A 72,089-nucleotide genomic window follows, 5' to 3' on the forward strand; every position below is an offset into this window, starting at 1 on the left:
CCGTGGTACTGCAGATTTGGGATTATTTTATTCGAAAAATTCAACTAACCAAGGGTTAGTTGGTTATGCCGATGCGGGATATAGATCTGATCCCCACAAAGCTCGCTCTCAAACTGGATATTTGTTTTGTTATAATGGTGCATGTATATCTTGGCGATCTACCAAACAGACATTGGTGGCCACCTCCTCAAATCATTCAGAAATAATAGCTCTTTATGAGGCAGGCAGAGAATGTGTTTGGCTACGATCGGTTATTTCGCATATACGAAACTCCTGCCAATTACATCCAGTTACAGCCTCGCCCACTGTCATTTATCAAGATAATGTTGCTTGCATAGCACAAACAAAGGGCGGATACATAAAAGGTGATAGGACCAAACATATATCACCAAAGTTCTTCTATACACATGAGCTTCAGAAGAATGGCGAGATTGATGTTCGACAAATTCGCTCATGTGAAAATCTTGCTGATTTGTTTACAAAAGCCTTGCCGACTTCTACATTTTAGAAATTGGTATACGACATTGGAATGAGAAGAACCAATATGAAGCAAGATTGATGACCTATCTCAGAAGCTATATTGCTCATTCCAGGGAAAGCAATGGTGCTCTGCACTCTTTTTCCCTTTTGAATGGTTTTGTCCCGTTGGGTTTTCGAGCAAAGGTTTTTTAACGAGGCAGCTTATGCACACGACTTGGACTCAAGTTATGCACTATTTTTCCCTTCTGGTCGATTTTTTCCCATTGGGTTTTCCGACTTGAGGTTTTTAACGAGGCGTACATACACTTTACTCATCCAATTTGCAGTCGACACGATAACAATGTACTTAGTCCAAGGGGGAGTATTATAATATTACTTATGTACTAAGCTTAGGAACTTGGAGACCAATTTTATACTAGCTACGTGTCATTTCCTTGTGAATTGATTATTTTATTGATAATGACAAAGCTTGTAATACTTTACCTATAAAAGGACCCATCTGTTGATGAATAAAATTACTCTCTTTTACCAAACATTTTCCTACACTTCTTACAGCAGTTTACGTTTGCAAAAATATAACTAGATTATTTATTCTATAACACGTTATCAGCACGAGGTTTTGCTCGATAAGTATTTTTTATTTTCGTATTCTTCTTTCTATTTTATTTTACAACAATCCAGATCCTCGATCTATTGTCGAAAACACAAACGAGAATGATTAGCGAATACTTCGGTATTTTATACGCTATCATTTCTCAAAGGATATGATGGATTCGTGTATATATATATATATATATATATATATATATATATATATATATATATATATATATATATATATATATATATATATATATAGCTTATATACTATTTGAATTGCTGCTGAAATATAACTCCGGGTCTAAACTCGTTGAGACAAAAAAGCCGATTTAGAGGCTAAATCGTTAATATAACTCCGAGTCTAAACTCATTAAGACAAGAAAGCCGATTTAGAGGCTAAATCATAAATATAACTCCGAGTCTGAAGCTCGTTGAGTCGAGACGTGATGATATCCGTCAAAAGCCGATTTAAAGGCCAAATATCTGAAAATATCTATGAGTCTGAAGCTCGTAGAGTCACTAGACGAGGTAAAACCCGTCAAGAGCCAACTTAGAGGCTATTAATCGTAAGTCCAAATGTAAGGGTTTTGGTTTATTTTGTACCCACTGTATATAAACCTCTCTTGGAAGGTGTGATTCCCAAGATTGAGTTGTTTTGAATAAATCCACATGTCATATCTCCCTTGGATGATAAATACCCGACGTCGAGCTGATTTTGATACACGTACATGAAAAATATGGGCAAATATGAATATTGCCTACTCAATAGTGCAACTACACTTTACTCATCCAATTTGCAGTTGACACGATAACAATGTACTTAGTCCAAGGGGGAGTATTATAATATTACTTATGTACTAAATTTAGGAACTTGGAGACCAAGTTTATACTAGCTACGTGTCATTTCCTTGTGAATTGATTATTTTATTGATAATGACAAGGCTTGTAATACTTTGCCTATAAAAGGACCCATCTGTTGATGAATAAAATTACACTCTTTTAGCAAACATTTTCCTACACTTCTTACTGCAGTTTACTTTTGTAAAAAAATGTGTTTTGCTTAATTTCTTTATGCGTATATATATATATATATATATATATATATATATATATATATATATATATATATATATATATATATATATATATATATATATATATATATATATATATATAAAAGTATAACTAGATTATTTATTCTATAATACATACGTATTTTTTACATTCTGTCAAAATAGTATCATACCTTTCTCAGCTCCGATTTTTGTGGCTGGAGCCGAAGGTAGCTGCGGCTTGGCTTTGGAGCCGAGGAAGGAGATTAATTTGTTGAAAAGGAGGGCAATGGCTCAAGCTAAGAGCATCTCCGACCGGTCACTATATCGCCATTTTTTTTTATCTAATTTAGGTGTTTTTAGTCTCCCAACTAAAATTCTTATATCACTATTACACCTAAAATTATGGAGATTTGGTTATAAACCTCCCACCGTGGTCAACCCCCATATCACCATATACCTAAATCCTATTTTTCCACCAAATTGTTTGGTCATTGAATATTCACCTCCCAACCATCTACCTTTTTCCTATTTTTTCCACCAAATTCTATTTTTCCTACCAAATATAGAGGTGAAAATAAGATTTGGTGTAATTAACACCATTTTATTAATTAGCATATAAATGATAATTTTAACTAATTGCACCTGATTACCGACTTATTAGCATATTTATTGTAAATACATTAGTGTCAATTATTAAATTAATTTCTAAAATATAAATACATATTTTATTATTAATAAAAATATTAATTATAATCTATATATAATATAAAAAGATGAACTATGTCCTCAATGATTGACATGTGGCAAATGTTGATGTCATACCTTGAAATTGCTTAGTTGGAGTTTAGTTGATTATGTTACATCTCAAATTGATTAGTTGGCATTTCATTTTTGTTATGTGTTAAGATTATTTCCTATTGAATATTTGCACAATCAACTAAACATTACCACACATACATATATTCATTAATGCATTAATATTTAATCGATACATAAATTCGAAAACTATTTCTCTTATTTATACTTTTAATTTTTGAAATTTATTTGATTGAATGTCCATTTTTTATGAATATTCAAATAAATTTTAGGATTTGTTTCATTGAAATAATCGACTAATTTTAATATTAAAATACCTTTTTTTTCGTAGTTATAGAATTTCGGAATATGCATTCAATAAATTATATTTGTTTAAAATACAACATATAAATACACAATTGAAGTTTTGACATCTTCAATTTTGATGCTACATTTTTCATTTATTTAATTTTTTGACTTGTTTCTTTAATTATCTTTTTCATTTATTTAAGAAAAATAAATAGAAACCATTTTTTTCCTTATACGGATGGTGATAAAATATTAATGGTAATCAATTTATGACATTATTTTAATTACAGCCATTCTTGAATTTTATAATGGATTTCTTTAATAGAAATTTTAGATCCATATAATCCGTTCATATTTTTTTTTTGTCTGTAATTAATATTGATTATAAATATAGTATGGTAACATTCTTATTTTACGGATTAATATATAATAAATGCATCAAATCATTAATAAATAATTTTATTTATTACTGTAGCAAAAACCTAAAAATCTTCTTTACACTAGAAAAACTAACCCCCTATATATACCGCATTTTTTTCTTCCATTTATCATAATCCAGACATGTAACTCAGGGAAACGTTTTGTTGTGTTTCTTTTCTTCTTTCCTCCTTTTTTTTTCATTTTAAATTTTTGTTATTCAACATAATATTTCACAAATTGTATTTCAATGTATTATGTTCTTCATTGATATTTTTTGTTTTGTTAATAATCATTGTTACGCTTTATACAATAAATAAGTGTATAAAATAAAATAACGATTATTTTTTATTATTTTTTTTGTTAATATTTTTTTTCTTTACTACGTCTTTATTTTTTTCGTTAATATTATTTTGTTTTTCATTTTCATAGATTTATTTTTATTCCTTACCATTCGTTGTTTCATTACAATTATTTTATTTTTTTCATTCATGTTTTTTTTTTAATGTATTCAAACTCCCATTAATTTTTTTCACTCCCATTTTTTTATATTTTTTTGTTACTCACTATATTTTTTCTCATGTTATTCTTCATATTATTGTCGTTATTATTTTTGCTTTTGTTATTTTTTATGTTGCCGTTCATTTGATTTCACTATTTATTTTTCTAAATATTTTTACCCTTCTTTAATGGCATCAATTTGTTATCCCATTAAATCCTAGCCCATTAAATAAGTGCCCGGTAAATCCTTGATTTTGAATCTTTCTATTATATCATTAATTATCTTTTTCTCGTAATTTTTTTAATTCATTTGAACAATTTATTTTAATTTTTCGATTCCATTATTATGAATTACAAATATACCACATATTTGTGGTTAGGGTTAGTATTAGCATTAGCATTAACATTATTATTAAATAGAATCATGATTATGATTATGATTAGAATTAGCATTAACATTAGCATTAGCATTAGCGTATTATAATTAGTATTAAGATTAAAGTTTGCATTAGCATATCTTAATTTCTATTAGAATTAGAATTATGATTACTATTATTATTAGGATTAGGATTATGATTCTGATTATGATTAGGATTACGATTAGGATTATAATTAGGATTAAGATTAGCATTATCATTTGGATTATGATTATGATCATGATTATGATTATGATTATGATTATGATAAGGACTAGTATTAAAAATAGGATCAATGTTACCATTAGTATTAACATTAGGGTTAGGGTTATGATTAGCATTAATATTAGGATTACGATTAACATTAACATACTAGGATTAACATTAATATTAGCATATTATGATTGACATTAGTATTAGCGTATTAAAATTAACATTAACATTATCATTAACATTAGCATTAGGATTATGATTAGCATTGACATTGACAATGTATCGGCAGCACTAACATTAGCATATTAGGATTAACATTAGCATTTGTATTAAGATTTGTAATGGTAATGGCAACATTTTGTTTAAAGAAGCGTGTTCATTTTTCTTCCTCTTCTCCCTCTAAGAAAAATCCTCTTTTCTTTTGAAGGTTCTTCCTCTTGGGCAACACCCCTTTCTTTTTCGGTTTTAGGTAAGGAATCTTGAATTTCTAGTTGCAATCAAAGAGTATCATAGTAATGGAAAATATTTTTCAAAAACAATCTAGAATATTTCTTCACTTTTCAAAAATTAGCGCTTTTTTTTTTAAACCAGAACATTGTGCTAATCTTCCAATTTATGTTCTTGCATGTCTAATCAATGTTATAATCTGTGAATCTAAGTATTTATGGTTAAATATTTAAATAAATCTGATTTTTTGAAATTTTGGCTATAGAAAATAAGTTTTTGGGATTTTTGGGTTGCATGTGTAAATTTATGAATCTTAAGGGCTAATCTGCAATTTCTCGAATTTTGTTTATTTGACATTTGGTCATGGTTTGGAATTAGTATTTTGTAAAAAGTCACTTTTTGCTAAAATACCCACAAACGCCTTCAACACACACCACACCACAAATTACACATAAATACTTGAGGAGGTCCAAAAAGGCCTCATCAAGTATGAGTATCCATATGAGTATAAGTATGTTTATCAACATTAATATCCTTTTTAGTGGGTATATGTATTAGTATCAGTTTGACTATCAGTATCAATATAATTATTAGTATTAATATTAAGTATCCGTACGAGTATAAGTATGCTTATCAATATTAGTATCATTTTAGTGGATATAGGTATTAGTATTAGTATTAGTATTAGTATCAGTATCAATATTATCGGTATCAGTTTGAGTATCCGTATAAATTTAAGTATGCTTATCGGTGTGAGTATCGGTATCAGTTTGAGTATCAATGTAAGTATCAATATAAGTATCCGTATGAGTATAAATATGCTTATCAGTATTAGTATCATTTTTAGTAACAATATTAGTATTAGTCATAGTATCAGTATAAGAAGCAATTTCATTATCAATATCAATATTGGTGTCAGTAATAGTATCATTATTAATATCAATATCCGTATCAATATTAGTATGAGTATCAGTATGAGTATGATCATGATTATCAATATTAGTATCATTAATAGTATCAGTAGCAATATCAATATTAGTATCAGTATCAGTATAAGTGTAAGTATAAATATCAGTATGAATATGGGTATCAATGTATCGGTATAAGTATAAATATCAGTATGAGTATGAGTATCAATGTATTAGTATGAGTATCAATATCAGTAGAAATATTAATATCAATATCAGTATTAAAGTTTCAGTACCAATATTAGTATCATTATTAGTATTAATGTTTGTATATGTATCAATATTAGTATGAGTATTAATACGAGTGTGCGCATCAATATTAATATTAGTATTAGTATGAGTATCAATATTAGTATCAACATCAGTATCAGTATCATTGTTGATATGAGTATAAGTATCAGTTTTTGTATCACCACGATTATCAATATTAGTATCATTGTTGGTATCAGTAGAAGTATCAATATAAGTATGATTATCAATATTAGTATTAGTGGTAGTATCAATATTAATATCAGTATGAATATTAGTATAAGTATTAGTATTAGTATTAGTATTAGACTATTAGTATTAATATTTTTTTTTTGTTATCAAGCCGGAATAGGCGACTAATATTACTTGCAATGTTGTTTACAAGGAAGTTTCCAGGGAATATGAATGTACATCGAAAAATTTGTATATTGTGATTCAAATACACATTCGTTGTTTGTATTATTTATATGTATAATTATTTTATCGTGTTAAGTTTATTTGCAGTTTATGCTAATTTTATTGTCGACTCCACTGAACTTTTTTTTTTTATAAATCCATGTACTTTAGTATAAATTGTATTTATTTCTTACACTTTTAGATGATTTTTGTTTCAGTAATCTGTATCACTTATTGCATTTGAACAATGATTAATGTGCATGTTACTCGCAAGGTAGCAGATGAGTTATAGACGATGTCAATGCATGTGTTGTAAAATACTACTTTGATAATTAAGTTTCCTGTTAAGGATATGAGTGTATGGGACGGGATAGTTATACCATGGGTCAGATAATGTATCTTATTTTCATATCTCAGTTTTTTGTATTTTATAATATTTTCTTTATCATTTATTTTGTTTATCTCGGTACTTAAATCAAATGATATAGATATTTAAAAAAAAAAATTCGATTATACCGTATTATATATCAATTATTCAAAGTTTTCGTTCGATTATTTTATCTAAAACATATTTTATCTTTTATATTAATCCCATGCATCGCATTGGAATCATCTTTTCATTCGCAAAGGTGTTTGATTTACATCATCGACGTGTTTTAGTCATTAAAAAAGATTGAACTTAGAATTGATCCCCATGCATCGCACATGTGAGTTACTAGTAATATAAATATGTTAATTTTAACTAATTTGTATATTTTTTTTGGGTAACAATGTTGAATAAATCATTTCTTTACTTAACTAATACGCTAATTGCTATTAATAAATTATAATAAGCAACAGTAGAATGATTAACGAAACACATTTTAATTGATGAAATATAGGACGAGACATTTAAATTGAAATACATAGCTCATAAAACAATGAACAACATAACATGATAACAAAAAATAAACTATAACACAAATTATATAAATTTAAATTCTCATGAACTACTTAATAGAATGAGATATTTTTTTATGAGTTTAAATTAAGTTATGTTGTAATATTTTATTGATGCAATAATGTATGAGATTATTGTTTATGTATGATTTTATTATATGTAAAATAATTTGATTTCATGTTTAGATAGGTTTTTTAAAATTGATAATATAAATTTTAAATTATATAATTAACAACATTTATTACTTAAAATTGGATCTATAATTAATATTTAGGAAATAAAATATATTAATATTATGATAAACATTAGATTTACGGTTTTGGGGCATATATGGTGAAGTGCTATGGGAGATCAAACCAAATCTCATTTCTTTTTTTCTTTTTTGATAACGAGCAAGAATTTTATTCAATCGAAACCAAATCCAGAGGAAGCGATAGACCCTCCATGTTAACAATAACTGGGTAGCTTGCAAGAGCATGAGCTAACTTATTACACGAACGCTTCACAAAAGAAAACATGCAGCTATGAAAAGACAGCATACAAGATCTAATATCTTCAACGAATGCACCAAACGAGGTGAAAAGAGGATCCTCCTTTTGGACTTCCGTAATAACTTGGAGCGAATCTCCTTCGATAATAATGGATGGCCATCCTTTCGCCGAGGCTTCGAGAATTTCTTTAAGCACTGCGTGTGCTTCACCGTCCACCGGCCTTACTTTTTCGTGAATTGTTTCCACGCTCCACCAGAGAATGGAGCTCGTACAGTCCCTCGCGACCAAAGTTACCCTATAGAAATCCTTATCCCGCAGAAGCGCTGCATCACAATTGATTCTTCACAACGCCGTTTGGGGGAGGGGTCCAGACCACCGGAGAAGGGTGTTGATAAGGTTCGAATGGGGTGCATTGTGCAGATCGGAAAACAACAAGGTAAGTGTTGCACCATTTGACCACCTCATGGGCGTCGATCTGCTCTTCCCCATGAACGTCCTTGTTCCTATTCTCCCACACCTTCCAGCAAACCACCAAGGCAAGAGTCAGTGTCTCCAAAGTAAGCTTATTTCGCACAAAATCCAACCAATAGCTAAACGATGGGAGCTCCTCGCCAATGGTTTCCAGCTCAAAAGGTGCTCCATGCAAGACGTGCTCCATTCCCCTACTTTTGCAGAGCGCATGTATGGTCGTTTCAGGTTGTTTTCCACAAAATTGACAAAAGGGATTAGCCGAAATATGTCGTCTGGTGAGCGTAGCTTGGGTAGGCAGTATATCCATGGTAGCCCGCCAAAGAAATATCTTGATCTTGGGAGGAATTTGTAGTTTCCAAATCAATTTCCAAAGGTGAGAGAAGGAGCTACAGCTTGACGTGTTCCCTTGGCCGCTATTTCCTCTCGGAAATGGGTAGTGAGTTAGGATATTGTAATAACAGGTTTTTACCAAAAATTGTCCGGATTGTTGTTAAGTATATATTTTTATACTTTATCGTACCTTTTTATTTAAGCTTTTGGTGTGATTTAACGATAATTGGTGCTTAAAAAGATGATTTATTGTATTTTAGGTATAAATTGAAGAATTGGAAAAGTTTGGGGTCAAAACTGCAAATTTGGAGAAAATATGGGCCAAAAGTGAAATAATCAAAAATATGCTGAAATTGGCTGAAAATAGGCCCGCACGGCCGTGCCAAAATTAGCCTATTTTTGGCACGGCCGTGCCAAATGCTGAATTTGGGCAGAAGGTTCGACGATTCTCGCGCGGCCGTGCGAGAATTGCACTGATTTTCGCGCGGCCGCGCCAACACACGCTGGACACAATTTTGGACTTTTAATCACACAAGGACACCTAAAATCATCTACCAAGTTGGGGCATCTATTTAAGACCAAACCAAGCACGAATCAAAGATTTTTTGGACACAACCTTGAAGCGAGAGGAGCGAGAGAACGAAGAATCGAAGACGAAGAATTGACAACTCTTCATCACAATTCTTCTTTATTCTATCTTTTCTTAATCTATGTGTTTTTATATTTTTATTATGTTTTTTGTAGAGAACATGAGTAGCTAAGTTTTTAATCTAGGATTTTGTTGGAACCCTATGTGGGGATGGTGAACCCGTTTTCTTGAGATTATGCGATTATGATTTTATGATTATTTCTTCTACTTGTTATGATTGTTAGTGCATGAACTTGATCAATTTATGTGCTTTATATGTGATTATTGGGATTGACTCGACAGAGCTATTTTGATAATTAGACGGTAAGTATAAGAACCTTCGAGTAGTTTTCACCGGATGAGTGTGTCAATTGCATGTGGTGTCGTAGACATACAGATATCACCTTAGGTAGCCATTTACGAGGCTTGTTAGTTAATGCTTTATTCATAATTGGTTTGCATAGACATATAGTGAATCGTTTATGAATAATAGACCCATAATACACGCGACATCGGGTTATGAGTAAATTAGTGTCTCGGGTTAATAATCATGAATCATATATTTCATAATTGAGGGGTTTTGGGTGAGCAATTCTTGCATAGGGGGAAGATAAAATCCTAGGTCCGTTTTAATTGATATTTTCCTGTGTTATTTGCTTTCTTTATTAGTTTAGTTGTTTAATTGATTTAATTTGACAAACTTGCGTAGGCTGGATAAAAATCATAATTGTTAGAATTTGGTACTTAGGATTAGATAATTTGAGTATTCCCTGTGGGATCGACATCCGACTCTCACGAGTCCACTTTTACTACTTGTTTGCGATACGTGCACTTGCGTGTTAGGTATTTAGCACCCAACAATTGTGAATAGTGCCAAACCACCCTATCATTAGCATACAAACTGCCAATTGGAACAGCTAAGATCCTTTGGCGGTCAATTGGCCAAAAATTTTCGTTAATCAGCTCAATATTCCACGAGCGAGAATCATTGTTAATAATGTCCGAAACTCTATTCGGAAAGAAAGAGTGCATTGGCCTCCGGGTGTGGACGTGGTAGTTCCCGTCAACCAAGAGCCACGGGTCTCCCCAAATTGAGGTGTCCAGCCCATTGCCAATTCGAACTCTAAGTCCCTGCCTCACGTGATGGCGGGCCTGTAGAAGACTTCTCCACGTTGCCGAGGGTCGAGCGCCAATGGAAGCCGTCCACAAATCACCAGATGGGAAGTACCTGGCTCGGAGGATCTGTGAAAGAAGAAGGCCCGGATTCGTAAGGACTCGCCAGACTTGTTTCGCGAGCATTGCCAGGTTAAAACTGCGCAAATCCCGAAAACCCATACCTCTTTTGTCTTTAGGTTTACACAGGTTACGCCAAGATACCCAAGCCATCGCTCGGGACTTCCCCTTGCCCCACCAAAATCTTTGAATGGCCACTTCAATGTCGCGGACTAGGCCAGTTGGCAAGCTGAAACAGCTCATAGTGCACGTTGGAATCGATTGTAGGACCGCTTTGATTAATACTTCCTTTCCCGCCTTCGAAAATTGTTTCTCTCCCCCCCCATCAATTCGAGCCCACACCCGATCCCTCAAACAGCTGAAGATGTCCTTCCGAGATTTCCCTAATGATGTCGGCATTCTAAGGTATTTATCGTGACTGTCCACGATCTGGAATCCCATAATCTACTGGATGTCTGACCTGATCTCCAATGGAGTCGTTGGGCAGACTGTCATAGTAGATTTATCTAAATTCACTACTTGTCGTGAAGAAATGGCATAGTCTGTAAGAATTCGGTTGAGGGTAAGGGCATTAGCTCATGTAGCTCTGCTAAACACCAATGTGTCGTCGGCAAAGCATAGGCAAGAAACAACTGGCACTGTAGGAGCAATTTGATGCCTTGAAGTGAGTTCTCAGCTACCGCCTTGTGAACCATAGCTAGAAGCGCTTCTGTACACATGATAAACAGATAAAGTGATAAGGGGTCTCATTGCCGAAGTCCTCGTGATGGAGTAAGAGATCCAAACTGACCACCATTAAACAGAAATGAGTAAGACACAGATGATACACATAACATGATTAACTCAATCAAAGTATTTGGAAAGCCAAGACAATGCAAAATTTTGCGCAAGAAAGACCACTCAATCCGATCGTACGCCTTACTAATGTTCAGTTTAGCAGCCATATAATTGGTTCGTTTCTTAGAGTTGGAGTTAATATGGTGGTTGATCTCATAAGAAACAAGAACATTGTATGTAATTAAACGCTTGGGAACGAAAGCAGATTGGGTCGGGGAAATGATTTCGTTCAGGAAAGGTTTTAATCGGTTGGCGATGGCCTTAGACCCAAATTTGTAAATGACATTGCATAAACTAATAGATCTATATTATGTGATTCTTTCGGGTTGTTTCACCTTAGGAATGAGAACTATAAAAGTCTAGTTTAATTTCCCAGGGAGCTTTTTGTTATTCAAAAAGTCAAGCACACAATTGATAACATTTGAACCGATGAACTTCCAATATTTGGTAAAGAATAAAACTGGAAATCCATCTGGTCCCGAAGATTTGGTAGGAGACATTTGAGAAATAGAACGGGTTACCCCGTCCGCCGTGAAAGGGACAAACGCTTGGGAACGAAAGCAGATTGGGTCGGGGAAATGATTTCGTTCAGGAAAGGTTTTAATCGGTTGGCGATGGCCTTAGACCCAAATTTTTAAATGACATTGCATAAACTAATAGATCTATATTCTGTGATTCTTTCGGGTTGTTTCACCTTAGGAATGAGAACTATAAAAGTCTAGTTTAATTTCCCAGGGAGCTTTTTGTTATTCAAAAAGTCAAGCACACAATTGATAACATTTGAACCGATGAACTTCCAGTATTTGGTAAAGAATAAAACTGGAAATCCATCTGGTCCCGAAGATTTGGTAGGAGACATTTGAGAAATAGAACGGGTTACCCCGTCCGCCGTGAAAGGGAGGGAGAGAAGCTGGCGCGCAGCATTGGAGATCCTCGGCTCGATGTGTTCCAACACTCTCTCAGTCACACTCTCGTCTGGTGTGGCGGACTGAAAAATCGAAGAGAAGTAGCGGGAAATAATGCTCTCAATGTCGGTAGTGCTATCCTTCCATTCACCGTCCTCGTTCTTCAATTTATGGACCCAGTTTGTTTTTTTTCGAATTGACGCTTTCGCATGGAAAAATCTGGTGTTTCGGTCACCCTCTTTAATCCATTGTATCATACTTCTTTGTCGCCATAACATGTCAATATCCCCATATAGGAATTCTAGCTCTTCCTTGAGCCTCCTAATTTCAGCCGCAATCTCCATCGTTCTGACTTCCATGTGAAGTTTGTGAATCCTATTCTGAATCTGCTCAATTCTCCGTCGAGGGTTGTTTCTAGTTGACTTGCTTCAATGCATTAAATCCATTCTACACTCATCGGTTTTGTGGAGTATATCAAGAATTGGGTCGAGAGCGTGATGGTCGGCCCAATGGCGTTTGACGATTTTCTCGCATTCCTCCCGACGAACCCACATAGCTTCAAATTTGAACGGTCAGCGACCCTTCCTCATGCTCGGTGGGTCAGAATGATGAAGCTCAAGTAAGATTGGAACATGATCGGAACCGGCCAACTCCAGGTGTTATACTCGAGCCCGAGGAAAAATCGTCTGCTAATGGGGGTTCCCGCAAACCCTATCTAGTCGACTTCTCACCGTGTGGGGAGTTTCCCTGTTATTGGACCATGTAAAGATGTTCCCCGTAAAACCAAGATCAGAGAGTTGGCAGTCCGACAACGCCCTTTGGAATGCCAAAATACCCGACGGGGCTCTTGGGTTCCCTCAATGCTTTTCCTCTACTGTGAGAGTCTCATTGAAGTCGCCGCCAACCACCCATGGGAGGTTCTTATGATCGTTGATACGCGTTTTCCTCACGTATAAATTACCGCAAGTATACGGTATCGCATTTTGCAGAACAGTGGTTCCGGATATCGATCCACAGGGACCTTGTAGATTCAAATGCTGAGTAGTGTAATTATATTATCGTTATATTATCTAGCCGATCGTAAACAAGTGGATTGGTGATAAACCCTAATTTAAAAGCATGCAAGATCGTAAACATGCAAATATGGAATGTACGTAAATAAAGTACGACAACTCAACGCGGGGGGACTTTGATTTAAAGGGGACTTCTAGGGCCAAATCCACCTATGTATAATCAACAACGATCTACAAATCCGTTATCTAACGCCACATTCCTATTCGTTAACCCAGACGCTAAAGTACTCTATCCCCCGTCTCCAGTGTAGTTAGAGTCTACCCACAGGTCCGACATCTCCGTTCAGAACCTGCTATTAAGAGAGCATTTAGGCCAAGTCCTTAAGGGCTACCCGAAGTGCATCACGTCTCCGTTTCCACACCCCGAGCTATGTTTTCCTAACTTCAAACAAGAAATCCTCTCTCGAGTTCATTCCTATTTAATATCAATCTGAGAGCTGATCAACACAATCAGAAAGCATTTAATACAGGAAAACATAAACGAAATCAAAACACGACAAATAGATAACAGAAATGACGATCGAAATCAATATATACAAGGCTTCATTGCCCTAGAAGAAAATGTTCTTAGTTCATAACAAACATAGTATCAAAAGAATGTACAAAGGAAATGAAGAGCAAAACGTAAAGAAATTTCGTAAGAAAAACCCAAGTCGGAACCCCCGTTGATGATTCCCGCGAAGAAATGTGGAAAACCGTAAAAAGTCGAAGAAGAACGAAGAGTGAGGGCTTGCTTCTATTTATAGAAAATTGCAAAGCTTCCTCAAGAAGCTTTGCTTTCTAAAATATCTGCCCTCGAAAATCGTGCCAGATCGCGATCCCATAAAGTCGGATCGCGATCTGGCTTCTCGAAAAAACGTGAACCGCCACCCAGATCGCGATCCAGGAAGTGCGGATCGCGATCTGCCCCAAAATCACGATGCTACTGGAATTTGTCACCAGATCGCGATCCGACTTTCCTGGATCGCGATCTGGGTCTGAATCTTGCTTGCTACTGGAATTTGCATCCAGATCGCGATCCGACTTTCCTGGATCGCGATCTGGGTCTTAATGATCACTTTCTCGGCTTGAAAAATCGGTTTCGCTTCCAAATGGCTTCGACTTGGCAACAAAAGCTAACAAAACCTAAAAAAGGAAATAAAACAAGAAACGCAATAATATATACAAATAAAGCCGAAACTCGGACGAACGAAGACCAAAACTCGAAGATTTGATAAGCAAAAATCGTGCGAAACGAACACTTATCAATCGTTCGTAAAAGATTCCAGGTACAGTGTCTGCGAAGGTGTTCTGGGAAGCCGTAGAGACCTGTCACCCGCGACTTAGTCTCGGAACCGCAGGAGACGAGTTCGACATCAATGTGGTTGTTGGAAAATGAGATAAAGTCAACTTGAACATCTTTCTGCCATAGAAAAGCTAGCCCTCCCGCCTTATCAACTTTGTCCACCACAACACCAAAAAGATTTCATTTGCGTTTAAGTCTATCCACAAGCTGTGATGTAGCTTTCGTTTCCGAGAGAAACATCACACGGGGTTTGTGAACTCGGAGGATATCTCCGAGTGAATGAATTGTCAATGGAACCCCCAACCCTTGACAATTCCAAAAAAGGCAACTCATTGGGCTCGGGGGGACTGCCCAGCAGTCTCCGCCGTTGAATCCATCTCCTCGTCGCAAGATAAGAAGTTGTTTTTTACCACCTCGGCCATCCCCTTGGCCTGATGTTCATGCTGCTCTTTTCTTACGAAGGTTCGAAGGCACTGAGATCTTCTTCCTCTCCTTGTGTTCCGGACCCATGCTAGGAGAGAGTTGCACTGGGTTGTTGATCAAGCTAGTTTCGTGCATTCCCATCTCCTCATCGTTCTCCTGATCCCCCAAAACACTATGATCACGGGTCCCACCATTTGGCCTGTAAGTAAAATCAAAGACTCCGGTCCCGCGAACACCAATATGATTTTGTCCAGTTTCGGAAGACGTGAGGAAGTAGCGATCGCTTGCAAAGGAAGTTGAGTAGGTTGATTGTCTTTGTCATTTCCTATAAGTAATAAAATGGTCAAATATTATTATTTTAATATTTGGTCTAAATTTTAATGAAATCGATTGGAGATCTAAAATACAAGTTTCACCACAAAAAATGGGATTTGCTCTAAACCCCTCCAGCTGCTTAACCCATAAATCTATCCCCTTTTTAATTATTTTATTTTATTTTTAATTGTACATAAAATCATCCTTTATTATTTTTATTTGTATAAAACAAAATCAGTCTTCAAAATGTCTGTAAAATAATTATATTATTTGAAAAAAAATTATATTAGAGTTTAGCTAACTCATTACCATCTTATTGGCTTAACTCCACTTTGTACCCTTCAAATGTGACATTTTGGCACTTTGCACCCTTAAAACAAATTAATAGCACTTTGCACCCTTAAACACAATAAATCATTCACTACACATCATGAATTCGTTATTAAAAACTTAATGAAGGTAACTTCATTTTTTTATTGGGTTTTTACTTATTTCCATGGTACAAATAACAAATTATATTATTATTTTCTTCCACCCAACATAACTTCTTGGGTATAAATGTGAAAAAAACAAAGAATGATAAAGAATTACTAAAAAAAAAATTTCTTACAAAAAAAAATCACTGAATTTTCGATTGATGGATTTTTATATTCTAATTAATGAAAACATTTGGAACAAAATATAATTTTCAAATAACTTTCTACCTAAATAGCTGAAGCATTTTTGTTTTTTTTTTTTTTTTTTTTTGTAATATATTTTCTTTGTGAAAAAATAATACTTTAATATGTTGATGAGATGTATTTTATTTTGCACTTTGTAATTTCGAAGGATTGATGAATAAAGAAAATTTGATTTGACATTTCACATTCTAAGAAATACCACTACAAAATATTAAATTACTTTCATTATCTATAAAAATTCATTCCGGGTGCATTATGCATAATTTGTTGTGTTTTGAAGGTACAAAGTGCTATATATATTTTTCAAGGGTGCGAATTCCATAATACCACATTTTAAGGGTGTAAAGTAGGATTAAACTCCATCTTATTTGTACAAAATAAAAGTCAATTTTTCCTCAATAAATATTTCACACAACAGTCCACTATTAATAATCTCAAAACATATATGCGAATCTACAATGTTGAAATCGTATTTTTCGAACTCGGTCGATATTACATTTACTAAAGCATTTTGATGGATGATTTTGGCCATGCCACTATACTTCCTAAAGCATCACCGAGCTTACGAAATTCGTCCGTAGGTCTATACATAGCCAAATTTTGGTCAATCACTTTACCAATCCATACTTTAATTTCCAGCAATCTCTTCCCACAGGCACATTATGAACAAAACTCCATGGATCACAAGACGCAATATGGCCTTCTACCGCAACTTCTTCACCATCAAAATTATACAAATTTAGTAATCCGCAATTTTCATTTTGAAGTTCCGTCGATTGATCACGTGCATGATAACTTTCTTGTTCCGACTGAAATTACCAAATTAGAGAAACTCTCAATATTGAACTTCATAACAGTAATAATTAATTAAAAATAAATAAAATAATCTTCCTTGTGGACTCTCGACATGTAAGCTTAAATCCTCAACATTCTTATTTGGGGTCTGTAAAAAAAGATTCGGATGAAAATTTGATGTTCTTTTTCAAAAAAAAAAATATTACATTGGCCTGGTTATTTGAGAAGTATTGTACCTTTTGATTTATTTCAAGAAGTGCTTGAAATTGGGAAATTGTACCTATTCTACATCTTGTGTTTTGATATAGGCTTCGAGTTTCTTTACTCTTGCATTACATATATACTTTGTCCTTCCGTGGTTTCCATCTCCCGTCTTCAAGTTGTTTCCACTCTATCACAATACAGATGTTTTGGCGCGCTATAACACCAAGAAACGTCACGATTTTGACCGAATTTGCACCGACCAGTTGTCCGGTTAGATTAATATCTATTTCCATTTTCTGATTAGGGCATTTACGAATTTTTTTCATTTTGGTTGGACTCCTTTTTCTGTTCCAATTGTGTAGATTGGGTGCCATTTGCGAATTCTTCCCCTTCTCCAGGTACCATTTCTTGTCTGATTGATATTAAATTTTGTTCTGTTTGTTTCTACCGATTTCCACCCTTAATCTGATCGAAGAATCTTAATTTAATGGAAAACATTTGGTGAAGTATTTCAATTAGCTTCATAAGTCCATATTGAGTAATTTCAAATTCAGTTGATTCCGATCTAATTTTTTTGAACATATTGGAATTAATTTCTTCTTTAAAAAAATGATTTTTTTCCCCAAAATGAAAATTATTATCCGGCCTATCCGATTTGTGCCATAATAACATTTTATTATTTTTTGTAATGAATAAATTGATTAAGGGTTCATACTATTGATTTCTTAATCAATAAATTAAAGGATGCATGCGATGAACTACAATAACTAACTTCCACATATATATGTGATTTAGGTGGTGTTTGCAAATGATAATTTAAAAGCAGAAGTTAGTGATTGTGAGTTAAAGCAGTTTTAAGTGCTTATTTTAAAAGTTGGGGTTGTTTTCAATTATTCCGGAAAATGAACTTAAATAGGAAAAACAGGGTTATGGGTGATTTTAAAAAAATAGCTTAAAACAGATTATTTTAAGAGAAGTAGAAGTAAAAGCAAAAGTTTATTTTGCAAACACCTGAAAACAGATTATGAGCATAAAAAAGCTCATAATCACTTTCCGTTAAACTTGGTGTTGGGTGCTAAATACCAACACGCAAGTGTACGTATCGCAAACAAGTAGTAAAGTAGACTCGTGAGATAGAGTCGGATGTCGATCCCACAGGGAATACGCAAATTATTTAATCCTAAGTACCAAATTCTAACAACTATGATTTTTATCCAGCCTACGCAAGGTTGTCAAATTAATTAACTAATTAAATTAAAATAATTAAGAAAGCAATTAACCACGAGAAAATATCAATATAAAACGGATCTAGGATTTTATCTTCCCCCTATGCGATAATTCTTCACCCAATTAATCTCCTATTATGCAAGTTACGATTCCCGATTATTAACCCAAGACACGAAATTACTCATAACCAGCTGTCGCTGCGCTATAAGCCTATTATTCATAAAAGATTCACTATATGTCTATGCAAACCTAGTATAAATAAAGCATTAAATAACAAGTCTCGCAAACGGCTACCTAAGGTATTATCTGTATGTCTACGATAATACATGCAATTAACACACACATTCGGTGAAAAACTACTCGAAGGCTCTTATATCCCTGTTCTAATTATTAAAACGATCTGTCAATCAATTCTAACAATAACAAATAGCAACATAAATTAGCTACGTTCATGCGCTAAATAAGATCAAGATAGAGGAAATAATCGAAGAATTAAACTTGCATAAAAGTAGAAAAATAGGTTCGAATTACCACATAGGGTTCCAATAAAATCCTAGAATAAAAACTTAGCTACTCATGTTCGTTACGAAAAACATAATAAAAATACGAAAAATCATAAAAGCTAATAAAAGAGGAGAACTATGATGAAGAGTCGTCAATTCTTCGTCTTCGTTCTTGTGCTCCTTGATTGCGTGTAGAAAGATGAAAGATAAAAACTAAAAATAAAGATGAAAGGTAAAAGATCATCCTAATTGTGTGCTTGTGGCCTTTAAATAGGGTGCAAAAATATAATAGGGCGGGTTTCCTTGTGTAATTAAACTTCCTTCACTGCGCCCCTACGTCAATCCGCACGGCCGCGCGGTCTTCAAATCTTCTGAATTCTGATTATTTCACTTTTGGCCCACTTTTTCTCCGAATTTGCAGTTTTTACCCCAAAAGTTGCCAATTCTTCAATTTGCACCTAAAATACAAATAATAACCATATTAAGCACCAATTATCGTAAAAACACATCAAAAGCTCCAATTAAAAGGTACAATTAAGTGTATAAATATACACTTAACACACCCCCAAACTTGAACTTTTGCTTGTCCTCAAGTAAAATCAAATTAAGAGCACAAAACAAAACCATACATCTCATTACATAGATCGATTGGTCAACTTCGCGTTTTCAGAACTTGCAATTATGATGATAATTCCTAAGTATTCGCAAGCTTAACATTCAACGGCACTTAGTCACTCACTATTACAAAAAACCACAAATCATACAATTGCTTCAAGTATCCAATATTTGCAAGTTAAAAATAGAGAGAAACTTACATGCATATATTTGACTCCAAATACTCACCAAATTATTTTACTCAACTAATATTGGACAATAAACTATTGGGATCATTGGGGCTTTGTGGCTTTCAATTGTTAGGCTCTTTGGTCCGAGGTAGGTAATATGGGTATGTGTGGCTAATTTTCTTGAATTGAGGTGATTACGCCAAAATTTGAAAGATAGGCGTTTGAAACAATGAATTCACCTCTAGGGACTTAAATAAACTCGATTCTCCAAAATTCACACGTCAACACTTTTGCCTTTGAGGCAATGACTCGAGTTTTCAACACAATTCAACAACTAGTCCTTATTTCTCCCTTATAATCTATTCATCTTCTTCTTTTTTTTTTTTTTTTTTTTTTTTTTTTTTTTTTTTTTTTTATAATCGAATCAAAGAACTTAGATATATATATATATATATATGAAGATGCACATATATATATCTATTATTATTATTTTTTATTTTTTTTCTTTTTTTTTTTTCGAAGAAGAAGAAAGATCTTATAAGAATTTTTCGACCGACCTCCAAGGGATAATTATTCAAAAATCTCCACTTTTCTACCTTCTACACATTGGCTAAAAGAAAGAACACCTTTTCTCCGAGGCTCAAATCAAGGTTCTAAGGATAATTTGACAAAAAGGGTAGGCTTGAAAGGCTCAAACGGTTCAAAGAAGGCCCAAATCATATCCCAAATCACTTATTATCAACACTTCGTATCCTAAATGTCCTAAGGTGAGATTTAAAACCGAACAAAGCATGATTGAGCACAAATAAATTCCAAATTTAAAATGCAAAACATTCAACCAAAGCAATGCACAAGGCGTGATTCCTAGCAATAATTCACTTCTACGTTCCGTTGAATCGAAAGCTAAACAAATACATACTCCTTATCAACATAAAACAAGTAATCTCATCATCAAACATTGACCATCTACCATCATCATAATTCATCGATGCATCGAACAAATTTTTTGTTTTTTTTTTTCATAATAAAAACGAAAATAATAAAACGGCAACTAAAACAAAAACTAAAGCATGCAAAATAAAATAAAAAAAAAACACAAATAAAGCGCACATAAACGAAAACAAGTAGTTAACCACCCCCAAACTTAAAATTCACATTGCCCTCAATGTGATTCGCCCGGAGTTTAAGGATAGAAAACACCTGTTTTTAAGCGTCGGGACCATCGTCGGGTTGCTCACCAACTCCACCTTGCGCATGAGCATCACCATCTCCTTCATCATCCGAAAGCTCGGGTACCGGCTCAAGAATCGGTGCGGGCAACGGAGCCGGTTCGGCGCACTCGGGATTGCCACATGCCAAATGGCGCACAATGGCTTGGAGCATCTTTCCCGACCACCGTTGGAGGGATTCGATCGTGCTCACCTTGTGCTCCACCGTGGCAAGCCGATTTCTCGTGATCACCAACTCTCGCTCTGATCCATTCTTCTTTGAAATCGCCGGTCCGAACTTGTGCTTGGACCCTCGGGTGGAGCTATTGGTTGGTTCTCGACGGGTTGCTCGCCATCTTGGATGGGTGCCTTGTATTGTCGGGCCGCAAGGTTACTCATCGGCTTCCGAATTGATGTGAAAATGTCCGTCGTTTTGGTTGGGACCTTCGCCTTCTTGCATAGCCCGGTAACGAGGCAAGGGAAATAAAACCCCTTGGAGTTGTTGACCATGGAGGTCCAAAATCGGTCGGATATGATTACGCCAATGTTGATCGGTGTGCCCTTGAGGATGTAGTATGCAAGAGCGCACCGTTCGGGGTCCACGCGAGTCCACGAGCGGGTGGGAATGAGGTTGGCACATATGAACGTAAGGCACGCCTTGCCTACTTGGTTGATGCATTTCCACTCTAACTCGTACTTTTCTTCGGTTGATAGTTCGGACCAAATGGGGGGTCCATCGCACAACACCTCGGCGATTTGATCTCGTGTGACCGCAAGTTGCAATTGCCCCCAATTGAATGGCGTCGTGTGTCGGAGGTGATAAAAAGAGTTGATTGCGTAGGCACACCAATCGACCTTCTTTCCTCGAACCGTGCTCGAGTTCCTATCCGTTGTGAGGAGGATACGGTTGTTGGCGTAGAACTCGCGGACCAATGATAGGTTGATCGAACCCTCCGGTTCCAATAATGCTTGCCAACCTCGTCGTAGGAATTCTTGGTGCAACGGTGCGAATTGTGGAAGGGTGATCTCGTAGGCACGCTCCGTCACTAGTTTCTTCCCCTTTTGCTTCTCGAAACGAGCACTAGCGCCTTCGACACAAAAAGCATCGTCGTCGGGTGTTGGAATTTGATCGGTTTTCTTGCCCTTCCCCTTGCCTTTTGAAGTGCCTTCGCCTTGTGAAGTGCCCTCTCCATCACGTCCTCGTTTCCCCATGACTTGAGAATGTGTGTAGACGGGATTAGGAGTGGATTGGTGTGCAAAATTTCCCCCAAACTTGACTTGGGCAATTCGTCGAACACCTTGTGGGTGTTCTTGGTGGAATGGGATTGTGGAGAAATTTGCCGCTTGCTTGAAGCCTCCCTGCACAAATCAACAAGAATCCACCAAGATTAAGTAGTATGTGTGTGTAGTTAGTGAATTTCTGGCGAAATTTGTCAAAGAAAATCGAAAATTTTGAAAAAGAAAGACAAGGGTTCGAAGGGTGAGAGAGGGGGGTTTTGGATTTGTGAAGATTGGGGTGTGGAAAACCCCAATTTAATTGGCCCGAATTTCTTATCCGCACGGCCGTGCGGGATTTTGGCCTAAAATCCGCACGGCCGCACCGTGTTGCGAAATTGGGCAGTAGCCCTTTCAAATCTCGGACGGCCGTGCGAGATTTTGGCCTAAAATCCGCACGGCCGTGCCAAAAACCGGATTTGGGCAGTAGCATCGTCCGTTTCTCGGACGGCCGTGCGAGATTCCAGGTCTTTTTCGCACGGTCGTGTGACTAGTTGCAAGAATTGCATTTAAGGCCCTGAAAAATAAAAACTTCTTATTAGTGCCCCTGAAACTTTTTTTTTTTTTTTTTTTTATAAAATAAAAGCAAAACTAAAAATTTAAAATAACATAAAAAAAAAACGAAAGCTCGGGTTGCCTCCCGAGAAGCGCTAAGTTTACAGTCTTCAACCCGGACTTTGTCTGCTTCTTTGTTCAAGCTAACGTGACCGAAGTCACTTGGCGATTGAATTCCCCTCCATGATAATGCTTGAGGCGTTGTCCATTGACCTTGAACGATTTTTCGGTCTCGGGGTCTAATACTTCGACTGCGCCATGCGGAAATACGTCGAGTATAGTAAACGGTCCGGACCATCTTGACTTGAGTTTTCCCGGAAACAACTTTAGACGGGAGTTGTAGAGGAGAACCAATTGCCCCTTTTGAAATTCTCGATGCAATATCTTGTTATCGTGCCAACGCTTGGTTTTCTCCTTGTATACACGATTGCTTTCATACGCATTCAATCTCAATTCATCGAGCTCGTTGAGTTGCAGCGTTCGTTTCTCCTTGCACGCTTCAATATCGAAATTCAGCTTTTTAATTGCCCAAAACGCATTATGCTCCAATTCAACCGGTAGATGACACGCCTTGCCATAAATCAAACGAAACGGTGTCATCCCAAGTTGAGTTTTGTAAGCCGTACGATATGCCCAAAGTGCATCATCCAATTTTCTCGACCAATCTTTCCGGGTAGGACTCACAACCTTTTCGAGGATGTTTTTGATTTCACGATTCGTTACCTCGGCTTGCCCGTTCGTCTGAGGGTGGTATGCCAATGCGACCTTGTGCTTTACTCCATACTTGGCCAAGAGTGCTTCGAATTGTTTATTGCAAAAGTGCGTGCCTCCATCACTAATAATTGCTCGTGGCGTTCCAAAACGAGTGAAAATCTGTCTTTTTAAGAAAGCACAAACCACTGCAGAATCATTAGTAGGAAAGGCGGCCGCCTCAACCCATTTAGATACATAATCGACGGCCACTAAGATGTATAAGTTATTGAATGATGGGACAAAAGGTCCCATAAAATCTATCCCCCATACATCAAAGGGCTCTACTTCGATCATTGTATTTAATGGGAGTTCGTGCCTCCTTGAAATATTACCAACTCGCTGGCATCTATCACAACTTGAAACAAAATTATAGCAATCTTTAAACAAAGTTGGCCAAAAGAAACCTCATTGAAGCACCTTTCTCGCCGTGCGCTCTCCTCCATAATGTCCCGCATAATCCGAGCCATGGCAGTGGAAGAGTATATCTCCTTGCTCGCTTTCCGGTACACATCTTCGAATGACTAAATCGCTGCATTGTCTAAACAGAAAGGGTTCTTCCCAAAAGTAGAAATTCACATCGTGTAAAAACTTTTTTCGTTGATGAAAAGTGAGCTCGGGTGGTAGTACATGGCTAACTAAATAATTCACAAAATCCGCATACCATGGTACTTCTTGATTATTAATAACAAGCAATTGTTCATCCGGAAAATTTTCATTAATGCAAATTGGATCTTTGACTTCCGTTTCTAGCCTAGATAAGTGATCGGCTACTTGGTTTTCGCTACCCTTACGGTCACGAATTTCCAAGTCGAACTCTTGCAACAATAATACCCACCTAATAAGTCTAGGTTTTGCCTCTTTCTTTTCTATCAAATATTTTAAAGCCGAGTGGTCCGTGAAGACAATGACTTTGGTGCCAATAAGATATGATCTAAATTTTTCGAATGCAAAAACAACTGCTAGCAACTCTTTTTCAGTGGTGGTATAATTCAATTGTGCATCGTTGAGAGTTTTACTAGCATAGTAAATTGAATGAAAAATTTTATTCTTTCTTTGACCCAACACGGCACCTACTGCAAAATCGCTGGCATCACACATAAGCTCAAAAGGTTCATTCCAATCGGGCACAACAATAATAGGGGCAGTTACTAACCTTGTTTTCAAGTCGTCGAAGGCTTTGAGGCATTCGTCATTGAAATCGAATTTGACGTCCTTCTCCAACAAATTGCACAATGGTTTGGCCACCTTGGAGAAATCTTTGATGAACCGTCTATAGAATCCCGCATGTCCCAAGAAACTTCGAATTCCCTTTACGGAAATTGGTGGCGGTAGTTTCTCGATTGTCTCGATTTTTGCTCGATCGACTTCTAACCCCTTCTTCGACACCTTGTGTCCTAGCACAATCCCCTCTTGCACCATGAAGTGGCACTTTTCCCAGTTGATCAGCACCAAGTTTGTCTCTTCACACCTGCGAAGAACCTTAGCCAGTATTTGGAGACAAGTGTCATATGTATCACCGAAGACAGAAAAATCATCCATAAAAATTTCAAGACCACATTCAACCATGTCCGTAAAAATTGCCATCATACACCGTTGAAAAGTAGCAGGAGCATTGCACAAACCAAAAGGCATACGTCTAAAAGCAAAGGTACCAAAAGGACAAGTAAAAGTGGTTTTGTCTTGGTCCTCGGGAGCTATGGCAATTTGGTTATAACCGGAATACCCATCTAAAAAACAATAAAATTCTTGACAAGCTAGCCTATCAAGCATTTGATCAATAAAGGGCAACGGGAAGTGATCTTTTCGAGTGGCTTTATTCAATTTTCTATAATCCATGCAAATTCGCCAACCCGTTACTGTCCTAGAAGGGATTAATTCATTTTTTTCGTTTTTTATAACAGTCATTCCCCCTTTCTTGGGTACACATTGTACCGGACAAACCCACGCACTATCGGAAATAGGAAAAATAATACCTGCGTCTAGCCACTTGATGATTTCTTTCTTCACAACATCCTTCATGATGGGGTTCAATCGCCTCTGTTGTTCCACCGAAGATTTATGGCTCTCCTCCAATATGATCTTGTGCATGCAAAAAGTTGGACTTATGCCCTTCATGTCGACGATTGTCCATCCAAGTGCTAGCTTGTGCTCTCGCAATACCTCCAAAAGTCTCTTTTCCTGTAGACCTGTCAAAGATGAAGAAATAATAACAGGTAAGGTCTCATGAGCTCCAAGATACATATATTTTAAATGAGATGGTAAAACTTTAAGCTCAAGTTTCGGAGGTTCGATCACTGAAGGCTTAAAAGTGACAGATAACGGGATCTCCGTCTCCAAACTCTCAAAGCGTGGTCTTGACAGCGGCTTTGCCGAATCCAACCAACATAATTGTTCCGTCACTTCTTCTTCTTCAACTGATGTTCCTACACACAAAGATGCTTCCAACGGATCCGCAATTAAAGGTTCAACAAAATCAAAATTCAATTGGTCTAACACATCAAAAGCAAAGCATTCATCAACCTCTTGAGGGTGTTTCATTGTACGGAAAACATCAAATTTAATCGTTTCATCCCCTAAAGACATAGATAAAATTCCGTTATACACATCAATTATAGTTCTACCCGTTCTCAAAAAAGGTCTTCCCAAAATCAAGGGAATTTCTTTATCTTCTTCCATATCAAGAACTACAAAATCTGCAGGAAAGATGAATTTATCTACTTTAACTAACACATCCTCTACTATCCCTTTTGGGTATATGAGTGATCTATCGGCTAACTGTAAAGTCACAGATACCAATTTTATATCTCCTAATCCCAAACTTTGAAAAACCGAGAAAGGCATGAGATTAATGCTCGCACCTAAATCTATGAGAGATTTTGCAAAGAACTTACCTCCGATAGCGACTGGAATCGTAAACTTACCCGGGTCTCCAAGCTTTGGTGGAATTGGGCGCGTAAGAATGGCACTGCATTGTTCGGTTAAAGCTATCATCTCATGTTCACCGAATTTTCGTTTCTTTGATACCATGTCTTTCAAAAATTTCACCCAATGAGGCATTAGTTCAAGTGCTCGAGTAAAAGGAATATTAATATGTAATTCATTCAATTGCTCAAGAAAACTTTTGTAATACGACTCATTTTTCGCCTTTATCTGGCGTTGAGGATAAGGTACCTGAGGGGTCGGCTTAGGCGCAACGACCCTTTTCTCACCTGGTGAATCTGTCAGAGTCTCCGCTTCTTTTTCTTGTTGCTCCTCCCCATCCTTGCTTGTTGCCTTCTTCGCCACTTCTTCTAATTGTCTTCCATTCCTCAAACTGACGGCTTTGCATTGCTCGTTGGTGCCCTTTCGAGGGTCTTCCGTATTGGACGGTAGTGTACCGGCTGGCCTCGCGTTCAATTGGGTCGCAAATTGGCCCATCTGTGTTTCCAAATTTCGAATGGAAGCTTGGGTGGTCGACATAAATTGGGCCAAGATATTTGCGAGGTCTCCGCCTTGAGGTGGTGCTTGCGGCGGATTTTGGAATCCGGGCGCTGGTCGTGAATAATTAGGCGGTTGGCCTTGAGGGGGTGCTTGCCTTTGTCCCTGCTGATTTCCTCCCCACCCAAAATTAGGGTGATCCTTCCATCCAGGATTATACGTGTTGGAGTACGGGTTTCTCTGTTGTCGGTTGGCGTCATGCACATAATTTATCGACTCCGTTTCGTCTACGCCTTGATGGGGAGCTTGGACTGCATGGACTTGCTGCGTCTGCAAAGCCGCTACTTGCTTCGATAGCTTCTCCAATTGGGCCGTGATTGCAGTGACTCCGTCTAACTCCAAAATTCCTCCCGTCTTGACTGCTCCGCTATTCGACCGGTCCGATGCTCGCATGTATTTATTCCTAGCGATTCGCTCCAAGAGTTCGTATGCTTCGTCATAGGTCAAACTCATGAACATACCTCCAGCTGCAGAGTCGAGCACTGTCCTCGAGTTGTCTTGCAGTCCATCGTAAAATATTTGCAGTTGGCGCCACTCTTGTAGTCCATGATTCGGGCACCTCCTTACTAACTGTTTGAACCGCTCCCACGTCTCGAATAATGTTTCACCGGCTTCTTGTATGAAGTTTTGAATTTCTCGCCGGATTCTCTCAATTTTTGTTGGGGAGTTGTATGTGTTCATAAAGAGTTGCGCTAGCTGGGCCCACGACGAGATGGAGTGCGGTGCACGAGTTTGCAACCATTCTCGGGCTGCTCCTTGTAGGGAATGCTTGAACAGGCGGAGTTGCAGTGCTTCGGGTGTTACTCCGTTCATCTTATGCGAGTCACACGTTTCGAGAAAGTTGACCAAGTGAAGATGTGGATCTTCATGAGCCAATCCGCTGAATAGACCATTGTTTTGGAGCATCGTGAGGAGTCCCGCTCGAATCTCGAAATTGTTGGCTTCAATGGGGGGTTGCTGGATGCTTGATTGGAACCCATTGAGTGTCGGAACGGTGTACTCATGCAGTGCTCGTTGACGAGGTGGTGGATTAATTAGCTGGCGTTGCTCTTGCTCGATAATGACTTCCCCTGCCGCATTCGGTAGGCGCCCTTGGACACCTCCCCCACGATTATTCTCGTCTTCCATCGTTGCCGGAGTGTTTTGGGCTAACCGTTGATTTCTCCTGGCTTGCCTAAACGTTCGCTCAATTTCGGGATCAAGAGGTAGCAAGCTCGTGTCGTGTCCTCTTCGCATAAAAAGTACCTAAAACAAAATAAAAAAAATAATTAAATAAAATAAAAAAATAAATGGCTGAAGTAAGAAAAATTGCTCAAATTTAATATTAGGATAAATAAATAATTTAGCCGTATTCCCCGGCAACGGCGCCAAAAACTTGTTGGGTGCTAAATACCAACACGCAAGTGTACGTATCGCAAACAAGTAGTAATGTAGACTCGTGAGAGTCGGATGTCGATCCCACAGGGAATACGCAAATTATTTAATCCTAAGTACCAAATTCTAACAACTATGATTTTATCCAGCCTACGCAAGGTTGTCAAATTAATTAACTAATTAAATTAAAATAATTAAGAAAGCAATTAATCACGAGAAAATATCAATATAAAACGGATCTAGGATTTTATCTTCCCCCTATGCGATAATTCTTCACCCAATTAATCTCCTATTACGCAAGTTACGATTCCCGATTATTAACCCAAGACACGAAATTACTCATAACCAGCTGTCGCTGCGCTATAAGCCTATTATTCATAAAAGATTCACTATATGTCTATGCAAACCTAGTATAAATAAAGCATTAAATAACAAGTCTCGCAAACAGCTACCTAAGGTATTATCTGTATGTCTACGATAATACATGCAATTAACACACACATTCGGTGAAAAACTACTCGAAGGCTCTTATATCCCTGTTCTAATTATTAAAACGATATGTCAATCAATTCTAACAATAACAAATAGCAACATAAATTAGCTACGTTCATGCGCTAAATAAGATCAAGATAGAGGAAATAATCGAAGAATTAAACTTGCATAAAAGTAGAAAAATAGGTTCGAATTACCACATAGGGTTCCAATAAAATCCTAGAATAAAAACTTAGCTACTCATGTTCGTTACGAAAAACATAATAAAAATACGAAAAATCATAAAAGCTAATAAAAGAGGAGAACTATGATGAAGAGTCGTCAATTCTTCGTCTTCGTTCTTGTGCTCCTTGATTGCGTGTAGAAAGATGAAAGATAAAAACTAAAAATAAAGATGAAAGGTAAAAGATCATCCTAATTGTGTGCTTGTGGCCTTTAAATAGGGTGCAAAAATATAATAGGGCGGGTTTCCTTGTGTAATTAAACTTCCTTCACTGCGCCCCTACGTCAATCCGGACGGCCGTGTGAAATATAAGCTTAAAATCCGCACGGCCGCGCGGTCTTCAAATCTTCTGAATTCTGATTATTTCACTTTTGGCCCACTTTTTCTCCGAATTTGCAGTTTTTACCCCAAAAGTTGCCAATTCTTCAATTTGCACCTAAAATACAAATAATAACCATATTAAGCACCAATTATCGTAAAAACACATGAAAAGCTCCAATTAAAAGGTACAATTAAGTGTATAAATATACACTTAACACTTGGATAAGTTGAGTTTTTAGCATGCGGTACCCTGTGTAATGTGTAATGGTTAAAAAATCCATGTGTTAAAAAAAATTATCATATACCCCCTATGATGTAGTTTATTTAGCACACCAACCCTTATTTAAATAAAGCTCGTTGACTGAAATTAAATGACTATACTACCCTGAAAAAAGTAAAGCAAAAACTCTTCACACCTAAAAACACCAATTTCTAAATGTTTATATTTTTTAATAACTTTTAATGTAAATTTCTTTCAATTGATATTTTATAAAATAAAATATATATTAAATATTGATAAATCATAGATGAAACAAAAATAAAATAACGGAAAACTAAATAAATTATATTGAATATTCTGTTATAAGTATTATTTATATCACTAATTTTATTTTAAATATACTTTATAATAAGTTGACTATATCAATTTTTATATATGTGATTTAATTAACGGATTAAAATTATCCAAAATGTTTTAAATAATTTAATGACAATGATTTCCCGTTAAACTTGGATAAGTTGAGATTTTAGCGTTCGGTACCCATGTGTAATGTGTAATGGTAATTAAAAAGGTCTATGTGTTAAACACATTATCATATACCCCCTACGATGTACTTTATTTAGCCCACCAACCCTTATTTAAATAAAGCTCGTTGACTTAAATGAAATGACTATACTACCCCTGAAAAAAGTAAAGCAAAAACTCTTCACACCCAAACAAGCCAATTTCTAAATAATTATATTTTTTAATAACTGTTAATGTTTAGTTCTTTCAATTGATATTATATAAAATAAAATATATGTTAAATATTAATAAATCATAGATAAAACAAAAATAAAATAACAGAAAACTAAATAAATCATATTGAATATTCTGTTATAAATAATATTTATTTCATTAATTTTGTTTTAAATATGTTTTATAATAAGTTGATTAAATCAATTTTTATCTAAAATATGTTAAAGGTTAAAGCAAACAAAATATTTTAAATATTAACAAATCATAGAAAAGAAAAAGAAAAAAAAAAACAAAAGAAGTCGTCTTCTTCATAAATCGGCGACTGCATCAATAAAACCAAAGCTGAACAAAAAAAAAGGGGGAAAAATCCATTCACGAACAGAGAAAACAACAATTATCGGAAAACATATGACATATTGGCGGTAGAATGTGGATTAGATGAAGTTGGCGACGTTGGGAAAAGAATCCACCATGCGAGCGCAGAATTCCGCCCACCGTGGATCTGAAGAGTACTCATACTCCGCCTCAGTCGTAAGCGGCTGATCTCCGTTCATGCTTTCTCGAAAGCAACACCCCATCATATATCGGCGATTGCAACACCCACTGAATACAACACCCTTCCCGCTCGTTCAAGGTTGTTGCTTCAATTCTTGCTCCGGTGCCGACGGCGGCCCCACTTCAAACCCAAATTGCTCTGGATAAGTTAGTCTAGGTTTTGGATGGAAATAAAGTAACAAAAAATGATTAAGAAAAAGAAAATGCCACATGTGATTAATACGAACCCCATAAGAAAGTACGACACATGCGTTATAGATAAAATTACATAAATACCCTTAAAACTAAAACTCAATTAAATATTAAAAGTTAATAAGTAAAATCTGAGAACTACTTGATTAAAAACTAAAATCTTTTTCCATCGTCTTTTTTAATTAAACCGTAGTCGTCAATATTTCTTCTTATATATTCATCGTCGACCAATTGTTAATTCTGACTATTCATCACCGATCAATCGTTAACTCTTATAATTCATCATCAACCAATCGTTAACTCCGAAGAACTGACTCTGAAGGATTTCCGCCAGTTTTAATTTAAAAACTATCGATCGACCTAATGTAAATAGCTAGGTAAGTTTTTAAAGAATTATAGTAAATATGCACAAGTACAAGGTATTGCCATTGCCTTGCTCGTGGGTGCTTACATGGTTCTCGTGAACACTAAAAAGAACATGAGAGACAAAATACACGTAGTATTTGGTATGGATTGAGATAAAATAACAAGCGACATGTGGAAGTTTACGATCGAAATAATTGTTTGGATGACATATACTGAAGTCTTGTTCTTCTTAGCCATCAAACCAGACTGCACTGATAAGATTTTATCGTTTTATCAAGTTCTCGGTTGATATGTTGATTCTTGCGGGCTGCACTTACCTCAGCAAGACTGCACTGTTTAGATATTTTGACATGGAGAGTTACTTTCTACCAATTTTTATTTGATGGAGGAGTTGACTGAATTGTGAGAATCAGTACTTTTTATTTAAATGTAATAGTTGTTTTCATCATGATTTATCTTTAAATATATGAACTATCGAAATTCATTGAAGCATGTTAACAACTAAATGTTGAAAACATGAATTAGGGAATCTGGCATGATACAATGATGTTGCATGAAAATGAATTAGATACCATTGGTATCTAACGGTAGGATATATTATGTGAACTAGATTTTTTGTGGAAAACGTTTAAACTATTGTTCATAAAAAATGAGTGATTTCACAACATAACTGAGAAACAAAAAAGATCATGTTCGATGGATTTTAATATATTCAGAATGTTATATATTTACATGATTAAAGTCGGCATGATTAAAGTCGATGGATGACATATATTGAAGTCTTGTTCTTCTTAGCCATCAAACCTGATAGCACTTATTAGGTTTTATCGCTTTATCAAGTTCTCGGTTGATATGTTGGTTCTTGTGGGCTGCACAAACCTCAGCGAGACTGCACTGATTAGATATTTTGGCATGGAGAGTTACTTTCTACCAATTTTTATTTGATGGAGGAGTTGACTGAATTGTGAGGAATTGACGAATTTCGAAATTCATTGAAGCATGTTAACAACTAAATGTTGAAAACATGAATTAGGGAATCTGGCATGATACAACGATGTTGCATGAAAATGAATTAGATACCATCTAACGGTAGGATATATTATGTGAACTAGATTTTTTGTGGAAAACATTTAAACTATTGTTCATAAAAAATGAGTGATTTCACAACATAAATGTGAAACAAAAAAGATCATGTTCGATGGATTTTAATATATTCAGAATGTTATATCATTACATGATTAAAGTCGATGGATGACATATACTGAAGTCTTGTTCTTCTTAGCCATCAAACCTGACAGCACTTATTAGGTTTTATCGTTTTATCAAGTTCTCGGTTGATATGTTGGTTCTTGCGGGCTGCACTTACCTCAGCGAGATTGCACTGATTAGATATTGTGACATGGAGAGTTACTTTCTACCAATTTTTATTTGATGGAGGAGTTGACTGAATTGTGAGAATCAGTACTTTGTATTTAAATGTAATAGTTGCTTTCATCATGATTTATCTTTAAATATATGAACTACCGAAATTCATCGAAGCATGTTTAAATATCATTTCACTCCCTTCTACTCTCAATTTTATCGATTTGTCCCCTTGTACTTGAAAAATTGTCTCAATATGGCCCTTGCTGATAGTTTTCAGACCTTTGAAATTAAAATATTTTTTATATAAGTCTGAATATTATAAAAAATCCACCTCTCCCAGTTTAAATAGTTATTCAAAAAATTAAAAATAAATTGTGGCTCGCGTCGTGAACTATATTTTCTCGTTGTCATGAACCTTTTATTATTTTTTTTTTGTTTTTTTGTTGTTTTTTTATTTTCTTTAATAATTATTTAACCTGGGAGAGGTGGCGTTTTTATAATTTTAGAGCTTAGATCAAACGGTGTTAAGGTCAAAAGTCTGACAACTAACAACGAGGGCCACATTAAGATAATTTTTCAAGTACAGGAGGCAAATCGATGCCATCGATAGTAGAAGAGTATAAAATGATACCGAATCAAAGTACAAGGGGAAAGTGGAATTTACCTTGATTTATATGTTGGTGAATATATGTTTTAATCCGTATAAGTGGACGATTAAAGCCTGATTGACATAAAATAAAAAAGAAAGAGAGATGCTCAATTTTTTGACATATGAGCAGTTTTTGTTCAATGAAATCACTGGATCGATTTAATGTTTGGATATCATGATTATAGATACTGATTTACGTTGTGAATGATGGAGATCATGTTTTGATGAGCCAAACATATGATATGTACATCAACAACAAGTGTTGTTTTTCAGAACGGAAAACTCGAGCAATGTACTTGGGAGCTCGTTTCTAAGAATCGAACCATTCGATTGTGCAGAATTTTGAACACCATAGGACATATATGTACCAAAGTTGTAAAAGGTGGGAATCGGACCCAAATCGGTTAGGCACCGCCTCACGATTAATTGGTGCAGCGATGATTATTCGGTTATAAATCAAAAATAAATCTTTTTTTTTAATTTAATGTAATATAGTTTTAGATATTATTTGTAAATACTCAAAATATATTTATTCATAATTTTATCTCGGTCATTTATATATTACAATAACATAATAAAGTTTTAATAATAATAAGATCATTATATAATAAAAATACTTACAAAATAAAAATAAAACGAAAATCTTGTGCATCCAAAATTATACTTGAACATTGAAAGCATATATTATTAGGTATAAGAATTAACATTAATAAAATAAAATAAAGCATAAACTAATTTTCGATTAAACTCACAACTTTTTTTATTTAAAAAAAATCGATATTTGCCGCCAAAGTTTGATCCGTCTCCAAGGTTTGATCGCCTCAACCCGCCTCGGGCCGCCTCGAACCACCTAAAATGCTCACAGGCAAAACCCTAAATTTCAAATCTTTACACTAAAATCGTAAAGGTTGTAGACCGCTTCCATCTCGGAGACCGATTAATCAACCACCTCGACCGATTTTTAAACAGTGCTCATTTGTAATAGCTCCCTTAAAAAAGAGAGTGTTCTCCCTTACATAAATTTTCCAAATGTGGGGGTGTTGCTAATTTTCCCTTCTATTGTTGTAAAACATTAGTTGGAATCAATTGAGAAAATGCTTGTGTGGTTGTTTGGATTCCTAGGTTGTTGTCTCGTGGTGTTTGATTTTAGCGTCTATGACAAATAAGCCCATTATGTGCTAGTTATTCATAAAGGGGTTCGAACAAAAAACTCTTATATAAAATAATTCAGACAATTTTCAGAGGTGTGCAAAAGATTAAAATACCCTTCACATTTTAATATGCTCCAATTTCATCATTTAATTCAATGTAACCTCAGTTTAACCCCAAATTTCACCAATTATTTAATTTTGACCCGTAACCAAATTTTGACTGCAATTTCGCGCGTCGCCATCGTTGACCGCCTGTCTCTACATGAACTTTTTTTTATAATTTTTTGTCAACACTTTTTGGCTTGTTTAAACAGTAATATTGATATATTACTCTCTAGTACAGTAATATTAACACAACAAACATCACTATTATTGTGTAATAGAGTAATATTAATATATTTACCGTTTAACAAAGACAAACATAATAAAAAGCCAAAAGAATTAATATGGATATGGTTGACAATAATATTACTGTCAACCACAGTAATATTATTGTAACGACACTAATATTACCGTCAACCAAATTACTATTATTGTGTTTACAGTAATATTACTATAGTAGACAGTAATATTGTTACGTTAATCGGTTAACAAATCAAACAAAATAAAAGGGCTAAAAATAATATAATATGGATGTGATTGACAATAATATTATTGTGTTTACAGTAATTTTACTGTCAAATATTATTACATTGACTGGTCAACAAATTTAACAAAATAAAAAAGTCAAAAAAATAATAATATTGATGTGATTGAGTGTAATATTATTGTGTTTACAGTATTTGTTTGTTAACGACAATACAGTTACGGTCAATTGACAGTACAATTACTGTTAGTGACAATACAATTACAGTTAATGATAGTACAATTATGGTCAACGTTCAGCGGCGAGCGTAAAAAGTACAGATACAATTTTTAGAAATAAAAAAAATAAAATAATCAACGCCGGAGACCGGCGGTAAAAAAAAAAGTAAAACAAGAAAAGGTCAAAATTGGATTTTTGTTATCAAATTGATAAAATTGAAGTTAAATTGGGGTTACAATTAGGAATTGGGTTTAAACGATTGGGTAATTTTGTCATATACATTAATTTTGCCTTTATTTATAATAAATATTAAAGGGTTACGCATATTAGCGAAAACGATATAACTCTGAACATAGAGTAATAAAGATTGTTGGTCATGTACTTATGCATAAAAGCCCCTCAATTTTAATCTAGGGGCTCTTATATAAAAGAATCCCAGAATATTATAATAATAGGAAGTTGTTCATTCATATTTTCACTCTAAGATAATTAGGACCGGCAATTGAGCGGGGCCTTACCGAAGCCCGATGGCTCGACCCGATTATATTTGAGTTGTGCTTAGATTTTTTTAGTGAGTGGGGTCAAGTTTGAGTCATTTTACTATACCCGATTCATTTATGAGCCGAGTTTAAGTCTACTATGGCTCAACCCAAATAAGGCCCGACCGATTAAGTTAATAATAAAATCTATAATATATTTATTTTTTTAATGATATGACTCAACATACAAGTTACGACCGTATAAGATATTTTATTTTGCAAAAAAAAAAAAAAAAGAAGAAAGTCAAAAATAAAAGGAACTAAGTGGTGGCGGTGGCAATAGGAATCAAATGCACCATACCCACTGATACCTAATTGCTGAAATTTATCATCGAGATTTGAGAATATAAAAAACGCTTTCAATAATAAGAGGTACTAATTCTTTTTACTTCTTTCAGTTTTTTATTATAAGTTTTTACAACAACTTGCAAATGTCGTTTATGATTTTTTTTGGATTGGCTTCAATCGAGGTAAATCTTGATTATCACTTGTTTTTTATAAATTTTGTTTTTCCTTATTACAATTATATAGTAATGAGGCCCGATATAAATCCGAAGCCCGAAAAAACATGAGTCGAGCTGGAGCCTATGCTAATGAAGCCTGATGGTATGTGAGCTTGAGTCTATAGTAATAAAACTCGATGGTATATGAGCTTGAGCCGACCCAAACTCGACTCACATGGCCCGATTGATATCCCTAGAGATAATTCATACTCTCTCTGTTCCACAATAACCGTCTCTTTTTAAAAATATTTTTATTCCATATTATCTGTTACTTTAGATTTCCACTACTGCATTAAATGCATTTTTCATGTTTTAACCTTATTAATGAAACTCTATTCAGTAATTTTCTCTTATAAATCATTAAATAATAAAGGTTGTTTTAGTCATTTTTATATAATTTTTCTAAAATCAAGATATATTTATTGCGTTTCTTAATCTTTGTGAAAAGTGAAAAATGACAATTATTTAGGAACGGAGGGAGTATTACTTATGCTATTTTCTACTCCCAAAATAGTCTTTTCAGTTTTCACTATTTTATTCTCACTATTTCCGCTCCATCCCAATTTTTCTTTTAAAACTATTTTTCATTTTTTAATAATATATTTATTTATGTTTAATCTTAAAAAAAAAAAATCATCAAGTTCATTAATCGATTACGATACGATACTAAACGTAGTGGATTAAGGAATCCCACTACTAAAATAGTGGGTGATTAATGTAGTAAATTTCAAAACTGACAAAAACAACTCTAATACCGTGACATCCAACACAATTCATCACATCCCAACCCAATTCAACAGCGAAACCCGAAATAAATTACAACCAGTCGCAAAAATACCAACACCAACTACAAAAATAGCGAAAATAAAGTGACCAAATAATAAACTAAAGTAATCAACTACTGAATTTCTATTAAGTTACTACTAAAATCAATACCTATAAACTTTATAACGCAAGAATCCAGTTCCATACACTACAAAAACAAAAATCGAAGTATATATTATGCACAAATATAACTTCTAAATTAAAATCTGTATTGACATAAATAATAATAATAATAATAATAATAATAATAATAATAATAATAATAATAATAATAATAATAATAATAATAATAATAATAATAATAATAATAATAATAATAATAATAATAATAATAATAATAATATTTTCATGACCACTGTATAAGAAATTGAATTTTAACTTTATTATATTTAATATACTACTTAATTTTACCTTTTAATCACTAATTAAAATAATATAACAAATTATTTTTTTAAATATTATGTAAATTTAATTTTAAATAATAAAGTAAATAACCTGAGAATATATATAAAAGAAACTAATACATGTTATTAGAATTTCCATTTTGTTATTGGAGAGATATTGGACTAATCAGAACAAGACCTTTTCGAAAAATTCTATTTTTTTTGGAAGTGAAAAACCAGTTCCAATTCCGTTTCGAAAAAAAAAAATCAAAATGAGAATTTTGGAAATTGGAATGAATAAACGTACTCCATAATGGAAAATTTCGGATCATAATTGGTAGAGTTTGGAAATTTATATTTTTTGGTCACCTAAAATATAAAATACACAATAATATTGGCATTAAGTGTAATATTCGGGAAAACAATCGCAATTTTCAGCTTATTTTCAAACTTAAAATCCAATCGGAAATCCGAATTTTACATATATTCTAATTTCGATCAAAAAATTTCCGAAAAGTCAAAATTCAGAATTTCGAAATTCATATTAAAAAATATTGTTTCAAAATCAGAAAATTTCGAATTAAAATAAAAAAAAATCAGAAATTTCATTCCAATTTCCAACGAGAACCGTGGGAGTTAAAAAGTGTAAAAGTACAAGTTTAGCACACTTGGAAGTAGGGGTGGGCATTCGGGTCGGGTCGGGTTATTCGGGTTATTCGGGTCGGGTTATTCGGGTTTTTTGCAAAAAAAAAATTACCCGAACCCGACCCGAAATAACCGGGTACCCGGTTATCTCGGGTCGGGTTCGGGTTTCGCTATTTTCCTCTTTTTTTTTTTTTTTTTTTTTTTTTTTTTTTGAAAAATAAACAATAACTAAATTTACTTAAGATATATATATATATATATATATATATATATATGATATACATATATATATATATATATATATATATATATACTGATATACATATATATACATATACTGATATACATATATATACATATACTGATATACATATATATATATATATATATATATATATATATATATATATATATATATATATATATATATATATATATATATATATATATATATATATATATATATATATATATATATCTTTATATATATAAAAAAAAAAAAAAAAAAAATTCAACCGGGTACCCGATCGGGTACCCGGGTAGGATTTCTAATACCCGGACCCGACCCGGTTTGGGAGCACCGGGTACCCGAACCCGGGAAAAACCCGGTTACGTAAAACATTACCCGATCCGGTCGGGTAATACCCGACCGGGTCGGGTTATACCCGAATAACCCGACCCGAATGCCCACCCCTACTTGGAAGAGATGCTCACGATTCCAAGTCGCGCGTCAGCGCGTGTAGATGGCCACTGTTATTGATGAGTAGGAATCTGGGTTTGTTTACAAATTTCCCATAAATAGAGGGACTTGAAAGCAAATAAGAAGAAAACTGCCAAAAGTTGGTCTCCGCGCCACGAAACAAGACAAACACAAACCAGAGAAAGAGAGAGAATCATCACAGATGAGAGAGAAACTAGAGTCTAGAGAGAGAGAGAGAGACACTGAGCCCCAACTTGTCACTTCAAACTTATTATTTATTACATCTCTCTCTCTCTCTCTCTCTCTATAAACAGCTTCTCCATTTTAGCTTTTAAATCCCTTTAAACAAAAACAATGCTGCCATAATTTTCAAGTACAATAATTTAGTAGCAATGGCAGGAGAAAACGAAGATTATTACAAGAAGAAGGAGCGCGTTGTATTAGCTACAATCCTAGTCTGTGCATCTCTCGCCGTTGCATCTGTGCTCGTCACCTTCACTTATTTTTGCTACTTGAGATACAAATTCTCCAACCGCTTCAAAACCCAGCAGAAAAGTTAGTACCTTTTTATTTTTTATTTTTTAAACTCATATTTATTTTTAATTTATTAAATTTTCTTGAAAACCCAGTTGAGAAATTAAAAGTACTGGGTATAAGTATATCTGTGCATCTGGCTATTTTCTTTGTGGTCCTTATTTCTGCCATTATTACTCTGTCATAGTGAACTTAAATTTTCGGGGGTTCGGGGCAGTGCCAATGAAAATTTTTTTAGGACTTTTTTGTGACAAAAATAGGAAATAGGAAAAGAAAAAAAATGAAGAGCATTTTTTTTTGCAGTAATTTGGATTTTGGGTAGACTATTTAATAAAAAATGGATTTTTTTTTTTGTTTTTTTTGCATTAATGTATATTTTGGGTGGGCTTATTAATAAAAATTGGGTGGGCTAAATTGATATATATGGGTATGAAAATTGTTATTATTTTCTTTATTTATTTATTTATTTATTATTATATTTTTTTTGTTGCATTTGATTATTTGTGTCTCTTTAATCTATTAGGGATTCACCATGAGGAAAAAGCTACCAACTTTGCAAACATCCAAATTGCAAGTGAAAGAGGACTACATATCTTTACATTCAAGCAATTGCATTCAGCCACATGTGGATTTGGTAAGAGTAATGTGATTGGTCACGGCGCATTCGGATTCGTATACCGAGGGGTGCTTCAGAATGGAATGAAAGTTGCAGTTAAGTTGATGGATCAAGCTGGAAAACAGGGAGACGACGAATTCACCGCCGAGGTTTTCGTCGTTAATTAAAAACTATTTGTAGTGGATCTTGAGATTTCACCATTTGTTTTTTTCTTATTGTGTTGTTGAATGAAATGATAGGTAGAGTTGTTGGGTAGGCTGCGTTCGCCGTACTTACTACCGTTGATCGGCTACTGTTCGGAAAGCAGTCGGAAATTGCTCGTTTATGAGTTTATGGCTAATGGAGGATTGCACGAACATTTGTATCCAAACAAAGGTAATTTCGTTTTTTTTCTGGTTTTTTTGTGTGAAGTTGTTCGCTTCGACAAATTTATGTATGGATGGCACTTATAGTTTGTAGTTTTATTTTTAACGATAGAGTATGATTAAATATAGAAGTCAAAATTGGTTAAGTGTTATGTAGGACGAAAACTTCAACATGTTAACGTTTCTGCTTCTCGAAACGTTTTGTGTCGGAAACTTGAATACACATGCCGGACACCTTATGGGCCATTTTGCAATTTCTGAAAAGTTAAAAACATGTTTGAATAGCAAATTTGTAAGTATTTATGTTGTTTCCCAAATTATTTACATGATTTTAATGATCAATTGTAAATTGATATTTGATAGTAAAATTTATTTTGAATATGTTTGTATAAAAATATATAGAAAGAACGTATATATAAATAAAGTTAAAAACTTATATATGTTTATATAGAATATTCCTAAATATAGCCCTACACTTTTAATATTTACACGTTTCCCTCAAGTTCCCGTATCCCCGTTTCCCTGTATCGCCGTTTCCGTTTCCGTGCTACATAGGTTAAGTGTGTAATTAAAAGAAGTCTTGTGTTCGGTTGAGTCCTATATTACATGAAAACTGCATAATGCATATACTATGAAAAATATGAAAAATTGGTTAAATGCGTAATTTTTCTTATTCGTGACCAATCATTTATACAGGTAATAGTAGAATTGTTTCGTCAAATTTAAGCTGGGAAACTCGACTGAGGATAGCTTTAGAAGCTGCAAAAGGCCTGGAGTATCTCCACGAGCATATTAGCCCACCAGTTATCCATAGAGACTTCAAAAGCAGTAACATCCTTCTCGACAAAAACTTCCACGCCAAAGTTTCCGATTTCGGACTCGCCAAACATGGCTCCGAGAAAGCTGGTGGACACGTTTCTACACGTGTCTTGGGCACACAGGGTTACGTTGCACCCGAGTACAACCCAATACCACTCCTCCCCTTAACTATTCTATATATATATATATATATATATATATATATATATATATATATATATATATATATATATATATATATATATATATATATATATATATATATATATATATATATATATATATATATATATATATATATATATATATATATATATATATATATATATATATATATATATATATATACTCGAAACGACTTTCTTAATTAATTGAATCGTTTATATTAATCCATGCATGCAGATATGCTTTAACTGGGCATCTAACCACAAAGTCAGACGTATACAGCTATGGAGTGGTCCTATTGGAGCTGCTTACCGGCAGAGTTCCGGTTGATATGAAGAGGCCCTCCGGTGAAGGCGTTCTTGTATCTTGGGTATTTCTTTCGATTTCATTTTCTACAGGGCAAATTACGGCCACCCCCTGAGTTATGGTAAAATTACGAAAATACCCCTTCAGTGGTGAATTTAGGGATGTTAAATCGGTAAAACCGAACCGAAATTTCGGTACGCCAACATTTCAAACCGTTTACCGAATTGAATATATACAAAAAGAAGGGTGCTTGTAATTACCCAAACAAGAGGGTTTTTTTCGTAATTGGCCATACCTCAGGAGGTGGCCATAATTTGCCCTTTTCTATATAAAAATATAAATATATTTCAATAACATGATGTTATTTGGATATACAATATATATAATAGGCGTTACCGCAACTTACGGATAGAGAGAAGGTGGGTGAAATAATGGATGAGGGGTTAGAGGGACAGTATTCGATGAAGGAAGTGATTCAAGTTGCTGCAATAGCTGCAATGTGTGTACAGCCGGAGGCAGATTACAGGCCGTTGATGGCAGACGTCGTGCAGTCGTTGGTCCCGTTGGTCAAGAATTATCGACCTTCTTCGAAGCCGAGCCTTAGCTAGTCAAGGGAATTATTGCTGGATGCTTTCTTCTTGGCATGCTTTTAAGATTATTAATTATTTTCAATTTTATTTAGCTTCATGATCACATGCAGCTGAACTACTATCTTGACTATTTCATTTATCTTTTTTGACTGGTAATAAAAGATGAATGAATGACTTGTCAAATGTCAATGTAGCTTTAAATTGCTTCTATTTTTGTTTTGATTTGTTCATCTTCTCCAATAGTAGTTTGATACTTTAATGCATGTGACTTTCTTTTTCTAATGGAGATTTGGCCTTTTCTTGCTCCTATGGAAGTTGTTTCATCTAATCATCTTTTTTTATTGTTAAAAGTGAGGATAAGATGTAGGGGTGGTTTCTTTTTTTATTGTTAGAATTGAGGATAAGATGTTGGGGTGGTTTCGGTGGTTGCTGAATATTTTGATCAATACTGTGGACCTACTGAATTATATGGTATTGAAAAACTCGATACCTTTACCGTACCAACAATTGTAGTATACTGTTGTTGTTCAGCATACTGTTATTAAATACACTGTTGCTTTTGATACGGTATATCGGTACGAATGATGTAAATTATAATAAGACGATCTTTATGAAAACACAATAAAAGATTCTAACACTTTAACCAAGAACATCGGTTATGTATATGATCTTATTCAATTTCTCAAACCTTCCCCAATATTTATCAAACTTCAACATTGATTTAGCCACACCTTGCAAAATAAGATTAATAGAGTTATGAATTTCTCAATCTCAATTTGCAGCCCCACTATTTCAGCGAGAATCAAATGCCATGTACATTTTTTTTGTTGCACTAAATATGAATATTGTCTCATAAAACTTTTTTTAGGAACTGTATTTAACTTTTAAGTTTTGACATAGGTATTTTATGTACTAATTTTATTAACAATAAAGTAGATTGTTTTAGGGACCCTCATAAGTCATATGGAAAATATATATAACTAGCCACCAAGGGGATTATACCCTAGTGCAAACTTCCTTCATTTTGAAATTAATTTGACAGCCCCGCTCGGCCAACCTAAAGTACCTAAAATGCCCTTTTAAAATCAGTTTTAAACCCTAGCCAACTCACAGTCGTCTTTTTCTTCCTCTCTCACTCTTAGATTCAAATCCCGCCCCCATAGATCTCCAACCGGCGATGTTGCTCTCCATAGTCATAATTTTCTCCTTATAGGAGAAATAGATTTGGAGAAAAGAGAGAATAATATCTCTCACGTATATTAATCATATATATATAGTTATATGTAGGAAACCCTAACCTACTACACAAGGTAACCTATTATACAAGGTAACTATAATAAATAAGAATAATAATAAGATACGTAATATATATAATATATACGCTAATACACCCCCGCAGTCAATACGGGAAAGGAGAAGACGTGGAGACTGGAGACAAACTGTTGGAACAGTTGAGTAGGGAGTCCTTTCGTGAAGATATCGGCAAACTGGTAGGCGGATGGGACGTGAAGAACTCGAACGTGTCCCAAAGCATCTTTGTCTCGGACAAAGTGGATATCGATCTCCACATGTTTCGTACGAGAGTGTTGAATATGATTGCTGGATAGGTAAGACGGCACTGACGTTGTCACAGTAGACAATAGTGGCTTTCGAAAGTGGCAGAGCAACTCAAAAAGTAAGTTGTGTAACCAAGTCGTTTCGGCGACGGCATTTGCGACAGCTCGATATTCGGCCTCCGCACTCGATCGAGAAGTAGTGACCTGTCGTTTGGAGGACCAAGAGATGAGGTTGTTGCCGAGGAAAACACAATAGCCCGATGTCGAACGACGAGTGTCAGGGCAGCCACCCCAATCGGCGTCGGAGTAAGCGATAAGGGAGAAGTCCGGATTGGGGGAGAGCTGAAGGCCGTGATCGAGAGTGCCACGAATGTAGCGAAGGATACACATGAGAGCAGCCATATGAGGTTCCCTCGGATCATGCATGAATAGACATATTTGTTGCACAACATAGCAGATGTCGGGACGAGTAAACGTGAGGTATTGCAGTGCACCGGCAAGGCTGCGATAAAGAGTAGGGTCAGCAACGGGGGGTCCAGTGGTCGAAGACAACTTGCTCTTTGTGTCAGCCGGCGTAAGACAAGGGTTGCAGGAAGCCATGTGTGCACGCTCTAGTATCTCGTCGGCGTACTTGCGTTGAGAGAGAAATAGCCCATTCGACGAGCGAGTAACTGAGATGCCGAGAAAGTAGTGAAGATCGCCAAGATCCTTCATTGCGAACTCTTGATTAAGGGCAGCGATGATAGAGCGGAGCAATTCATGTGTGGAGGCCGTAAGCAACAATGTCATCGACATACAGCAGAAGGTAAAGCATGAACTGTTGGGACAGTCGCGTGAACTGTTGCGACAGTATACAAAGAGTGAAGTGTCGGACTTGCATTCTCTGAACCCCATGGTAGTAATGTGAGATGCAAAACGCTTGTACCAAGCACGTGGTGCCTACTTGAGACCGTAGAGTGCTTTGTTGAGAGGACACACGTGAGTGGGGCGAGATGGATCGACGAATCCGGGAGGTTGCTCAGTAGACAGTTTCAGAGAGATTGCCATGTAAGAAGGCATTTTTTACATCAAGCTGGTGGATTGGCCATGGTCGCGAGAGAGCAATACTGAGAACTGTTCGAACAGTGGCTGGTTTGACAACTGGGCTAAAAGTCTCGTCAAAATCGATGCTAGTCTGCTGGTGAAACCCACGAACAACCCATCGTGCTTTGTATCGCTCAAGGGAGCCATCAGACTTGAGTTTCTGTTTGTATATCCACTTACCAGAAATAACATTAGTGAACGGGGGGCGGGGCACAACATTCCAAGTATTGTTTTTAATTAAAGCATTATATTCCTCAATCATGGCGTTTCGCCAATGTTGGTCAAGAAGAGCTTGACGATAGTTGGTGGAATGGAAGAGGTAGAGGATGCAACGAGAGAGAAAGGGACTTTGGGTTTGTGGATGCCCACTTTACTGCGAGTCACCATAGGGTGAGCAGGGGGAGGTGGGGGAGGTGTGGGAGTAGGAGAAGGAGATGTGGAAGTAGGAGAAGGGGTTGTGAGCTGGTCGTGGTCGAGAGGTGGTGCTGTAGGTGAAACAGGTGTTGGCTGTGTTATAGGACTGTTGGAACTGGGTGGTTCACTGTTGGAACAGTTGGAGGAACTGTTGCAACAGTTAGACGAAGTCTGAGGGAGGAGGAACAGGGAGGGTGTTTTTTCGTCAAGGCAGAGGTAGGAAGTGTGTTTTTTGGGGGAGTTGACTCAGCAAAAGGAAAGTGAGTTTCGTCGAAGGTAACATGACGAGAAATTATGATTCGGCCAGTGGATCTATCAAAGCAACGATAGCCTTTGTGAGAGGAAGGGTGACCGAGATAGACACAAGGAGTAGAATGGGGGGCGAGTTTATGTGGTGTGGTGGCGGTGAGGTTGGGATAAGAGAGACAACCAAATACTCGAAGATGAGAGTATGTAGGTTTAATCAGGTAAAGAGCTTCGTGAGGAGTCTGGTTTTGTGTGGTTTTGGTAGGTAAGATATTGAGTAGGTGTGTGGCCATATAAAGGGCTTCGACCCAATAAGTAGGAGGAAGATGAGCTTGAAAGATGAGGGATCGAATCATGTTAGTTATAGTGCGGATCATTCGTTCTGCGTGTCCGTTTTGAGGGGAGGTGTGGGGACACGAAAAACGATTTAGGATGCCGTGTTTAGTGAAGTAGTTTTGAAAATCTACATTTTTGAATTCACGACCATTATCACTTTGTAAGGCTTTCAGGGGATGTTGGAATTGAGTTTTGAGAAGTGTATGAAAATTGACAAAGGTTGTAAAAACGTCAGATTTATTTCGAAGAGGAAAAGTCCATAAATAATGGGTAAAATCATCAACTAACACAAGATAATATTTGAAACCCGTAAGACTAGAAACATGAGAAGTCCATAAATCAGCATGAATAATTTGAAATGGAGCAACAGTAGTAGATTTTTGAGAAAAAAATGGTAGACGAAAATGTTTGCCTAATTGACAGGCATTACAAAGAGACTCCCTATGGTCTTTATTATGGGAAAGAAAAGTGCTAGAAAATAAAGGGGACATGACGTGTTTGGCGGGATGGCCTAGACGCCGATGCCAAAGAGTGCGAGACGAAGGTGTTGCGACAGTGAGGAAAGCAGCGGGAGGTGAGTTGGGAGGAGGGACGCCAAATGGATATAGGTCACTGGAGCTATTGCACCTGAAAATCTCGACTCGACTCCGAAGATCCTTCACAGAAAAACCAAACGGGTCAAATTCAACCGAACACGAGTTATCGCAGGTGAACTTTCGAACATAGATAAGGTGTTTGACGATATTGGGTGTGACATAGACATTTGTGAGGCGGAAAGGAGTGGTGGGAAGAATTGTGTGGCCTATGTGGGTTATGGGGAGGGTGGAACCATTACCGACGACGACATGTTTGGAGAAATTACTGCCAGGATTAAAAACAAAATTGAAATTACCTGAGTGTGGTGCCATATGAGATGTCGCCCCGCTGTCCATGAACCACTGTGACTCGGTAGGCTGCTGAAGTGTCACCGTATTCACACGGTTTGCGAGATGCACCATGTTGGCACTGTTGCAGGAATTGTTGCAACTGTTGATGGAACTGTTAGAGCTGTGGCATGGTTGCTAGTGCGGATGAACCTGAGTAGGAGCCGAGTGGCCGGTGTAGGGTTCAGGTGGTCCAGTAAAGTAGGATTGAGCCGCTGGAGTGGATGGGTGGCCCGATGTATTTGGAGCGGATCCCAAAATTGACGGTTTGTCGGTAAGGTGCGCGCCAGAGTTGAGATGCGCCATGAGCACTATGGTAGCCATAGTGCTGCATGGGGTGACGGTTAGTGCTGCGACCTCCGCGACGGTTGGATCGGCCACCCCCGCGCTGATAGCGCGAAGAACTACCTCCACGGGAACTGTTGCAGGAACCGTTGCAACTGTTGGATGGACAGTTCGCGTTGGAGACGTAGAAAGCAGCAGCGGTCTGCTCCGGTTCAACAATTCGTGTTTCTTCCATCTAAAGAAGCGATCGAGTCTGTAGAAAGGTGGGAAGGGGATTCTGAAAGGAGATGAGGTTGGCGACGGTCCCGTAATTTTTCGGAAGGCCGTGTAGGGTTTGTAGGACGAGTTGTTTGTCGGAGATTGGATTTCCGACATCGGCCAAGTTGTGCGCCGTGGTTTTGATTATTTGGCAATAATCGTGAATGGAGAGAGTGCCTTTCTTGAGGGACTTGAATTTTTCTTCAAGTTGAATGGTTCGATAATCTTTGTTATCGGTGAAGAGAGAAGAGATGGCGGTCCATAGATCACTGGCGGTGGAGGTTTTTGAGAGAACCATGCTGGACAAATCATCGGAGATGGTACCGTAGATCCAAGATTGGAGGAGATAGTCGGCGCGCTGCCATTCATCTGCGGAAATCGAATCCGGTCGGGGTTTTCCATGGAGAAGATCGGAGAGGCAGAAACGACCGACGGTAATTGTGAAAAAGTGGCTCCACTTTTGATAATTGGGATTTTTCAGATCTAGAGTAACGGGGATAAGAGATTTGATATTAGAGATGGCATGAGCAAGGTGAAAAGGATTGAGAGGGGCGGTGGAGGGAGAAGAAGCGTCGCCGGCCATGGAGAAGAAGAGGGGGCGACGGCTATGGAGAAGAAGGGGTGGTGATGGCTAGGTTAACCTAGTGTCTGATACCATATAGGAGAAATAGATTTGGAGAAAAGAGAGAATAATATCTCTCACGTATATTAATCATATATATAGTTATATGTAGGAAACCTTAACCTACTACACAAGGTAACCTATTATACAAGGTAACTATAATAAATAAGAATAATAATAAGATACGTAATATATATAATATATACGCTAATACTCTTCGGTGGGTTTAACGACCGCTGAATTCCTCTCGTAGAGCTCTTTATTTTGGTGGTGATTTCATTCAGTTTGGAGCACTCAATCTATTTTTTGCAGTTGGAGGGTATTTCGACGACGGTGGGTCTTGCGGGAGGAGTAATTTGTGTTCTGACAATCGGAATTTGACGGACTACCCACCGTTGGATTCCTCTCGTCGATATCTATTTTTTTATCATAATTTTGTTCAAATTTTTTTTTCAGATTTGTTTCAATAATATTTTTCATTTCGAGTGCGGAACCTTGGGTGGTCGGCAGCGGCTAAGGTTTTGGTAGGAGGTGTTAGGGTCAAGATTCATTGGCGGATTGGTTTAAAATTAGGAGCATTTCGCAGCTATGGCCTCTCTCTCTCTCTCTCTCTCTCTCTCTCTCTCTCTCTCTCGATCTCGATCTCTCTCGATCTCTTAGTGTTTGTTGATTGTTGAGTGTTTTGATGTTTCTTCATTTTTCGTTGATTTGCATTAATTTTTATTTTTTATTTTTCAATTTCAGCGTTATGAAAGCCATTGATCCTCTCCTTGAAGGTGTCGAAAATTTTGGTTGAAGTTATATCTGCTTCAAGTTACAGTGTTCTACAAAATGTATACATTACTATACATTGCTAGTTACATATGCATATATTTGTCTATTTTCGATTTGTATTTGTTGTTTATGGGCTGATTTATAATATAAATATTGAAACTGTAATTTTTTTTTGTTGGGTTTTATGAATTTCGTGTGTATAAGCCAATATTCGTATGCGTACATAATTGGTCGACTAAAAATTGGGGTAAAAAGAAAGAACAAAACTACGAATGACTATAGTTTGCTACAGTTACATTTCAATACGGTAAACATATCGATTTAAAAAAAATAAAAAAATAAATAAAAATATATTAAAATTAAAAAATAAATCATTGAAAATGCTAAATGTAGGCTAGAAATGTTGAACGCAATTTGACCAAAAATTACATATAATGGCAGTATAGTACTTTCGCCTTTCCAGAGGTATGTCGAATTATGACTTTTATTTGGGTTTATCCCTAGTTTATTAGGCACCTTTATCAAATCGGAAAATATTGGATTACAGTTTTTGTCTGTGTACCGTATTGTAAGTTGTAAGATATTTAACCAACTATTAAAAAATTAAATATAATATATATATATATATATATATATATATATATATATATATATATATATATATATATATATATATATATATATATATATATATATATATATATATATATATATATATATATATATATATATATATATATGAAAAAAATCATAATTGCTCCTAAAATAATAGCAACAAAGTTCTAATTTGAATCCCTAATTTCTAGAAAACTAATCAATCACTCATGATCTTCAATATTAATGCCACTTAAATCTTTTCCATCCACCAATTTCAAACGAGTGTTTTCATTCTCATGTTCATCAATCTCTTCAACTTCAACTTTGACCTTTCACTTTTTTCCTCTTATCAATATCACACTTAGCGTTTAAATTTCTTGGACCTAATATATGTAAAAAAAATATTAAATAATATTGAAATCCATTTTTCAGGCATTGACTATGTGAATATTTCGTTTCCTTCCTTTTTTTTCTTTTTTTTCCTTTTTATTTTTATATTTTTTTTATATTTTGACTAATACCGTAAATATGGTATCGTATCATGATATGGCGATACGATACGATATCTCTCGATATTTACCGATATTTATGCACAGACCATACAGAGTATGAGTTGTATTCTTTTGAGGGTTTTTTGCAAAAACCACCCCTGTGTAATCTCGAATTGCTGAAAAAGACCTTGTGTTAAAACAATTAGCAAATACCCCCCTACGAAAAATAATCAAAGGCAATAAGGTCCCTGAGAGCTGACGGTGTGCTTCACTTGCCATGAATGCGAGTGGGGGTTCGTTTTTTTAACACGAAAATACCAAAATGCCCCCATAAATTTTATAAGCACCAAAATGAAGTTTTTAAGATTTTCAATTGAGTCCTTTATATATTCAAATAAGCCCTCTTCTCCAACCTCAAGAACAACACTCCACTTTTTCACCATGATTTTTTCCAGCAAAACCCATCAACCAAACCCAATCTGAGCATGATGTTCATTCATATTCCAAATCCAAGAAAACAAAAGGGAAGAAAAATGGCGTCTCAAGCTTTTTCGGCACATCCCTGCCAAAACCCAAAAAAAATGCAAACATTCTTCAAAGCATTTTCTTCCAATTTCCATAGCATTTTTTTCCAATTTGTGAATCTTGAGTCGTATACTGAGGGAGAAGAAGAAGAAGAATGTCAAACTCGAAGAATATTCGCCGTCACTCCACAGCTACTCCACCCAAACTCGAAGCCGACTCTCCGGATCCACCACACTGCCGCCGCTGCCGTTGAATGCCACCACCACTACTATAGTTTCTGAATCCACAATTCCCGTCCACCAAAAACTGCTTTGCTGCACTTTTTTCTTTCTATCCGAAAGAAACCAAAAAAATCGCCGCACACCATTGTCGGAGAGAAGATGCAGGTTTGCTTATTTGTGTGATATTTCTTTTTTTTTTTCTTTTTATTGTTTAAAATTGAAATATCACTTAAACTATTAGGGATATTTTAGTCATTGCATACAAGTCAACCATCAATTTCGAATTAAGGAGCGGTGTGCTTCGTAAAACAAAACATAGGGGGGTCCTTGCTAATATTTTTAACACGAGGACTTTTTTGACAATTCAAAATTACACAGGGGGTTTTATGCAATTAGCTCATTCTTTTGATTAGGACCGTACCATCTCGTGAGTTTAACTACTATGATATAAAATAAGCCCATAAAGTATAGGGGACCCGTGTTATGCGTCTTTTCTCTTGATATCATATGGAAAGCATTGATTTCGCGTTGAATATGAAGCCATAAATCGATAAGTTTTTCTTGTTGTTTTGCTTGCATGGTTGACTTATTATTTAGAGTTGAAAGTCAACTCCCTTTTTTGTGTGGGTCGACGTACTTTCTCTCTCTCTCTTAGCTAAAATCCTATATCAAGTAAGTGTGCACTCCGTTGAAATCAAACGCGTTTGTCCAGCAGCAAAGTTTGAAAATAGTGTCACGTAAATAACTCCACACTTCTAATCATTGGCCTATAAAAATAGATCAAAATCCATGCAATTTCAAAATCATCATCCAATTAATTAAATTTGATTAAAATCTCATGGCTTCTCTTACAAATAATTCATTTCTCACTCTATCCATAATAGCATCACTTCTTTTCAGCTGCAGCAATGCACAGCTCTCGCCGAATTTCTACGCTTCCACATGCCCTAATCTGCAACTCATAGTGCGGAACGCTATGAGAGAAGCCATCACTCAAGAACTCAGGATCGGTGCATCCATCCTCCGTCTGTTCTTCCACGATTGCTTCGTTAATGTACGTAACAAATTGCGCTCGTTTAAATTAATTATTATCGGTCACTTTTTCTTATTTTTTTAAAATTGTTTTGTTAATTGATGTAATTAGGGTTGTGACGGATCGTTGTTGCTAGACGACACAGCCACATTCACTGGGGAAAAGAATGCGTTTCCGAACCGGAATTCGGTGAGAGGTTATGAATTGATCGACACTATCAAGACTCGTGTGGAAGCTGCTTGCAGCGCCACGGTTTCTTGTGCGGATATTGTGGCCTTGGCTGCAAGAGATGGAGTAGGCTTGGTAATTACTACTAATTCACTACGTAAATTATCGGTTAATATATACAACTTTATATTGCATGCAATTCTAGCTAGCTTTATATTATCTATAATTTTCCTACTTCATTGCATATTCAAGTTTTTGCAGTTGTGACATATGCATTATCATAAAATCAACATGGATTATATACATTATCGAATGAATTCTCTTACGAGCGTGTGCTATTACGTCGAAATGTATCTGAATTTACCTCATCGAGTTATAGTTATATTTGTTACCAATTATACGCTCTCTCGTTTTTGTATAAGCCAAACTCACTTTCTCATATAATTTATTTTACAATCGAATTCCTTCTACTTAAAAATAAAAACCTAAACATCTACTAAGCATTAGCCTAGTAATACCAGGAGTCATTCTCATAACGATGTTAGGTAAGATGATGTTGGAGATTCGAATCTTTTGAGTGCGTTCAAGGCCGTATTATAAGGCTAAAAAGAAAAAAATAGATAATATATATAAAATTAGACAATTAAAATTTGAATAGAATCCAATTTCATACTTGATACAATGTTATATAGGTTAAACCTCTATAAATTAATACAGCTGGGACTAACAAAATTCTATTACTTTAGTGAAATATTAAATTATCGAATTAATAATTTAGTAGGTGGGACTAACAAAATTCTATTAATTTAGTGAAATATTAAATTATCGAATTAATAATTTAGTAGGTTCTTACCGTGTAGAGACCAGAATAAACTATTATTTAATCGAAGTTATTAATTTATCGAGGTTCTATTGTATATGCATGACCAGTTGATCCCCATGAGAAAACTATTCTATTATTGGACATGTAGATGGGAGGGCCCACATGGACGGTCCCCGTCGGAAGAAGGGATGCGAGAACCGCCAGCCTGAGCGGCGCGAACTCCGAAATCCCTGCGCCGTTCGCCAGCCTGGCGACCCTCATCACCATGTTCGCCGCGAAAGGCCTCTCCGCCCGCGACATGGTGGCGCTCTCCGGCGCCCACACCTTCGGGTTCGCGCAGTGCGCCACCTTCCGCACGCGCATCTACAACGAGACCAACATCAACCCGGTGTTCGCCGCCAACCGCCGCGGCGTCTGCCCCACCACCGGCGGCGACACCAACCTCGCCGTCCTCGACGTGCAGACTCCGAACCGGTTCGACAACAACTACTACACGAACCTCTTGACCCGGCGCGGGCTGCTTCACTCCGACCAGGAGCTCTTCAATAATGGATCCCAGGATTCGTTGGTCAGGTTTTACAGCAGTAATTTAAATGCTTTCAGGGCTGATTTTGCTGCGGCGATGGTGAGGATGGGGAATATTAGCCCACTCACTGGGGCTAATGGAGAGATTAGAAGGAACTGCAGGCTTGTTAATTAACTACTTATTATTAATTAATTAATACTTGCGAGTGTTAATTGTGCATGGCTTGTTTATTGGTGTAACAATTGTGAGATTTTTTGCTTTTTTAAGTTTCATTGTGACAACGTTGTAATTGTGCAAAATAAGTGAATCTACACTCATCATCATGTGATTTCGTATAATTAAATTTTAATAGATATCAAATTGCTGTCACGTTGTGTATCTTCTATCTTTTTTATTATTAAAATGTTACGATTCGATTTATATATAGATCGATTCAAATCTTAAAACAAATCTTAAATGTCAAAAAATCGATCACATCTTACGATTTACGATTCGTTTCTTACGATTTACGATTTAAGAAAATTTTAATTTATTATATTATTTATAATAAATTTCAATTAAAAAAAGACTTTAGACTTTAACTAGAAATCGTTAATGTGATTATTACATTATTGTCAACACTTTATTAGGGATGGCAACGGGTCGGTTTTGGGCCGGGTTTGCCTAAACCCAAGACCCGACCCACGAAAAATATATAAACCCAAGATCCACCCCAACCCGCTTTAGCTTAGACCCAGACCCGCCCCAACCCAGACACTAACTAAACGGTTCTGACCCGCCAGACCCGCTAGACCCATTAACATACAAAAAGTTTAATATTTTTTAACTTTCATAACATTTTGCTTGTATGTTTTTACGAAATAATCTCAATACTAAAATACAATATTTTAAAAAATCTCTACAAGTGACATAACATGAACATTAAAATTACAATTAATTATATTTAACTTCGATAATAAGTAAAATTCAAAATACAAGACAATTAGCGGTTGTCGACAAGTGATATTACTCACGATAAATGAGATTCGAAAAATAAAACAGTGAAAATAGGTAAATGAGAATAGACAAGATGGAAATTGATAGTTTGATAAATGAGAATATATATATATATATATATATATATATATATATATATATATATATATATATATATATATATATATATACGGGTCGGTTCTAGGTCGGTTCCAATAAGACTCGTAACCCGACCCAGAACCATCTGGTTCTAGAAATTTAAACCCATTACCCGACCCAAAACCATTTAGCTGACCCAGACCCGCCCCAAACGGGTCGGTTCCGGGTCCAAGACCCGCCAAACCCATACCCATTGCCATCCCTACACTTTATCCCCTTAAATAGGGATGTCAGTGGAGCGGGTACCCTCGAAAAATGTAATACCAGAATCATTACCAATACATAGCTAAAACAAGAACCATTACCACAAATATCCGGATACCCATGGATAACCATTTACCAATTTTTTTTAAAGCAAAGTGGATCTTTATTACGCAAGAACACCAAGTTCTGAGGGAATGAAAGGTCCCTCATTACACTTTAAGCTAATCATAGTAACAAGCCTATGAGCGAGATGGTTGCCGGACCGGCGAATAAACTGGAAATTACAAGATGCGAAGAAAGGAATAATGGAAAAAAAATATTATCAATAAAGGTACCAAAAGAAGCCGAGCTTGATGCGCCCTCTAAAAGTGTGGTAATCACTTTCAAACCATCGCCTTGAAGAAGAATAGAGGTCCATCCATGAATATGAGCCAACCGAATAGCCAATAAAAGAGACGCGTGTGCTTCTCCATCGATAACTCGAGGTATTCCATAAAAACTTTGGGTCTTCCACCATCGACACTCTCCGTTATGGTCACGTGCCACTACCGCTACTCTGTAAAAGTCTTCCCCATTAAAAAATAAAAAGCATCAAAATTAATTTTTAGAGTTCCCATCCAAGTGGAAGGATGGGGCGACAAGCTTCCTGGAGACCGTGGCAATTGAGCACTGTTGAACTCTTGAAGGAACTGACTTCCCCGTGCAAGAAGATTATTGGGTTTGCTTCCTTCGTCGCCATATATGTAAATATTTGTTTTGATTATTCCAAGCCTTCCATGAAATGACAATTCCCAGCGCCAAGAGTTCAACCTAGAGAGTTTTCTTCATGAACTCGAACCAGCTCGAACAAGAACCTTCATCGTTGAACGATGTCAGCAGAAAATGAGCGGAGATCCAAATTTCCAGCATTCCCGAACATGTTTGCAGAATATGAACCGCTGACTCGGCTCTGTGTTCGCACCGGACACATCTTGTGTGTTGGTTGATTTTCCGACCATAGAGCTCCGCACCGGATGGGAGAATTTCAGCACAAGCCCTTCACAAAAAGTTGCAAACCATTATATTGGAGGTACTTGAATTTTCCAAATAGAGTTCCAATCCCTTGCCAAAGTTCCGGAACTCCCTACGCTATCCCTAGGCTTTCCACCCCCAGTCAGCTGGTGTTGAAGTACCAAGTTCGCCCGAAAATAACCCGTTAGTCGTATAGTGCCAAACCCACTTATCTTGAACATATGCACAACCGACGGGCACTTCTATTATGCAAGCATGATCGACGGTCCAAAAAAGTCCCTTGATCATATTGGCATGCCATTCCCGAGAAACGGTGTCAATAATGTCTGCTACGCTATCTGGAAAACTCCCGTAACCACGGATCGCCCTTGACGTTGAGCTGTCATCGCCAATCCTCTTCTGAATACCCATCATTAGATACAGCCTAGCTTTGAGAACGCTACGCCAAGTTGCTGAAGGATGCGATCCTTCAACCGCCGGAAAAATATCACATGTGGGAAAATATGTAGCTTTAATCAATTGGGACAATAATCTATCAGGGTTGGTTGAAATCCTCCAAAGTTGTTTAGCTAAGAGTGCCATATTAAATCTCATTAAGTTCCGACACCCTAGTCCACCATCTCTCTTTGCACGACACAGATTATGCCATCTACACCACGCCATCTTTCTCTTAACAACACTCTCCCACCAAAACCGTTTAATAGCTGCCTCAAGATCCCGTCATAACCCCGCCGGAAGGGAGAAGCAACTTATCATATATGTTGGAATTGACTGAAGCACCGATTTGATAAGAACCTTTTTCCCGCCTCTCGAGAGATGTTTCCCCCCCCCCACCCTTTGATCCTAGTCCACAACCGCTCACGCAAAAAAACAAAAATATCCTTTCTAGATTTTTTGAGAGAAGCTGGCATCCCGAGATATTTATCATGTCTTTCCACAATCTTAAACCGAGAATCTGGCGAATGGAAGCCTGCACTGACCCATTTGTGGCGGGGCCAAAGCACACGGTAGTTTTGTCGAAGTTTATTTCCTTCCCCGAAACTTTGGCATACTTCTCCGGGTATCATCTGCGAAACAAAGGTTCAACACAACAGGGGACTTTGTCGCCACCTCCTTTTGTATAATTGCTATCATAACCTCCGCACAAAAAAAAAAAGATAGGGTGGCCTTACCAGAGACCCCTAGAGGGAGTAATTGCCCAAACTGCGAACCATTAAATAAAAAGTCATAAGAGACGGATGAGATACAAGTCATGATTAAATCAATAAAGTGGGGGTAAGAAACCGAAACAAAAAAGGGTTTTCTTCAAAAATATCCATTCAACTTTATCCTAAGCCTTATTGATATCTAGTTTCACTGCCATATGACTAGATACCCTACTAATGTTATTTTTGATAAAATGGTTAACATCGAATGCTATAAAACATTATCTGTAATTAACCATTTTGGCACAAAAGCGGATTGAGAGGGCGATATAATATGCTCTAGGAGAGGCTTTAACCGATTGTATATAACTTTGGAACCAATTTTGTAAACTACGTTGCAAAGGCTGATAGGCAAATAATCTATGATCTTTTCTGGACTCAAAGTTTTCGGTATTATGACAATGAATGTAAAATTAAGCGCATGAGAAATGGTTTTTCTTTTTAATTAAGGAAGTCCAACACACACTCTGTAACACTGGAACCAATAATATTCTTGTGTCGTGAATGGAAGAGCCAATCTCTGATTCATCTCTAGCCGATACTCTGGGCTCGAAACAATCTAAAACCCTGTCCATCTCTTCCTGCAACCGGGAACGTGGTCTGAAAGATGTGCATAAACCACGTCCCGATGATCCCTTCAATGCTTTTTGATCTGGGCGATTCCCTCTCGAATCGGTGGAGACTGCACGATCGAATGGATGAAAGAGAGCCTCTTATGGATGGAATCAATCTGCCGTTGTGGGGGTATGGGTGGATTTACTCCACTACATGAGAGCCGCTCTGCACCTATTGGTATTATGCAACACGTTCTCAATAGGGTCCATGCCATAGGACTCCCATTAGCAATTCTTGATGATCTCTTCACACTCATCCTTCTTCATTCAGAATGATTCAAACCTAAACGGTCGTCTGTGGTGGCGGCGAAATGTATGCGGTTCAAATCGGTTCATGAGGAGGATCGACATATGATCGGAGCCCGCATTATGGAGATGATTTACAATGGACGTAGAGAAAATATCTACCGAACTAGAGGTCGCACATACACGATCCAATCGACAACGTATTGTATGCGGGTTCTCCCGTCAGTTGGACTAGGTAAATTTAAATCCCTCAAAGCCCAGGTCTGAAAGTTGGCAATCCTCAAGAGTTACAGAGAATCTCGTTGAAATCACCTCCCACTATACAGGAAGGTTGCTCTGGAGTCGAAATTGACGCAACAAATTCCATGTGAGGTGTCGATTATTAAGTTCTAGAAATTCATAAACCCCAGTGCACCGCCAATTAAGTTTGGTCTCCGGGTTAGAGATTACCATGTCAATGTGATTTTGTGAGGAACTTTGTAATTGCACCATCAGTTCCTTCTTCCAAAGCATCGCAAGACCGATATATTTACCGATTTTGTCCACGGTGATATTGTGAAAATTCCACTTCATTTTTAGCAAATCAACCGTACAAGATGTTGCTCCTGTCTCAGAGAGAAACACCACTTGGGGATTATGTGTTCGGAGCCTATCTATGAGTCCATGATTTGTCAGGGGACCCCCTCAGTCCCTGACAATTCCAGAAGAGGTAAATCGTGGAACCGGCTGGACTGCTACGCAGTCTTCGTCGGTAGCTATTGATCTCATCTCGCATTGCGATAGCTTACTTCTTCCGCTCCTTATCCCCATTCAAGGTTCTTTTAGACGCCGTTTTTCTCCTTTGGTTTTTGGAAGTGCTTGTAACAAACGTCCGTCCTACCGTGGAAGAGCTAGTCGTTGAATGCAACACCACCCGATTGTTTACCAGCCCATTCTCATCGAGTATATTTGGCGCCGCATTCTCCTTGTCGTGCCTAATTATCCTCGCCGGGCCATTCATAGCCTATTGCGGACCAAACTCAAAGATATTATGCCCACTGGGAAGATTTGCCTGCGAAACATCAGTATTTTGAGGTCTAGGGACTTGAATGGCCTGGAAGGGAAGACCTGTAATCCGGTCTTCTCGATTTCTTGACGCTCGGAGCCAGCTTCCATACAACATTTGAGTCACGGGATCCACAAAGTGTTCCTCGTATAGTAAAAGGCAGTGATGTTCACTGTGTCCGATCACACCACACAAAAAGCAAAAAGTGGGGAGCCTTTCGTAAGTGAAAGAAACCCACATTTTAACCTCATTCTCACTATTGATAAATATCCCGCCTTTCAGGTTCTTCGAGACATCCAACTCCACTTTGATTCTCGTAAATTCTTGAAACTCTCTGTCTCTCGTATTGATAACTTTAAGCACATTCCCAATCTTAGAGCCTATTTGTTGAGTTGTCGTGGGATTCCGCAGCCCATGAGGAATTTGACGAAGTCGGATGATTATAGGCAACCGATTCAGTTCAGTTGTGTCGGGATCCGTACCAATGCCAAATCTTGAAAAATGACTGCGTTTCTGTCCAATACCTATGGCAGACTGAGAGAGCATGTTGATAATCGAGTTTGTGGTCAAAAGTGATCACAAACCGGTTACTACTCATGTGGTGAAAGACGTACCCTTTCACCGGCTGAAGTAAGCGGATCAAGTTGCTCTTAATCGTGTGGGCCGATACCTCTTGCTGTGAAAGAACTCTACCGACTAGTAAGAACTGTCTGACCTGCTCTCAATTACTAGCCTGGTTAGGGTGGATATCAATAGTTTCCTCATCTTCTGTAGTCAAGCAAAGGTGCGCATCCATTTTGTCCAGTATTCCGTCCATGTGGTGAAGGAGATTGATGGGGGTTAGGTCGTAAGGAGGGGTCGCGGCTAAGTGAAGACGAGATCTGTTGTTGGCAAAGAAAAAACGCAAAATAATGGCACACAGGTAAGCCAACAAGAGCAAACGAAAAATAGAAACGAATGGAAATAGCAAATAATACCTAGAAGAATAAGAGAAAACCCTTTAAAAAAAAAAAAAAAAAAAAAAAAAAACCCTAGCAGATAGTATCTAATAGATAGTGGCAAAACAACAACCAGAAATGAAAGCAAACGATAGAGTCTTCATAATCCCGTATGAAGAATATAAAAACAATAGTTATAATGGTGTAGAAAATCGAAATGGAGAAGAGAAGAAGGAAGCATCCGCCTCTCATATAGAGAAAAATCTGCCTCTCACACAGAGTGAAATTTTTAAATATCGATTGCTACCATTTACCATTTAAATCATTGTGATATGAAATAATTTGAGGCCAATTGTACCTCTCAGAAAAGCAGAAAAAAAAGACGCCAAACTTTTATATAAATTATACAAAATGAAATACGACACTTAACAAAATTTATGTTTTAATGCAACAAAACGATGATTAAAATGCAATATCCACTACAGTATATTAAAATATATTTTAAAGTCTGAAATTTTGGATACACAATTAACTGGAATGATACGAAACATGTTATGTACTTGAGTAATTCATTAAGTAGTAAAGTTATATCTTCCCTAGGTTATTTAATAATTTATTTAAAATTTTGCCGAATTAATTTTTTATTTATATTTTTTTTAAAACACACACACACACACACACACACACACACACACACACATATATATATATATATATATATATATATATATATATATATATATATATATATATATATATATATATATATATATATATATATATATATATATATTAAATGGTCGGGTACCCATAATCTTAGGTGTAAAACTAGAACCCTACCAAAACCGTGACAGTTTACATTTATTTTACCAAAACGATTTCCAAATCCTAATGGTCTCGGTAACGGATTTTAAACAGAGCGGATACCCATAGGTAGCTAGCGGATCGGGTTTTTTTGCCATCCCTACCCTCAAACACTATTAAATCAAGTACAGATAAAAGAAAATCACAATATAATATTATTTTTGCTTCTATTTCTCATCTATTGTTACACTATAAACTACAAAGTAGGACAATCAATTGTAATGATTTCAATTCTATTTTTTCTAAATAAATATTATTATATTTTAATTAGTTCTCAAGAGACATTTGTAATTTTACTCGAATTTCTCACACACCATCAATTTAAATAGCATAAGTAAGCTTGTATTATATCATTTATATTTAATTCAATGATCAATTATTTATATTCTTCAAGATACAACTTTTATAGTTTGACTTCATAAATTTTAAAAGACATAGGTTTGTTATAACAAAATTTTTCTTCCGCTGTGCTATTCAAATTATCTCCATCTCAAATACTATCTCTACTCGTGTTCTTCATTTTGGTGTTTTCTCCCCTACTGCTAGTGTCGACAAAATGTTATGGCCAGCAATGATGAAAAGTCAAATGTTCGTCAATCATCTCCACTCACCGATCCCACTGCGCCATACTTTCTTCATCCACCGTCCAATCAAGGTTCTGTTTTGACCCAAACTAAATTGAAAGGAGAAAATTATCCTCCTTGGGAACAAGCTATAATATCGGCTTTGCGATCTCAAAATAAATTAGGTTTTATTAGGGGTTCAATTGTCAAGCTCGGTAAATCTGATTCCGATCTAGTCACTTGGGAAATTGTTATCTCTCTATTATGTTCTTGGATTACCAAATTCTATGGATGATTCAATTAGAGCCACTGTGTCTCGTCTTAGTGTCTCGTCTTAGTGATGTTAAAACTTTATAGGAATGACTCAAAACTCGATATTCTATAAAAAAATGGCCCCAGAATATACAACGTTTTGTTCCATCTTACTTTGACCAAACAAGCCGGTGCCTCGTTTATATATTATACACAATTTTTAGCTATGTGGGAAGATCTTAGCAATATATCTCTTCTTGAAATATGTACGTGTGAAAATGGGTCATCGATTGCCAGATAGTGTAATAAACTCAAAACTTATCAATTTCTTATCGGGTTAGATGAATCTCAGTGCTTTGCATACCCAAATTATTATTACTGAACCTCTTCCTGATCTTGATCAAGTTTATGCTATGGTGAGCCAAGAAGAGAGTCACCGTTATGCTCTTCAATCGAGAGATAATAGCGTTGTTGTGGGTTTTGCAGTCCAGTCAATGTCCCCGCCTTCCATCTCTTCAACCACTACTATCCAAAATGGTCGACCTTACTGCACTTTTTGTGAGCGACAAGGGCATGTTTTCAACAAATGTTGGATCCGACTAGGTATTTCTACGACACCACATCGGAGTCGAAGGCATGGCATGGGGCGACATTCTTCTCAGTCACGTGCACCTGCCTTTGCAGCAGCAGCTCAGTATGACACACAAAATCCAGCAATTGCACCATCATCTGCCTCATCTCCATCTCCTGCTCCAGGTATTGCGGGCCTTACAAGCGACCAAGTTCAACGTCTCTTGGCTCTAATTGAGCCTTACAAACGATAAGATGTCTGGTAAGGGTGTTTATTGGTTTATAACTAGTGGTGCATCTCACCATATGACGGATAGTTTATCATGTTTATCAAATATTCGAGATATTTTAACTTCTCGTGTTGAACTTCCCGATGGTAAGAAAGCTTATGTGGTAAAAAAAGGTTCATTACGATCTGGCTTAACCCTTCGTCGTATGCTATTTGTGCCAAATCTTGATGTTAATCTGATTTCCATCAGTAAATGAATTTTTGATACCAATTATTTTGTGATATTCACCGATCACATGTGTATATTACAGGACCACATCACAAGGAGCCTTACTGGACTCAGTGAGTTACGAGGAGGGATGTACCATTATCGGCCGATGATAGCAGTCGTCGCCTCAGCAACTCGAGTACGTGAATCCTATGAGGTGTGGCATCGCTGGTTTGGTCATCTGCCTTTTAAACCCATGTCGTATTTATATGTTGATGGCAATAAGGTAGTTGTTCCCGACCATCTTTCAATTTGTGATATTTGTTGTCGAGCTAAACACACTCGGGCCAATTTCCTTAGTAGTAACAATTGTGCTAAAGTCAAATTTGATTTAATTCATTGTGATATTTCATATCGCAAGTCTACTGTTTCTGGTGCAACTTATTTTCTTACTATTGTGGATGATTTTAGTCATGCAGTTTGGGTTTATTTGATGTGTGGTAAAGGTTAAGCTAGTCTCTTGTTGAAGCAATTTTGTGTTATGGTCAAAACACAATTTGAAAAATCTATCAAAATAATTCGCAGTCATAATGGTTTGGAATTTACTTCCTCTTTGATGAATTCTTTCTATGGCCAACATGGGATTAGTCACCAAACTAACATAGTTGACACACTAGGAAACATCGTCACATTCTAGAGGTTGCTCGATTCTTGTTAATTCAAGCGTCTTTATCTATTTAATTTTGGGTAGACTGTGTTCTTACCACTGCACATTTAATAAACCGTACCCCCTCACCCCTTTTGAAAGGTCGTACTTCACATGAAAAGTTATTTTATGTACCACCTACCTTCACTCACCTTCGAGTCTTTGGGTGTTTATGTTATGCTCACTATAAAGACCAGTGAAAGGATAAATTCTTCTCTCGTAGTTGTCATTGTGTGTTCTTGGGATACCCTCATGGGAAGAAAGGATGGAGAGTTATAGACTTGGAGTCTCAACACATATTTATTAATCGTGATATGAAATTTGACAAAAATATAATTCCCTTTGCTACTCCACATTCACAGTCTAACACTCCAACTCCTACCACCATTGTTGGATCTGATTTGCCTTGGGAATCTCTGGGTACCGTTGCACCACCCCTTGAGTCAGGGGGATTTGTCATGGAACTGCCACATAATCAGTCATCTAATGATAGACGAGTTACTCATGGCGCCTGTCATAACAACATTTCCTATATATTCTTCTGACACTACATTACACCATGACTCATCTACTAAACTACATGATCTTCCTGCGCCGTCTCTTGGCGTGGCCATCGGGTTCGCCAAATGCCCTCTCATGTTAATAATGCATTCCTCCGAGTTTCTCCATGGTGATCTCCATGAAGAGGTATACATGCGCTTTCCTTCGGGTTTCTCCAACTCTCATCCGAATAAAGTTTGTCGACTACAAAAGTCCCGATATGGTCTTCGAAAATAACCTCGCAATTGGTTTGCTAAACGTACTGCCGCTCTCCGACGCTACGATTTTATTCAATCACATGCTAACTGTTGGCACCAGATTTGTGTTAGTGAAAATTGAAAAAATCCGCCATACGTGGAAATTAAAGATTGACAAAGATTTGGTTTCCATGTTTATTTGGAATTAATTAGAGTCCTATTCTTGTAATATTTTTATTAGGACTTGGATTTATTTCCATGTATTATATTATAGTTAGGTATCTTTTATACTTATCTAGAATAGAAGTAGAAATCGAGGAGGATTCTATTACCTAGTTAAATCGATTTCTTAGGGCTCAAGTTAGGTTTAGAGGCTTATTTTCGTCCCTATATAAGTCAGAAGAACCTGTGAAGAACCATGGAGCTTTAATCGAAAAATCCCACCATAAAGGCTTTGAAGGGTGCAGCTGGTGCTGCAGCCCTGTCTTTACGTCAGGTGTGGCAACATGACGAGTTTATTCTACTAGGCCACAAAGAAGATCGGCGTTTCGGAAGAAGTGCTTAAAAGATCTCGGGAGAGGTCGATCCGCCGTTTGAAGGGAGTTCAACATTGGAGGATATTCATAGGAATTTAAAATCAACACTAACCACACTCTTTTTACTTACCCAAAAGATGATATATTTCCTTATGTTCTTGTGTATGTTGTCGACTTGATTGTGGACGGAAATAATTCTCAAGCATGTAGGTTTTTCAAAGGTTATCTCAATGATTGTTTTCAGTTTAAAGATTTGGGACCTTGAAATACTCTCTTAGCATTGAAGCAGCTCGAAATACCTCGATTTATTCTTTTGCCAATGGAAGTACACTTTTGATATATCGAAAGAAACATGTCTATCGGGAGCTAAGCCAGCCGTCACTCGCTCATATGGAACAACATCACAATCTTGCTCGTGCTCCAGAGCATCTCCTTCGGATCCGAGTCGTTATCGTCGTCCTGTGGATCGTCTGGTTTATCTCTCCATTACTCGGCCGAATATTTGTTATGTCGTTCATATCTTAACTCAATTCTTGCACGAGCCTTGACAAGAGTACATGGATGCCGTCGTACATATTATCCTACGTTATCTTAAAGTCTCTCCAGGCCAAGGTATTGTGTACGATTTGATAGCTCTCTCCAACTCTATGCCTTTTGTGACTTGACTGGGCCGCTTCTCCCTTAACCCGCCGCTCTCTCACGGCGTATGTCATTAATCTCGGGTTTTCTCCCATCTCGTGGAAAACAAAAAAGCAACCGATTGTTGCTCGTTTCGCCAAACTTTCTCCAAACTATGGATCCTTTCTTGCATCTCTTGGAGTTTTTCATAGTCGTCACATGCGTCTTTGTTGTGACAACCAAGCAGCCTTACACATAGTTTCCAACCCGGTTTTCCACGAACGCACAAAACACGTTGAAGTTGATTGTCACTATGTGCGTGAACAAGTCGTTGCGGTAACATCTCTACATCTTATATTATGTCATCGCTCCAACCAGATATATTGACCAAAGCTCTCGGTCATCACCAGTTCCAATATTTGTTGACCAAGTTGGGTGTTCGAAATCCTCACGCTCCAACTTGAGGGGGAGTATTAGGAGTAATTATAGAATATTTAGTTTCCATGTAAATATATAGCTATTTGTGTAGAGTAAATATTAGTCTTCCTTGATGGCATGATTTATGTGTAAATCAATTGTAAACAAAATCGCTTGATTATGGGATTATTCTGGCTATTAAAGTCGTGTAATGCAAAAGCAATAAACAGGTTTTTCACAACTCATTTTTTTATCAATTGTCAATCCCATAGTATCCACGAAACCAAAATAGGCCTTAGTTCATTAGGAGTCAAGGGAAGAAAGTTTACTATTAATTGTTGGGATAGAATACTAAAAGTCTCGCTTTTAATTACATAGTTTTATTTTTAATTTAATTAAATAGGATATTATCATTTTATGAGCATATGTATTAGGTATTTAATGCATTTAAATTAATTGTTTGTCAATTAATTAAAATCTTAAGTCTAATATTCTAATAGCATTCGAAATGGTGTACTACGGTGCACAAAAAGATCATTTCGAAAGTTCGATTATAATATAAAGATAATCGTTCACAATCTAGATGGATTTGGGCTAACCATTAATAAAATATTGTAACACATTAATTGAATGATTTGTCTTAATCACGGTAAACAAAGAATAATTTTTATAGTTATTGTTTGAACTTATTGTGCTAGCACACCTGACATGTGTTGAACCAGATTAAGTGATATTGTTTCATCAATGTTCAAAATGAAACTATATTATTTCTAGTTGAAAGTAAATTACGTATTTACTCTCTTAATAAACCCTATATTATTAACGTACACATTTAATTGGTGATCTCTTCTTTGATTCACAATGAGAAAGATTAATACATTAAGTCAAATGAACCTCAGTGCATTGGGGAGAAACACTAAGAATTAATAGGTGAAAATGAAATATCGAAATTAATCCACATCTCTGAAATATGGGATTTATAATAACCTTTGAGTAGCTTATAAGATTTATTTATGCCAAGTCTTGGTCAGGTGGATTTCGTATCCGGCATACTAAAATAAGTTAAGCGGGTAAGACTCATGAAAAGAAATCATTTAATCTATTTAGTAATCAATAAATTATTTGGTGGTTATAAGATATCTTAATGAGGGGATAATCTAAGCAATAATCAACTGGAGCTCGAATCTAATATTTGAGAATATTAACGGGAGTTCAATAATTATTTGGTAGTGGAAAATAAATAATTATTTTATTATTAATTGAATAAATTCTTTTTAGAGTTTGAATTTAATTAATTATTAGTTTTACCGTATTATATTTTCTCTTCTAGTCCCTATTGTAGTCAACGAATTTTCTAATCAATCGAGAAAATTAAATTTAACAAATAATATATATTTGAATTAATATCTTGGACTGCAATTTTCGACTATATGGAGTTATAGAATTAATGGGATTTGTTTCCAAGTAATCTTTTCCATGTGTAACTACAATTTCTTGTGTTGTATATAATAGAGATTAAAATGGTGTTTTCAAAAGCTTTTAGAAACTGTTTCTGAGTATTTTCCTGCTCATAATCTGTTTTTAGGTGTTTGTAAAATTAACTTTTGTTTTTCCTTCTCTGAACATAAGTGCTTTAAGCTATTCTTTTATAAAGCACCCCCTATATCTGCTTTTTCTATTAAGTTAATTTTCCTGCATATTTGCAAACACCTCCAATTCTTACAAATAAACACTTAATATTCACTGAACTCACAATCACTAACTTCTACTTTTAAATATATTTTTTACAAACATCGCCTAAGTTGATGAGAGATGAACTTGATTCTACACGCCTATTTCACGTTGGAGAGAAATATTTTTGTCTTCTTCTTTTCTCTCTCAATTTCTCAATAATAGATATTAGAATTATTCAAATACAAGTCCACCCTTGTAGAAGAATTATTAATTCGGGATACAAAATAGAAGATTAAGTGTTCTTGTGAGGTTAAATTAGTTCTCGAAATTTATGAGCAGTGCCGCGATGAAATTCAACATAAATCAACCGTTCGTCATTTTGAATTGAAATGTATACAGTAGCTTCCTGCCTCATGGATCTACAATTATTACGAAGGGTTTCTCAATGAGATCAACTAGCACCGATATATTGGTGAATGAAGAGAGCTGGAAATTTCAGGCTACAACTTTACAAGCATGAAAAGTTTGGCGTGGATCCTCGTTCGTGCACTGAAGCTGGAAACGATAAGGCACATAAAAGAATTTTCGAAATCCATAATGTATGTCATAGATTGGATTTAATTTCGCTTCATGAGAGATAATTGAATATGCATGATTATGCCTAATAAATAAAAACCGACTAAACTGAATCTCGTTGAATTAATCACTGGTTCATGGGACTCACGATCCTAACAATCCATCGAGTTTTTCATATTGAATTATCTAGAAAAAATAATTTTTCTTCTCGACAAATCTTGTGCTTATGTAAGAACTATTGATCTATGGCAAGAGATCATACCAGAGCGAATGCAAAAGATCAAAGTACAAATAATGTTGTTGCTCCTCGCCACTCGATTGTATCCTTTCTCCGCCACGCAATCTCCTCCTCACCTCCACCAAAGGCGGTCTTCTTGAACGTCATTCGATTGTGGTTTGAACCACTACACCAGTTTAGATTTGTGTATGGTCTGTATGTGAGTTAAATTTTTACTACACCAGTTCAAATATGTGTGTTTAAACTACTTTCACTATGATAATTGATACTTTAACATCTTAACATTCATCGAGTATTTTATATTTTAATTAGAATAATAGTTTTTCTTAATATCTTGCACTTTCTAAGATCTATATGATCTATGTCAAGAGATTATATATGAGATTATTGACACTGGAAAATCTCCGAATTGGAGTGAATTAGCTTTAAGAAAAGGCGAATAATTGCAATAAGGGGAAATATTTGGACCAAGAGGAACGCAAAAATGGGCAACCAATTCAACAATTAATCGATCAACAAGTCTAGCACACGCATGTCGGCTAACTTGGGATCGGAGGAGATGCAACAATGGCGTGAGAAATTTTTTATGTTTTAATTGGGATGAGAAATTTGTTCAAGGCCACCAATGCAATGTTGAAAATAAAAATCAAAGTTTAAATAAATATTGGGCTTGAAAAGTATATATTGTAAAATAAGCTCAAGCCCATATTTTAGAAGTTATAGTCCAACAAATCCATAATTTTAAAAAGAGTAGTTAGGTAGGGACTTCTTCGACCCTACACCCGATGATAAACACTGGGTGGGTCTTCTGCTGCCACGTGTCCTTTTTTTATTCTATAATATGTTCCCCGCTAGGGTTTACTTTTAGCAGTTGTAGAAAAATAGAAAAAAATGACATGTGGCAGCAGAAGATCCACCCTGTGTTTATCACCGCATGTAGGGTCGAAGGAGCCGTACGTTAGGTCTAAATTTTAGAAACTTAGAGGGTGCTTGGCTAAAGTTATTTTTAAAAAGCTGATAAGCTCTTATTATTTTAAGAGTTGATAAGTTGTTACATGTTATTTTTAGAATTAATTTTTAGGAGAGTTTGGATAATGAGTTTATTTCGTATTTTTATCCATTATAAGATCTTAAATAAAAGGGGTAATATGCCTAACACCCCTCAAATCAAACCTAATTAGATCTGAATGACAACCTCAAATAGAATATTTTAACTAAATCCTGAATTTTAAACCAATTTTGACATAGACCCTTTTATTTTATTTTAACCCAAAAATACCCTTAAACCTAATTAAAAATCACGCGATTCTCTTGTTCTCTTATTTCTCTTTCTCTCTCCCTTTCTCTCTTCTGTTGCGCCGCCCAACTCCTCCCCTTCTCTCTATTTCTCTTCTTTTCATTCTATATTATTTTTGTGCCACCCAACATCTCCCCTTCACTACCTCTTTTTTTTTTTTTTTTTTTTTTTTTTCTTTTGGTGTAGTAGATCTGAATTTTTGATAATTTGAGGCGGAGAACAACAGATCTGTAACCAGCGGCGGCGGCGGCTATACCGAAAGAGCCTTGCGTGGCGGCTTTGCAGTACCCGACTCGCCTAGGGCCGGTGGGAAGGGGAGATTGCATCGCCCTTTGTGCACGTGGTGGTTCGGGGCAGCAGGGAAGGGTTGGCGATGTGTTTCAACGACGTTGGTTTGGTTGTTGCACGTTTTCGGGGGCGATAAGGGCTGGGTGAATCCATGGTAGGTGTGTGTTTAATTGCTTACGAGGCGAGGACGGCTCAACGATGGTGGGTCTTCGTTTTGCTGGTGGCTCTCGGGATCAAAAGAGTGATATTAGAATTTTCAGAATAACTACAGTAGTTTACGAGTCTGACAGCGTTGTGAATCGAAGGGTCGGCGAAGGTTCAAGAGTGCGGATCTAGGGTTTCAGAGTGACTATTAGTTGCCTATGGATTACTACAAGTGACTATGAGTTACTACGAATATATATACTCAGAGTTGTCTATGGATTACTACACGTGACTATGGGTTACTATAGTTGTCTACGTGTTCCTGCTGCAGTGACAATGGGTAGTATGCTGTGAAATTGGATATATGATTTGGATGACTATAAATGACTATGTGGAACTATGAATGACTATATTGTGATTCATATTCTGCATTTATCGATTAAAAAAAAACAAATAAATAATAGTTAAAAATGTATAAAGCAAATTAAAAAGATATGAAATATTAATTTTCAATATCAGACAAAGAAAAAATACGAAAAAGAAAAAAAAACTAAGAAACACGTTCTACGAAAAAAAAATTATAACAAAAATGTTAGATGCAAAATTGAAAATGTTAAATTCAGAATAAAAACCGATAAAAACAGTTTAAATATTACTTGGTGCAAATTTCATTTTTTATATATAGAGGGCATTTTTGGAAGGAAATTTATAAAGGATGTAAAGCAAAGGTTTAGTTGGACTTGTCATTTAGTTCTAATAAGCTTTGTCACTAGGGACCTATATCTTAAGGCCCCTAAATAAAAAGGTGGGGCAGAGGTAATTTTTATAAAAAATCTTATTTGCTCTCCAACAGCTTATTTCAAAAAAAAAAAAAGATATTTTTTAAAAAAATTACCAAACACTTTGGAAGAGCTTATAAGACCTAAAACATCTTATAAGCTTAGCCAAAGACCGTCTAGCATCTTATAAGCTTAGCCAAATATACTCTAAAGATGTTAAAAGGAGCTTATATGATGTTTTAGAGCTTATAAGCTCTTCTAAAGTGTTTGGTAAATTTAAAAAAAAAAATCTTTTTTTTTTTAAAATAAGCTGTTAGAGATCAAATAAGATCTTTTACAAAAAGTACTTCCACCCACACCTTTTTATTTAAGATCTTATAATGAGTAAAAATAGGAAATAATCTCATTATTCAAACACTCTAAACATTAATCCTAAAAATAAGATATAACTGCTTATCAGCTCTTAAAACATCTTATCGGACCTAAGAGTTTATCAGCTGTTTAAAATAAGTTTAGCGAAACACCCTCTTAGTCTAGATTACTCTTAGAGAAATATCTGAATATTATATATGTTTGTATTGATTGTCTAGTAGATAGATAATAACCATTAGATTAAAATGATCCTAGCCATTGATTAGGGAGGTCTCTCAGTATAAATAGGAGTATTACCATTCATTTGTGTTAACAAAAACAACTTGAAACCCTTGTATGCAATAAAAGTTTTCCTTCTCCAAAAATCTCCTATTTACTCAAAAAATATTTTTTATTTCCTTAGAATAGATGCTTTCTCTGTTCACTAATTATCACACAAAAATATGAAATTTAAGGATGAGGATCAGGAATACCAAATCAATGAAAAACCCGATGAGAAAATAAAACGAATGCACTGAGAATTACATGGCGGGGCAACATAGACACGGTAGAGAATGACATAATTTGATTGCCCTAAGTCACAGTTATAATAGTTATTGACATATAGTGACATGTTTGTCAGCCACTTGATAATTCACAAGTTCCTATATTAGTATCTGCCCATGTTTTTATGAACGATAATGAGTAGTAACAGTAATAGCCGCAATGGAACGATGAGCAGGGGAAGGCACATCGCAAGCTTTGATGACACGGTGAACAAAATTTGCCGTCAATTTGACCATGTGGGCTGAAATTGGTCGTTCAGACCTCATCGACTTCGGAAAATCTTGATAAAAAATTGGTTTCATGTCCAAGGGCGGTATTTGTGGGGACGGGAAGGAATGAACTAAAATTTTGTTCACTGTTTCAGTTTGTTTTCATATATGAAAAATTGGTTGTTATCTCTAAAAAAATATGAAATATTGCAAGTACTTTAGATGGCGTGGTCCAGAAATTTGCTCAATATCGAGACAAATAATCTAAGGGCTATTAGTTAATTAAAATCAATGGGTTGCAAGCATTG

The 72,089-nt window shown here is 36.2% G+C and overlaps 4 protein-coding genes across 4 annotated transcripts; 2 read left to right on the forward strand and 2 right to left on the reverse strand.

Annotated features, from left to right (window-relative positions):
* Positions 1–8,605: 8,605 nt before the first annotated feature.
* On the reverse strand, positions 8,606–9,055 carry LOC148765741 (uncharacterized). The gene has a single exon (XM_088812322.1). It carries the CDS (start codon positions 9,053–9,055, stop codon positions 8,606–8,608), a length of 450 nt encoding a protein of 149 aa, XP_088668448.1.
* Positions 9,056–26,327: 17,272 nt separating this feature from the next.
* On the reverse strand, positions 26,328–28,691 carry LOC148765742 (uncharacterized; the record flags this gene model as incomplete). Its single annotated transcript, XM_088812323.1, has 1 exon — positions 26,328–28,691. A coding segment is annotated over exon 1 (2,148 nt), but the record flags the coding sequence as incomplete, so codon positions are not given.
* Positions 28,692–39,417: 10,726 nt separating this feature from the next.
* On the forward strand, positions 39,418–42,989 carry LOC105953792 (Protein kinase superfamily protein). The gene is made up of 6 exons (XM_012977469.2): positions 39,418–39,840; positions 40,343–40,584; positions 40,675–40,810; positions 41,497–41,758; positions 42,022–42,154; positions 42,480–42,989. The coding sequence occupies exons 1-6, from the start codon at positions 39,678–39,680 to the stop codon at positions 42,696–42,698; spliced, it is 1,155 nt and encodes a 384-aa protein (XP_012832923.1). The 5' UTR covers positions 39,418–39,677; the 3' UTR covers positions 42,699–42,989.
* Positions 42,990–51,762: 8,773 nt separating this feature from the next.
* LOC105953769 (peroxidase P7) lies at positions 51,763–53,930 on the forward strand. The gene is made up of 3 exons (XM_012977447.2): positions 51,763–52,065; positions 52,156–52,347; positions 53,184–53,930. The coding sequence occupies exons 1-3, from the start codon at positions 51,850–51,852 to the stop codon at positions 53,733–53,735; spliced, it is 960 nt and encodes a 319-aa protein (XP_012832901.2). The 5' UTR covers positions 51,763–51,849; the 3' UTR covers positions 53,736–53,930.
* The last annotated feature ends 18,159 nt before the right edge of the window (positions 53,931–72,089 follow it).

This window comes from Erythranthe guttata, chromosome 13 (genome assembly GCF_056151865.1).
Source record: "Erythranthe guttata isolate IM_541 chromosome 13, IM_541, whole genome shotgun sequence".
In the NCBI taxonomy this organism is placed as follows: Eukaryota; Viridiplantae; Streptophyta; class Magnoliopsida; order Lamiales; family Phrymaceae; genus Erythranthe; species Erythranthe guttata.

What these genes read in the sequence shown, in the direction of transcription:
- LOC148765741 (XM_088812322.1), bottom strand. Translation starts at nt 9,055, where the DNA reads ATGGATATACTGCCTACCCAAGCTACGCTCACCAGACGACATATTTCG.
- LOC105953792 (XM_012977469.2), top strand. Translation starts at nt 39,678, where the DNA reads ATGGCAGGAGAAAACGAAGATTATTACAAGAAGAAGGAGCGCGTTGTA. An exon ending in CTTCAAAACCCAGCAGAAAA is followed by an intron (nt 39,841 to 40,342) that starts GTTAGTACCTTT and finishes TTAATCTATTAG; the next exon opens with GGATTCACCATGAGGAAAAA. An exon ending in AAGGCGTTCTTGTATCTTGG is followed by an intron (nt 42,155 to 42,479) that starts GTATTTCTTTCG and finishes TATATATAATAG; the next exon opens with GCGTTACCGCAACTTACGGA.
- LOC105953769 (XM_012977447.2), top strand. Translation starts at nt 51,850, where the DNA reads ATGGCTTCTCTTACAAATAATTCATTTCTCACTCTATCCATAATAGCA. An exon ending in TCCACGATTGCTTCGTTAAT is followed by an intron (nt 52,066 to 52,155) that starts GTACGTAACAAA and finishes TGATGTAATTAG; the next exon opens with GGTTGTGACGGATCGTTGTT. An exon ending in CAAGAGATGGAGTAGGCTTG is followed by an intron (nt 52,348 to 53,183) that starts GTAATTACTACT and finishes TTGGACATGTAG; the next exon opens with ATGGGAGGGCCCACATGGAC.